A 72089-nucleotide genomic window follows, 5' to 3' on the forward strand; every position below is an offset into this window, starting at 1 on the left:
GTGAATCTAACTGTTTTCTCATGAGTGTAGAAGTAACCATGTTTCTTGTGTGATCTGGAGTGAACTTAACACTAAATTCAAATTTAAAGCATTAAAGAAGTTCAAATAGTTCTCTAGCCAGGAAACCAGTGCAATTGACAATTAATAATGTAAGGCTGATGCGAACTGAACGTGTGATGTGAGTGTGGTAACTTTTACTACACATTTCTCAAATAGCCCTGTGCTACATTTAATACAGTACGTAGTGTTTTGTACTACATTGTATTTTATTTTTCTCCTTAAGGTCCAGTGAATGTTGGTTTTATGCAATAAAAACAACCATAATTTATTTGTGTGTGTGTGTGTGTGTGTGTGTGTATATGTGTGTATATATATATATATATATATTATAGTATAGAATAATACCTTACCAATGACCTATTACTTGCCAAAAATGTGGTAATTTCAACATCATGAGTAATTATTTAAAAAAAAAAGACGTCTACTCATCAGAATTTCAAGGAAATTAGATCATTTTTACTTTGACATGTTCATTATTGACTGTTGGATTGAGCTGAACTTAAGTTCTGTGCTGAGTGCATTTGTAAGCCTGGTTTAATTTCACTGAGCGCACCCAGGTCATTTGAAAGCTGTATGATTTTGAGCATAACTTCTTACCTACATGCTGTGCATGAAGCAATGGCAGTGAGGTTTCTGCCTCGAGCACACACAAACCACAGAAGCCATAGTGCAGGAATAATAAAGTAACCCGAAACTTTAGTAAAGCAGGGGGCAAAAGGCTTCTAATATGTGCTTTTAACAACTTCTTGGAAAAGAAAACTGTCAGATCATTACCTGCTCTTTGATAGTGCTTTGATAGTTTTTACCTGATATGCTCAAAATTAAACATTTGTAACCACACCAGCCAGAGGATTTCAACATCATTCAGTCAGGAAAAGACAAAATCTTCTTCAATCCAGAGAAGTTCAAGAGAAAAACATGGCTAACTGTGAGTGTAGCTAAAAACACTCTTCTGCTTTCCTTGCCTGCACTTGCTATGCTATTAATTGAATTCATTCATGGATTGGTGGACTTTGAGAGAAAAGGTTTTGACAAGTTTGCCCAGATGAAAGATCATCGTGCATCTTTTCTTTTCGAGCAGTGAACGTCACTAGTGAGTCATTTTGCATTATTACAAGCCATGTTATACCTAATGCTTGAAAGCAGTGCGTTTCTCTGAACATTGCTCTGAAACGTTGTTTTGGATATGTAGCTGCAAACCACAGGATCATGTACTGTTTGATAACTTTGGATTTGTAATGATATGCTGTATAACCAGGTTTTGTGAGATGTTCAAGTTCAGCATTATTTTCCAGTCACTGCTTAGCAACTATTTTCATCTGCTATTGCTTTAAGCCCATATTTCTTTATCAGTGTGGCAGTGTTTGAATTTGTATTTGAAATGAGATCCTGTCCCCGATAGAGCACAATAGCGTACATCATTTCCTACCCATTTCCAAAGTCAAAAAAAAATAAATAAATAAATAAAAAAAAATTATCATTGTCCTCAGTGGTCTGTGAATTTAGTATTTATAATGCTCTTTTACTACAAAAGCTGCAAGTGAAAATGTCAAAGCGTACATCATCCAGTATCAGACACAGCAGTGCTCCTGGAGATTTTAAACTCTGTGTCCACTTACTGGCCACTCTATTATTAGACTCCTACCTTGTGAGCTCACCTTGTACATGTAAACTCAGACACAGTAGCTCATCTGCTGCTGCACAGTTTGTGTTAGTCTTCCTCTGGTCCTTCATCAGTGGTCACAGGACGCTGCCCACAGTTTAGTTGGTGGACTATTTTCAGTCCAGCAGTGATGCTAATGTGTTTTAAAAACTCCAGCAGCACTGCTGTATCTGATCCACTTGTACCAGTGCAACACACACTAACACACCACCAAAACCACCACATCACTGTCACTCCAGTGGTGAGAATGATCCTTCACCCAAATAATACCTGCTCTGTGGTAGCCCTGCAGGGGTCCTGACCATTGATGAACAGGGTAGGGATAACAAAGTATGCAGAGAAACAGATGGACTACAGTCTGTAATTGTAGAACTACAAAATGTATCTATATGGTAAATGGATCTGATACAATTGTCAATAAGTTAAATACAAGGTAGGTGTATCTAATAATGTGCTCAGTAAGTATAGATAAGATGGTGTATATACACAGTTTACTAGCTAGCTAGAGTATACTACAGTATGTACTAGAGTGGTGGAAAAAGGTGCAAGGTGCAAAAAAATCAATACTGGTAGAATTCCGTTAATCAACTCAGTGCTCCAAACGATCACATCACATCTTTTAAAGTCACAGAGGTTAGCATGCTTTCAGTTCTATTAGGAAAAACAAGGAGGTCTGAAGCACAGCAGACAGGTAGACATGTTGCATTGTGCTTGTTTTCTATCACTTGCTCTCCTAGTTTTAGTGAATACTGCTGTATAAAACCCAACGAGAAGCTAGCCTGTGCCAAGTGAGCCCATAACATCACCACATAACATGTTGTCAAGACACAAGGTAACCCAGAGATTAAAAGCAGGGGTGGTCTTGCGGGACTTGAGTTGTACCACCAGCTGATAGGTACTCTATTTGATTTGTATAGGCATACAATCTACTTAAATGTTGGCTACCATGCGATCTACAAATAGTGCGTCATTTTTTAAACTGTCACTTTTTCAGCCATCTACGTATGAAATAGAGAGCATATGTGTAAGGGCCCAGCCTGCGCCGCCACCAGCAGAGGTGCCATAACTTCAGGGAACTCCAATTTCCAGAAGCCCTCAGGCTGATTAGGTCCAACCTGTGGACTCCTCTACTTGAGGCTGTGGCAATCAGCAGCCCTTTGTCACACCTTTGTAGAGAGGTGACCGGTATGGTACACAGCCCAGGTGAGTATTCAAACAAAAAGAAAAGAAAAGGAAAGAGGGCTGGAAAAAACAAAAGAGAGAAACTGACCCAAAACTACTTAAAAACCACAAGAAGACTTGAGCTACAAACGGCTCCAAGCCATACAAAAGGTGTTTGCTCCACTAAGAGCAAACAAGTGAAACAAAGTCTGCCTTCCCCTCATAATCACAGAGGAAGTAACTTGTATATTCTGATTATCTCTTATTTCACGTTTCTAGTTCAGCCTTTGTTTGAGCATGCTGCTTTCAGCGTCCCCTTTGTTTGCCCTTTTTCCCATCTTTTTATTTCTTGTTTCTTGAGGTGTTGGCTCTGGGTCACCTCAACTCCAATGTGCCAAATTCACACTCCTTTGCCTCAATAAATTAATTTAACACCCTTTCTCATGGGTTTTCATCTTTTGCACTTGGGTCCGCCTCCCTGCCGTCCTGTACCAATATGTTGATAGCAGCCGTCTCTGTCTCTCCAGAACTGGAGCTATCCCAGGGTTTTGTTTATGGATTTACTCCAAAATATTTTCTATGAATATGAATTATGGGCTAATACAACCACTGAATCTTTTGCGATAGATGTATTCCTGCCTAATCTCTGCCTAAGCCGCTAGACTTGGTGATTTCGGAGAACCTTTTTACTTAGTGACTTTATTTCTAAAAAGTGATGAGTAACAGATCTCAAAAGCAAGAAATTTAAATCTTTTATAGGAGTATTGTAACTTATTCCCATGCATGCTGCTCAGAGTAACGTTAACATCAATCTCAGTCAGCAACTCCTCTGGCAGCAGTGTCTTACTCTCTCTCCTTGCACTGTGTGCATGTAGGCTGGAACTGTCCCCCCTATAGTGTTTTAATAAATAAAAACATTGGATGTTTTACAATGATATATTGACCACCAGACTGGAAATGTACCCAGTTTTCATTTAAAAAATTGGGTCACCTTATCAAACTTTTTTTGATACTATTTAGGGCCCTTTTTTTGTTAAGAGTGCAGAGACTGTTCTGATGTTACTATGTCCCATAATTCCTGATCAATGTATGCGATGCAGTTACAATACACATTTACAATACACACTCTCATTTTACACAGTACCATTTTATTCTGACAGCATACTGTTAATTTTATTTACAGTTGCGAACCTTCATATTTAGCGCACTGGGAAGAGTTTTGGAAAAATGGAAGGGTGGGCATACTAAAGTTTAGTGGCTACTGGTGGAAGGGTCTTACTCCCAGAATCACACTCTGTGCTGTGTAGCTAACATGAGATGATCAGATGTTCAAACATGATCAATAAAAGCTTTACAGGGTCCACTGATTTGGACTAATGCAAAACTGCTTTGCTTTTCAGTGCAAGCTGAAGTTCAGTTCAAGTATGTGAACACAAGGGGGTGCCACAGCTCCCATAAATTAGGCCTCTTACAGCAGCAGCTCAGTTGGAGAAATGAGGGTGCTTACTCAGTTTCTGTTGATACAATTTAAGCCAGAAATAAGACAGAATGAAAAGACTTACTAGTCTTCATTAATACAACTCTAAAACGTACGGTCTATCTACGCAGCTCAACACTCTACACTCTCAAACATGAAAGTTTTTAGTTTATTGAACCTATAGCTTTAGCAAAATTATCTCTTATAATCAAATAATTATTCTTTTTGTTTTTGAATGATGTACCACTCTGAAGAATGAGTGGGGGGTGGGAATAGTACATGTGCTGCCCTGAGTAAGATGTTCAAAAGCATCCGGTGAAAGTAAGTGTTGAGGTTACTTCCTGCAGTGCTGTGGGCACAGAGGAGTGTAGAAAACATGTTATTTTCTTCACATTATTTGCAGCATGAGTAGTGAAAACAAAAGGAGAGTCTAAACCGACATCAGTATCTCATCTCAAGTTCTACGGACATCAGAAGTGTAGAAGTGAAAAGGTAGGAGTTTTCAGAATCATCTGTCGACAATGACTTTTTTGCTTAAAGCCTTCAGTGAAGCAAGAGAAATGTGTTTTCTGTGTCATTACGTTAACTTTGTAAAAGCCTTCAGCTTTTATGTTTTGAGATGTTTTATGTTGATCTTTTTATGTTTTAAAAAATCAACCCCTATTTATAGTGCTCTCCAGATTTACCAAGATATGTTTTTTTTGCCAAAGTCTGGAGGCACCGTAATGGCGGGGCAACAGGCCACACTGATCAAGATGCGGAAATAAAATGGGAGTGGCTCAGCTTTGAATGTAAACTGCAAACAAATCTGGGACAGTGAAAGAATATCTAAGATTTGCTTTCAGGTGAAGGACCAAAGCGAGTAATTTGTATATACAGTCATACAGTAAAATACAGTAAAAGTTTGAACACCCCCCTCTCAAATTACTTGTAATATACCCAGGGGTGCCCCAACTTTTGCATATGACTGTAGGAATCACACACCATTACCAAATGCATACTTAACTTTGTTGTGCTCAGTTAGTCTTTTTGCAAATGGACTAATACTATCAAAGTAAGAAAAAGCTTTTGACATGGTATCAGCATCACAGCTAAACATGGTAGTTTTGAAGCCCACTGTGTAAGCACTGTGGAGAAGTATCAATAGTTCATAGGTCAAAGAGCAACAAAATTCCATCTCCTGATATCTCCAATAAATGAGTTAAATAAATATCTTCCTTATCATTCAGGTTTACTACAGATTTACTCATTTTGACAGATTTCTCAATCAGGAGCTCTTTTAACGTCTTTAATGTTGGCTTAAATCATCTTTTTGTTCCTTTTTAGTTCATTTGTTAATCATAAAAATGAAATTAGCCATTAGATTTTGTATTATTCTTTAAAATTCACAAGTCGGCCTACAGCTGTTTTCATCTGCATGGTCTTTGCATCAGGACCAAATGATATGGGCACAGCATAAGGGATTTCAAAATGCTATGACAGTAACTAGGCATGTTATAGCTAACTTTAGCTTGCTTACATAAGCTAACTGCTGACCTAGGCACAAGCCATTTATGTGATATACTGCACGATATCTCTTTAGTGTTCAGACTAAGATGATGCTACACTACAAAGTTCCAGGCTCTAGAGAGAAAAGGACATTGTGCATAGTGTAAGAATATAGAGTGCAGTGCCTGAATTTAGAGTTTACCTTTTCTAAAATTGTGTATGTGTATGGACTCTTTTTGGTGAACTGCGGTGTGTATTAATCAGCACAGGGTGATTTATTTACTGCAGTGAGTGTTCCTCTTCAGTGGAATGGAGAGTGTCTAGGTAGTGTAAGTACTGAGATGTTTTGCAGACCATGATGAATTCCCTATCTAGTTACATAACACAAGACTGGAAGCATCATAGAACAGTGGGTCTGCATCGGATGCAATGGAAATAAAAGATCAATAGACATATTTCACACTTTTAAGAGAGAATCTTCTCCTTTTCCCAGATCTACTGCTTGTAAGATCTAAGGTCAAATTGTTCTGCGGAAATTATCCATACAACTGACATGCTGTTCTTAATGTTAAATGAAACTGTATGTCTTTTATAGTTTTTGTATCTTTTTTTTTCTTTCTCTCTGCCTTTCTCCCTTCAGAATCTTCAACGTAAAACAATGGAAACCACAAGCGAAGGTATGTTCAGCTGTAATAATAAATCTCATATGTCATGTTTCACGCAAATGTCATGTGGTTTGCTTGCTACTTAAAGTTATGTGCAAGTAAGACATTTTGTTAACACTTTACTTAAACCCTGCTGTATAACATTGACATACCCATGATTTTTCACCCCAATACAATACAAAAAAGAATGTATTTACTTAAGTGATAAATAATTAATAAAGAATACATGCTGCAATGAATGTTTAACTTCTTTGAAGTAAGTAAAGAAAATACAAAAAACACATTCTTGTTCTGGACATGTAGTCACCTTCTGGGGTTATTTTTACACTGTGTAATTAGTGAAATGACCATTCACATAATTAAGAGATCTTTTCACAGTAAAAGTACTGTAAAATCTAATGATCAATACCTGTTTAAATGCATGTAAATAACCATGCATATACTGCATTTTAACACTGCTGTTTTTAATTTACATAAGTGATCACCTTTATTTCATGGACATTTGGATGTTGTTGTTGTTGTTGTTGTTGTTGTTGTTGTTGTTGTTGTTATGATAAAATACTGTAAGTCAGAATAAACAGTTAGTAGTGAAAGTGTTGAATTACAGTAAAAGACAGTACAGAATGTATTTCTAAGAAATTAAATGACTAATTTTACAGTCTTTCAGTTATTGTGTGTGAAAAATCAACATTACAACAATTAGACATGATTTTTCATAATAACAAAATCTATTATAACACATTTATGACATGCTCCTGCCCAGTGTTTAATAACATCATAATATGTCTCATAAGATTTCTCATAACATGTCTGCTGTTTACAGAAACGAGGAATTTTTAAGATGTCATACTTTGTCATATTGTTGTCACGAAGCATAAAGCATATTGTTCTGCACTGTACACATATGTGCATGCAAAATATTAACATGTGACATAACATGTTTTGACAGTTTATGGCATGTTTATGGCATGGATATGTCTCTGTTATGAGTCAGGGGTTAATTAAATGGTTACTGACAGACTTCTGCATGGGTCTTCTGTTCACATAGGAAACTAACCTGAACTTCAGGCCTACACTTTTAAAAATAAAAGTTCTTACATGGCTCCTGGGCTAGGGTGTAATGTTCTAAAAACCTTTATTCAGCAGTGCTCAACACTGCCTCTGGAGATCAACCACCCTGCAGAATTTAGTTCCAACCTTAATCCAACACACCTGATCCAGCTAATGAAGACCTACAGGGGCATCTGAATATTAGAGCCAGGTGTGATGGACCTGAACTGTCCAGGGTGGTAGATCTGCAGGACCAGGATTGAGCACCCCTGCTTTAATTGGCACAAAAGGCTGGGGTTAGATTAGGCTTTAGATTAGAGAAATGTTCAGAGAAGCACAGTACAGTATTACCAGTAGTTTAATTGTGACAGAAAAACTATGGTAATTTGTTTGTATGTGTTTGTGTTTTCCTCACAGATGAGTTTCACCTTGTGATCCCCTGTGACAAAATAGAGTCCCTTGGCCCAAATGTCACAATACCCTGTCATCTGTCCCCTGAAATCAGTGCAGTTGCCATGGAGATCAGGTGGTTTAAGGGGACGAACTGTGTTTGTCTCTATAAGAACAAGCAGGTGACAGAGGGGAGGGGCTACGAGGGCAGAGTGAGTCTGTTCAAGGAGGAGCTAGAAAAAGGAGACGTGTCTTTAAAACTGAGACTGTGTGAAGAGCAGGATAAAGGACATTACCTGTGTCAGGTCACCAGTGGCTTCAAAACAGAAGAGCTAACAGTAGCAGTAGAGAGTAAGTGTTTCAGATCTCCACATGCATCAGTACTCACACTGAATATAATACGTATTAGAGACCTACATCACCAACAGATGGCACATTTCTGAAGCCACCACTCCAGCAGCTCATATTTCCCACAAGAAACTACCCCATATAGATTTGCATGGATTTAGTCAGTTTTTAAGATGAGTAGCAGATTCTTGGGTATTTTTGTTTTCTAGAGAGAAGGACATCTGATTTTTCTTCATATAAGGCAGTTTTTCTTTTAAAAAGCCCTTGTTTATCTATTATCACTGCTACAGTAGGGCTGATTTCAGCTAGTGGATCTCTATTGGATTTGCACTGCTATATTAGCACTAAACAAACAGTGGTGAACGTTAATTTTTCTACATGGTGTTTTGAGACTTGATATGCTTGCCACTTTATATTTTGTCGTCTTTTAGTGAGTATTTTACTAAATATTTCAAACAAAAAGCTTGTTAGCTAAGTTAATTGTTGCTCTTTCAAAGGGAATTAACAAACTACATATTCCTTTTTCAAATACCTGATTAAGTAAACAAATATATCTTTATGAAATAATTGAGCAAGTGGGCTACATAAGGCTATGTTAAGTTGTTAGTTACTCTTGTAAGGTTGAAAGCAAGAATGTTAGACTTTGACAGAGACTGTTACACATTAAATATCTTGCCACAACTCTGAAATTGTGTTTTCCTAAAGGACAACACAGGACATCTTTATCTCTACTGTGGGGAATATATTTGGAACATCGTATCCACAGATAACTTTATTTTACAGCAGAGAGAGCGGCCAATATGGTGGCCAAGCGGCTTCACATGTATGTCATTAGTTAGCCTGTAGGTTTCTAACATATACATATGCATCCAAACTGACTTCATTCAATGAATTCATTAATGGAAAACTGGCACAACCCCATTTCCAAGAAAGTGGGGATGCTGTACAGAATGTAAATGAAAATATGATGCAATGATAAGCAAATCATGTAAACCATATTTTTAAAGGAAAATTGTACAAAGACAACATATCAAATGTTGAATCTGAGAAATATTATTGTTTTTTGAATTTGATGCCAGCAACACGTTCCCAAAAAGTTGGGACAGGGGCATGTTTACCACTGTGTTTCATCACCTCTTCTCAACACTCTGTAAGCATTTGGGAACTGAGGTTTTGAAAGTGAAATTTTTTCCCATTATTGGTATTATATAGGATTTCAGCTGCTCATCAGTTTGGGGTCTCCTTTATTGTATTTTTCATTTCATAATGCACCAAATGTTTTTTAGTGGTGAAAGGTCTCGACTGCATGCAGGCCAGTTTATCACCCAGTCTCTTTTACTATGGAATCATGTTGTAATACATGCAGAATGTGGTTTGAAACTGTCTTGCTGAAATATACAAGGCCTTCTCTGAAAAAGACGTCATCTGGATGGCAGCATATGTTGTCAAAGTGTGTGTGTATGTATGTGTGTGTATGTGTGTGTGTGTGTGTGTGTGTGTGTGTGTGTGTATGTGTATATATATATATATATATATATATATATATATATATATATATATATATATATATATTCCAAAAAGAATTTCAAATGTTGATTTGTTGGACCACAGGACACTTTTCCACTTCACTCAGTCCATTTTAAATAAGCTCAGGCCCAGAGAAGGTGGTTGCGTTTCTGGATCCTGTTCATGTACAGTTTCTTCTTTGCAATTTAGAGTTTTAATTAACATTTGTGGATGCAGTGATGAACTGTTTCTACAGATAGTGGTTTGCAGATGTGTTCCTGAGCCCATGCAGTGATTTCCACTACAGAATCATGTCTGTTTTTAATGCAGTGCTGCCTGAGGGCCCAAAGATCATGGCCAGCAAATACTGGTTTTTGGCCTTGTCCCTTGCATACAGAGATTTCTCCAGATTCTCTGAATCTTTTAATGTTATTATGTACTCTAGATGATGAAAAAGAACTTTTGTTTATGTTGAGAAACATTATTTTTGAATTGATGCACTATTTGCCCACACAGTCTCTCACAGAGTGGTGAACCCCTCCCCATCTTTACTTCTGAAAGACTCAGCCTCTCTGGGATACTTTTTTATACCCAATCATATTACTGACTGTTGCCAATCAACCACCAGGTGTTTTTTAGCATTACACAACTTTTTTGGAACATATATATTTTATTTGACCATAAAATTTCTCAGTTTCAACATTATATGTTATCGTTGTACTATTTTCAATGAAATATAGGGTTTACATGATTTGCACATCATTGCATTTTGTTTTTATTTGCACAGCATCCCAACTTTTTTGGAAAAGGGGTTGTATTAATGGAAAATGTCCTTGTAAATGGAAAAGCACTTGTACTTAAAGTAGAGTGCATTCAACAAACTAACAAATATAACTTGAGGCATATTTTAAGTTGTGGGAAATATAGAAGGGTAAGAAACCCATTGCATCACCAACACCATCAGATTTCAGAAAGCCAAACAGACTAAAGGTCCCTCACAGCAAGTTGAAGCCTTATTCCTAGCTTGTCTGGACCTGAGTTTGGCTTTTTTGTGGCTGCCACTGTGTCTTTGACTTACAGATGTGCAGTTAATGTACATCTTTATGAAATAATTAATTCAGCCAATGGCCTTGAGGATACATGCTACAGTCATCTATTCTAATTAACATGGTAGGGTTTATATCAATTTGCCTAAATATAGAGGTAAAAATGAGTTTACATTATTTTTTTTAAGTCAACACATCATTTACATACGGAAGGAAATTCCAGTTCTTGCACAAAGGAGAATCCACAAGAAAGTGGATAAGTTGAATTAAATAAGTAGCAAATCAGATGCAAATCAATTTTTAGCCCCTGCAATCAAGGTGAGTGAAATGAGAAACATGAAGATATATATATATATATATATATATATTAATAATTTTTTTTTCAAGATGTTAAACTAATGTTGAAGTGAATAAATCAAAATTGTGCATTAAAATTAGCTGAAAAAATGTCATGTTTCAGTGTGTTCTCTGTATAGAATGTGTTTATTTTCACTTAGAAAATCAACAAAACGTCATTGGACTGGAAGGTGTTTAACATTTTGCATATGATTGTAACAGTGATGTGTTCTCCATTTGCTTTGCTCTTCACAAATGTTCTCCTTTGTTTTTACGTAGTGCTCAGTGATAAGTTCGGCTTAATCCATAAACTGGTGAAGGTGAGTAATGCAATTAATGACTGTAATTTCCCCCATAATGACAGTGTTTTCTGACCTGGCCCGAAATGTATTCAATCTGCCATTCAGTGGAATTTTAGCATTTATTGATTCTTAACTAGTAGACACAAGATGAAACTGGATGAATTTGAACTAAATCAGAACCAAACTTTTCTGTTAGTGACATTCATTCAGAAACAATCAGCCTCCATGATTCCTGTCCACAGGTGGAGGGAGCCTGGACTGAAGAGGAGAGAATGAAAATGGAGGAATCTGTTCTGCTAACGGGTGAGTCACTTTGTCTACAACTGAATTATTTTATTCGATTTCCTGCAAAACTGCATTCTTAATGACATTTTTAGTAGAAACAAGAATAGTATGAGAACTATAAGAAGGTCAAAGTCTTAAAATCTCAGACTTATTACACACTGAGGCTTATTATTCAGTAACTACAGCAACTACCAGTGCAAACTGGTTGAGAAGTGTTATAGAGTTATAGAAGTTATAGAAGTGTGTAATAAAACGTTGGGCCTGTTGGTGGTCACTGACCATTTAAGGGGTTAATAAATCCATTTCAGTTGGATTTAACTGGCTATAAAATTCAGAGATAATACTCTTAAAAATAAAGATACATATGCAAAGGTCTGAAGACCCCACCACAAATTTACTTTTTTTTTTGGTTGATTTTCTTGTTGTTCTGTTGATTTTCTAAGTGAAAAATACATTAACACATGCTCTACAGATAAAACACTTCAATATGGCATTTTTCTACAACATTACTTTTGCACAGGCCACATTATGTACAGAAGTGTATTCTCTGTAGAGGATGTGTTCATTTATTCTCACTTAGAAAATCAATAAAATGTCATATGATCACGGGAGCCCAAACTTTTGCATACTTTTGCCAAACTAAGCACTTTTGATGTATGCGCTTTCTAAGAGAATCATATTTATAAATAAGCCGTGCAAGTATGAAGGACCTTATTAGAGTTGGAAGAACTTCCACAAAATGTAATTAATGACTTCACAGTTTTTTTCTTAGAAGCCAAGAACCATGTAGGAACCTTTAGTGTAGCCATGTAAACGAAACAGAAAAATGTTTTAATTGACTGACATTTCTGATTATGTCTAATATTTTCAGAGTTTAAGGCAAATAACATGATCGAGCTCTTCAGAAGAATTAATGAGGAAAGAATTCAAGAGAAAGAAAAACTGCTACAGCAGCTGAAGGAGGCCAGGATGGATCGGGACAAAGCTTTAAAAGAACAGAAAAAAACTGAAGCTCAACTACAAGACATTGAAGTGACGCTAACGGAGAAAGGTAAAGTTCATGTGAAAGGGACAAGAAATGATTAAATACGTGAATGCAAGGGGTTCTCATACATCTTTACACTGTCAGAAAAAGTGTACAGGTACATTTTTGTTTATCAAAGGACAAACAATGTAAATGTTCCCTCAAAGGTACAGCAGTGGTTTTAAGGTCCAACTGTGTATCTTAAATTAAGTTTCCAAAGAGGAAATATAATATGCATTTGCACGTTTTCATTCTCTAATGTTTTAAAAATGAAAAATAAAAAGCTAAAGGTAAAACTGAGTGTATGGAGTCAATACAACTTTACATATATATGATTACAATGGAATATGGTACAATTATGTTGCATAACTAAAGCAATGAATATGTACCCTTCCTTAAACAGTGTAGTACTATTTTTCTATCTTGACAAATATTATCTGCATGTCTATTGTACTACTAATAATCCTAATATGATAATGGAGGAAAAATAAGAAATAAATATTAGTATAAATCTTTACATTAACCATTTTAATAATGTAATAATCATATAATGTTTAATTATAGATCAACAGATACGTGATTTAGAGGCTAAAATGGAGATATTCAAACAACTGGAAGATCCACAGATTACTGGTGAGTAAACAAACAAACAAACCAATAAATGGAATGTATTCAATGTAATTTTCCTGCTTCAATGTTTGATTTTTTTCAGAAACCTTAGATACATCAGATCTAGACACTTCATGCCAGAAAAGAAACAGTCAACATCTACCTCCACACAGTAAGTTACAGTATGATTATGGTGTTTGAAACCACAAAATAAACAGAATGAACTATTTAGAAATTCCTGGGAATGATTTAGAACTTTCTTTCTTTTTCCAGTGGACATTGAAACCACTGGAGCTTCTCCACTGTCAGTTCCTGCATCAGAGCTCAGGCTGGTGCTGCTGGGGAGGACTGGATGTGGGAAGACAGCAGCAGGAAACACCATCCTAGGCAGAGAGGAGAGGAGCCAGGCTGAAGTGTCTACAGTGAGGCAGCAGAGTGAGAGCAGACAGGAGGAGGTGGCTGGGAGGCAGGTGACTGTGGTGGACACTCCTGACTGGTTCTGTCCTGGACTCTCTTTGGAGGAGCTGAGACAGGACGTGGGACTCTGTGTCCGTCTGTCTGCCCCAGGACCCCACGCCTTCCTCCTAGTCATACCAGTGAAGCAGTCTACAGGAGAGGAAGAAGGAATGCTGGAGAAAATGGAGGAGATTTTTTGGGAGAGATGTTGGAGGAACACCATGATCCTTTTCACCGTTACTGATGAAGTCCAAGAGAAGAACATTGAAGAGTTTATCCAGTCAGGAAACCAGGAGGTCCAGAGACTTGTAGAGAAATGTGGGAACAGGTTTCACTGTCTCAGCATTAAGGAGAGTGGAGATGGTTCTCAAATCTCAGAGCTGCTGGAGAAGATAGAGAAGATGGTTGCAGGAAATGAAGAGGGTTTCTACAGCAGTGATATCTACCATGAGATCAGGGAAATGGAGAAAAGAATTATTAAAGAAAGAGAGGAGAATAATAAGAGAGAGATTGGAAAATTTAAGGAGAAACAAGAGAAGGAAATCCAGGATGCTCTGAAGAGTATAACAGAACAAATCCAGGAGCTTGAGGAGAGACTCCAGCAACATGAGGAACGAATAACTGAACTTGAGAGTTTACTAAAAGAGGAGAGAAATGATGAGACGAAAAGAGAGCTGGAGATGAAACTGCAGAGAGAGATTCAGCAGAAAGAGGAGATTCAACAGCAGTTGAAAGAACTGAAGGAAAAGTGGGACAAAATGAAAAGTGAGATAGAGGAGAGACACAGACAGGAGATGGAGGACATCATAGAGATGTATGAAGGAAAAGCCAGGATGGAGGCAGAGAGGAACCTCATGAAGATCATCCTGCCTGAACTCCACCGTACAGTCTGGGTTCTCATCTCAAAGATGCAGAAACAATTCCTGGTGAAGGTGGAGCAAAAGGATCGAGAGCTGTTGACCCTGAAACAAAGACTGTCTGAGCTCACAGAGACTTACAGACAACTGGAAATAGATTATCAGGCTCTGAGGAGCACAGAAAGCACTGAAGCAGGAAGAGACGAGAGAGTGAGTGGAGCGGCAGTTGGAGGGGATGGAGGAGTAGAGGAAACTCAAGATGAAGTGGAAAGACTGTCCAAAGAAGAACAAGATGATGGTGATGAGAAAGGAAGTGAAGGAGAGAGGAGAGGGACAAAGACAGAGGTGAGGCTGAGAAGACAGAGGCTGGTGAAGAAGAGGAGAACAGACCTGATGGCCAGGAGGAATCCAGAGGGTGGATACGTCGAATCTTCTCCTGTTGTTTTCCTCCAGTGTATGAACCTGTAGAGATGCAGCAAACATAAAATTGAACTGAAGAATTGAAAGAAAGCTTAAAATATATTGTGCTCATGAATTACTTTCAAACATTGAAGGAAAACATGAATAAACGGGTGGAGAAACATAATGAGTGCAAATGCTTCCAGACAGGTGTACTACCACTCTCTGCGGCATGAGTAAAGATTCTGAGCCACCCCAATTGATCTCGATTTTGGATCAAGATAGCAAGAGAAAAAAAATCTAAGTAACTTTAGAAGATGGTTCATTAGTGGGGCATAAACGGCAGGAGCTTCAGTCACAAAGACTGCTCAACTGAGAGTTTCAATAGGAATGGGACTAGTCCATCCATACTACATAGACTGGGACTACCTAGACTGGGAGTACATAGAGAGGGATGTTATATTCTTCACCCATATTTTTCACAAGTGGGAAAGAGCATGTGTATAGATCATTCTCCATTTGGAGCGGGAATACAGGTGGATACATTTTTTAAAATCAATTTCTTTCATCCCAATATGTCAATTAGCATATCCTATTACCAAATGTACAGAATGGAGAGCTCAATTCCAAACATATTTTAATATATTTTCATGTAAAATGCAATGTTTTAGTCAGTTTGTCACTGGTGTTACCCCTTAAAAAGGCATTCTTTTTGTGATAAATGCATGTATTTTCCCATTTAATGTGACCATATTTTTTTTAAAGAAGTTCAATTTGAATAATCATGTTACCAAAGCTTTTTTATACACATGCACTAAAATACAAAAATAAAGACGCCTTTTATGTATTATATCCTCTGTGGTTGCACTGCCATATGAATGCCTCAATACTAAACATGACCATTTCCTTGGGAATCTAAATAAGAAAAATGGTTACAATGTAATGTCAGTACTATATTTCTACATTATTTTTAAGGATATTACATAGAATATTCTAAGACTAATTAGAATAATAAAATATTTATCACACTGTACTCTGGGCCAGGCCTGTAGAACTAAGCATTAAGGTAAAGATTGTGTTATAATGTTATATGTATAAGTTTATGTATAAATAATTAGTAATGTATGAGTCAAAAATATGGTGGTATTGGCATTAGTCTGGTACCCAAGCATGCTTATGATTATCTACCACCATGCAGAGTTTAGTGATCTTAGATAACCAGAATATTAGCAGTGCTATCAGATAAATGTTGCTATATATGTTGTTATAAAATATGCTCAAAATATTACGGAAAAGCAGCTAAAACATTGCTTTTCTTTTTTTATTTCCTTCTTCAATGAAGAGTAATGTATATTGTTGTATATGTAAAGGTTAAAAAGAAAAATATATCATGCTATACATCTATATCAATGCTGCAAAAGAGAAACAGGAAAATGTTCTCATAGAAATTTCATCTGATTTTACAAGTAGCGTGATGAACATTAAGCAGCTTCCTAAAGTTCTATGGGACAACACTGTTAATCAACACTTGAAAGAAAAGCTACGGAGCTCTAGCAAAGACCTTAAACATTCCTGTCGAAGTACGAAGGTGGGAGCATCATGGTGTGGGGCTGCTTCTCTGCAAACAATACTGAGGCATCATTGAAAGAAACATGAATGGGATGAAGTAGAGGGAGATATTAGTGGAGAATTGAATCATCAGCCAAGAGAGGAGAGACGATGAGTGTTTCAAGAAGACAATGGCTGCAAACATAAAGCCAAAATATAGGACAAATTAAAAAAAAAGAAGGTGAAGAAGATGCTTGCATGGCCTACCCAATCAAATGAGGAATAAACTATAAGGTAATTAATTTTGTTTGTTGTCTGTCACTGCTGTCATTGTACTATGACCAGTCAAAATTATTGCGTTCTCCACATCATTCCTGAACAGGTGAGGTATAGCCCAATTGACCAGTCCCAAGTTCAGCTTTATTTCCCAACCTTCCAGTCACTGCTTAGCAGCATCAGTGTGCCAGTGTTTGAATTTGAGGTCCAGCTGTGGTCAAATGCTGAACCTGAGAAACCTGCGAAAATGAGATTCTGTCCCCAGTAGAGAGGAATATGTTGTTTCCCACCCATTTCCAAAGCCAAAAACAAACTTTAAAAAATATAATTGTCCTCAGTGGTCTGTGAGTTTAGTATTTATAATGATTGTTCACTAAAAAGCTGATGTTAAAATGTCAAAGCAAACATGAACTTCAATGCATCCAGTCATCAAAGGTATGACATAAATGATCCATAAAAATCATTCATGCCTGCTATGGCAGTATGCTTTAGCCTAGAATGCCTGATATATGCTGGTGTTGTTTTTTCCTCATCCTTGTGCATCTCAGCTATCTGATTTGAATTCAGTTACATTGTCTTCACTTATGTTGCCTTATGATGAGTGGACGCATGCTTTACAGCAAAGATCTTCAAATCCAGACCCTGAATTCAGTTCTTTGTCCTGGATTTTGTAATCATGTATGACACTAGGTGGCCAATCAGTCAGTCAACCACCAGTGATTACAAAATCCAGGACAGAAAGTGGACTCAAGATCCCGATTTAAAGCTCTCTGATTTATAAAGAAGGCTTTTGTAGTGTTGATTGGCTTCACATGAACCCTGTATTTTGGATGTACACAGTCCTATTGTTGCTGTTGTTTTGTATCACTACAACAGAAGTGTTGGAATAGGTAGGATGATGACTGCATTGCTGTGATCAATAAGTTATAACCTGATGTTATAACACAACTATTTGTTTTTTTTTTTTTTTTTTCTATGCTACACCTTTTACCCCTCCAAACACAGTACATATCTCCATACTTGGCAATGGAAGGCTTCACATACGATATGTCAAAACTTTTTGGTTAGCAGAAACACTAACCACACTACCCTTCTTTCGACATCTATTTACTTATTTAAAAATGAACACAAATTCAGTAGTTATGAGACTCACTGTTATCCCATGAAGGTAGAGGTCACTATGTTTTGAGTATTATATTAACTTGACTTCAAGGGAACTGGGAACTAATCAGCCCAAAACACCCCCCACCCTCCACTGTTTTAAACGATATGATTTGTGTAGGAGCAGAGTTTTCAGTATTTGAATACTAGTACAAGGTACTATGTGATGTTTTTCAAGACTGGTTTATCGTTATATGTATTCCAAAGATGGTGTGTTCAAAAATATAATAAAATTCTTATACTACAGCAGCATGCTTATTGCACATACTGGAAGAATATTGCACATACTAGACAAGTACATTAAACAACATGTAATAATAAATAAAGAAGTGGCACCAAACAGTACGCCAGTAAGGAATGAGGTAGATGGCAGTAATAACATTGCATTGCAAATATACAGTGTAGCAAGCCAATTGTCCTATTTGCAGAAATAACACATTGTAAGAGTGCTTGAAACCCCCACCAGCACTTCTATATCTGATCTAACACCCAAATAACACCTGTTCTGTGGTGGTCTTGTGGGGTATAGGTGGGATAACATAGTATGCAGAGAAATAGATGAACTACAGTCTGTAACTGTAAAACTACATTTTAAAGTGTAGACATAAGGTAGATGTACCAAATAAAGTGCTCACTAAGTGTACATGAAATGGCATATATACAGTTTAGTAGCTAGCTACAGCATGCTATTTATACTAGAGTGGTGGAGAAAGGTGCAGGGTGCAAAAAATTCAATGCCAAAATACTGGTAGAATTCCATTAATCAGTTCAGTACTCCAAATGACTGCATCATCAAATCTTTTAAAGTCACAGAGGTTAGCATGCTTTCAGTTCTATTATGGCAAACAAGCAGAAATATTTGGATTACTTACAGTTCGGGCTAGATTTGTAGGGTTTACATGTCTGTGCAATGGACTGATTCCATCATACTGTGGCATTGGCACAGAATAACATAAGGAAAACACATTGAATTTTCTTTTATGAGATCCAGCAGCTGGGAGAACCATGGCTCAGTGTGGTGCAGGTCACCTTTAACCATACAACATTCATCCATGGTGGCCACAGAGACCCACTAACCAGCCCAACAGCCCAGCACAACAAAGCACAGATAACACAAACACATTTTTGACTAATAGCAGAACTATTTACAGGACTAAAGTCTCTGGAAGTCGCTTGCTATGGCTGTGGTGCTCCTGTAAAGCACTGCATCCATGGCTGTGTAAACCAATAGGGGGCACTACAATATGTTGTGTATGATCATGTTTATAGTTCTCTAAAGCTAGGGTTACCAGACATCTCTGTTTTCCAGGGACATTCCCCATTTTTGGTGGCCTGTCCCTGGCTGGAGCTGTCCCTGTTTTAAACTGTGAATTAAAAACACACCAGGAGGTCCGAAGAAAGACCTGGTAGCAGAGCAGACAGGCAGACGTCTCGAGTTGTGCTTGTTTTGGTCAACAGAGGGGGCTGGTTGCTGCTATCTACTAACCACATCTACCACTTGCTTGTAATGCGTAATGTTCACATCAATCTCAGTCAGCAGCTCCTCTGGCAGCAGTGTCTTTCTCTCTCCTCACACTGTGCGCACATAGGCTGGAATTGCCCCCCCTTTTTATTTAATAGATAAAAACATTTGATACTATAATGATTTATTGGCTGCCATACTGGAAATGTCCTCGGTTTTCATTTCAGAAATCTGGTCACCGTAGCTAAAGGAACTTTAAAAAAAATGGTTCTATATGTGGCAGGACGAAGTATTTGGATGCCTTTTATTATGATACGTGGAATATTCCTTTGGAGGCTTTTATTGTGGTAGTCTTCCCATTTCCTGTAGTTCTCCCCTAATTAATTGGTCACAGGTGTCTGAGTCCTTGAACGGCATTTCTTTGTTGGTCTTTGGTGCTGTTTGTTGTGGTCTGCTAAGACAGCAGTTGGATCTCTCTGCATTTCGTCATGCTGTGGACAGCCTAAAGTAGGACAAATCTTGGTTGTGATTTTAGTTCAATGGTTGGTTGGATCTAACTGAAGTTTTGGTATCTGTTGCAGTCATTGAGTAGTGAGGTGTTACTCCTTTCCTCTTTATTGGGTAGGCCCTAATTTTATCCTACAGGAGGTAGGTTTGTGGTTTTGAATCTTCTTTTAGTTTCATTGGCGCCTTTTGTCATTTTTATTGGTCTTTTGAAGCTTCACAGATAAGGGATTTTGATAGTTTGTTTAGAGCTGCTTCATACTAGCTAGTTTAAAGGTGCTATATGCATATGGAGCAATGAAGTTTTACTTTTTTAGGTGTTTGCTCCGGTGGGCCTATACTTGACCCTAGATTGGTTGGCTGCTTTGTGATGAGGGCCTGCATGGTTATGCTGTATACCACTGAGGGTTTGGAGCTGCCGTTTCCAACTGAATAAGGGTACTCCCCTTATAAGGGCAATCATTACATGGAAGTTATTTTATTCTATGTAAAATATAATTTTGTATTTGTGTTTTCATCTTGAGGTTGTGTATGAACTGTAACTTTATCTAGTTGAATTTGTCTCTATTTCAATATTTCTTTTCTCCTCTTTTGCTTCCAGATTGGGCTAGGCCAAGTGATCAGTGGCTTGAAGCTTTGAAAGATTATATCTTATGTCCTGTGGTTTAAATAATCAATTTTGTCTTTTTGAAAGGTAAACTGGTGTATTTTTATTTTGAGCGGCATGTCCTTGTTTCATATCTTATATATATATATATATATATATATATATATATATATATATATATATATATATATATATATATATAAATATATATATAAATATATATATATAAATATATATAAATATATATATAAATATATATATAAATATATATATAAATATATATATATATATATAAATATATATATAAATATAAAAGAAGAAAATATACAAATAAAGAGTCTGTGGTGCAAACTTCTCAGAGCATTGCCTTGCACTCTTTTGGTCACAAAGAGCACCAGTAAGAGTTCTGCTATTGTTGCAAGTCTTCAAACTTTTTGGTACTATTTGGAGCTCTTCATATTAAGATTGTTGTTCTGATGTTACTTTGTCTCATAATTGAGAATTGTATATGATTAAATTACAATACACATTTAAACATCTTTCATTTTACATAGTACCTATTTATTCTGACAATATACTGTTAGTTTTATTTATAGTTGTAAAGCTTCATATTTCGTACACTGGGAAGAGTTTTGGGATGGCCATTGGAAGTTTAGTGGCCAGTGGTGGATATGGCTTTCTCCCAGAATCACACTCAATGCTGTGTAGCTAGCGTGAGATGAGAGCTACAAACATGATCAAACCAAAGCTTTACAGGGTCCACTGATCTGGACTAACGCAAAACAGCATTGCTATTCAGTGCAAGCTAAGTAAAGCACAGATTTACAAGTCATTCAAGAATATGAACACAAGGGGGTGTCATAGCTCCTATAAATTGAGCCTCAGTGGGAAGAATGAGGAATTTTACTCAGTACGATTAAAGCCAGAAATAAGATGTACTGTCCAAGTACGCAGCTCGCTACACTTTACACTCTTAAAAAATAAAAGTTTTTGGCTTCTTAAACCAACAGCTTTAGCAAAATTCTCTCTTATCAAATTAAAAAAACCTTTTGGTTTTGCATGATGTACCACTCTCAAGAATGAAGATGACTAGTGTGCTGGCCTGAGTAAGATGAGTGGTTACTTCCTGCTGTGCTGTGGGCGCAGAGGAGTGTCGAAAGCATTTTATTTTCTTTGCATTTTTTGCAGTATGAGTAGTGAAAGGAAAAGGAAAGTCTAAACTGACATCTGTATCTCATCAAGTTCTAAGGACATCAGATGTGTGTGAAAGAAGTGAAGTGAAAAGGTAGGAGTTTTCAGAATCATCCGTCAACAATGACTTTGTTTAAAATCTTAAGCGAAGCAAGATAAGTGTGTTTGCTGTGTCGTCGCTTTAACTTTGTTAAAGTCTTCAGATTTTTTGTATTGAGATGTTTTATATTTTTTTTAACTCCTATGTTTATCCTATTCATAGTGCCCTCCAGAAGAGTTAGGGTTTTACCAAAGTCTGGAGGGTATCATTATTCTTATGTCTTAATTTACCGCAGGGTGCTTAAACATTTCCATAGAACTGTAATAGACAGAGTAAACCTCAGAGCCAATCAGAATCTTCATTTTAGCTGGGAGGTGCTTTCAGACCTGCTTTGGTTGGTGCAAACCTGTTAAACTTATTAGTTGGGTTTTGACATGCGACTACACCCAAATTCAGGCACCACCAAACAAATGAACCATGCTGATTCATTCATAATTTTTTTTTCAGAGCACATTTATGCTGTACTGTCTGCACAACCTACTGCTTTAAGATTTCACTCTTTACAAACACTCATATCATTCCTGCTCTGCGAGCTGCTGTAAATAACGAGAGACAAGCAATAAAATAATAATAATAATAATAATAATAATAATAATAATAATAATATGCATTTGATTTTGGCACATGGATCGTGGAGCAAATTTTTGGCCAATCGTCAGCGACCTGATAGGTTAAATTTACTTGCAGCCCAGCACACTGTGGTAAGTCTTTATAAAATGAACTGGGAATGAAAACAGCCTGATACTCTTCAGAGATGTTAGCTAACAAACACTGCTATCTGATGCTGCACCTACTGAAGCAGCATCAAAACAAACACTGACACTGTTCATGATCAGGTTCAGAGGTGGGTAAATCAATACTCACATAAAAATATTGATACTTGCATACACAAGTAAAATTACTTTTCCCAACACTACTTGAGTAGAAATACAAAAACAGGTCAAAAATCTACTTAAGTACTGAGTACTGCAGTGGAACCTCTTAGTAGCTACATATCCAGCATTTGTCAGAATAGGAGCTGAAGATTGCACGTCTCCGTTCTTCTCTTTTTGGAATTTTTTTGGTCTAAAATACAAAAGCTCCAAAGTCAGAGATGTAACAAATCACAAAGCAGAACAAATATTGCCCCCATCAAAACAAACAAATTAAACGCAAAAAAATCTAAAAACGAATGGCTAAAATGTAACACAGTAAAATATTACTTTAGCTAAAATGTAACAGAGTAAAATGTTAGAAAAATCTTCTTTAAATAATCAGCCTGAGACCACCGATGTCTTTGAAGCTTTTATTCTTGCAGCAAGGGAGCAGTTACACACAGAGTCAAGTCTAGAATGTAATGCTCAAAATGCTTTGGGTCATGCCCTGTCTTATACCTTTGGAAATGTACGTTTTACTCTTACTCCGCTGAACTATTCTTTAACTTCTGGTTTATCTATTTTCCGATACATCTCTTTTCTTCGAGACTACCCAAAGGTTAAGTTCTCCTTTCCTGTGTACGGTTGTTTCCACTTCTTACTGATAGGAGAGCCCTTCATCTGACCCCAGAGTGTACACAGTGCACTCTGTCTGAATTCTTCTGCCTACAGAGTTCTAAGCTTAAGCATAACCATATATGGTGATTCAAGCATTCACATAAAGTATAATACTGAATTTTTCTGACATTTCCCTCCCGTTTATACTATATGTGAGGGTTTAAACGCAAAGCATAAATCAGAGCATATCAGGGTTAAAAAACAGTGTGTATCTCTGGATTATAACTTCTACAACCTGCTCTCCGCTAGGTTTTTACAGGCTGCTTCATGAACCATTCACTATCACTGTCCTTTATTCACAAGTTGGGTTCTTCAACTTCTTCGATTGTTGCCAGGGCGTTGAATTCTTCCAGCACAGTCATGGGCACGTAGGTGGACTTGTTCATGTCCTCATATACCGTGACCTTGGTGACGGCAGAGTCGATGAGGCGCAGGAGGAGTCCTCTCGCACAGGGGATAAGACAGCACCCGCAGGTGGTGATGAGTGCTGCTTCCACTGCAAGAGAAATCAAAACAGAAGAGACAAGAGCACCCCACTTCCCGAACCATGATTCGAGCAGGGAGCTCAAGGGGTTATTGATACCAGCATTATCATGCATTTCTTTGGACAGGGTTTCCAAACCCTGGAGAGCCCTGGTAAAACTTCCATCAGGGGAGGTGTTATTGGGAATGAACGTACAGCAAAAGTCACCAAACATTCTACATACCCCGCCTCTCTCAGCCAGTAACATGTCTAGGGCAATCCTATCTTGCCATGCCATAAGTGATGTAGCCTGCAGTTGTTCATGGACAGCTTTTAGAGCATCTCTGCTATGATTCATGAAACGCAACTGATTGTAATACAAATGGTCAATCCAATCCACATTTTTATTGATCGTTGGCCACAGAAAAATTGATTCAAAGCCTGCAGCGATCTGGTTTCTAGCCTTAAACTCGTCCGGAACCCCTCTAGGGACTCCTATTGCATCTGTATAGATATAGCTATCGAAAGCCACTGGTGCCGAGGTATCGCGCTTCTGACGGTGGTGAAGTTTTAGCCTCTCGGGCAGTGCCGAAAAGGCAGTGGTGGGGTAGATGTGGAAGGGCATGAGAAGCTGTACCAAGGCACAAGATCCCTGCCAGGTTTGGGGCAACACAGCCCTCAGTTTCCTATCCCCACACAGCCACCACAGGTCAGCGCGTGCCATGGTATGATCGGTGAACCACTTGGATGGATAACCATTATCGTTTTTGGTGACATCGTAGGTATATGTGCACCAGGGGAGCATTGACCCATTCTTCTGACCAGAAGATCTAGAGAAACAGGTGTAGTTCCCAGGTAAGGCTAGAACACCAGGTGGCATAGTAGGCTTGGTGGCTGGAAACAAATAAGAAAAAAGTTGGCATGTGCAGTTCAAAAATTTGTCACATGTAAACAGCCGCAGGGTACATCTTAATCCTTCATCGGCATTTATTTGTGTTAGTCTAAAGGGAGTTGCTCCTAGTTGAGGTCTGCTGGCGGAGCATGCTACACAATTGCTGACATTTGTGGTTTTAGCTGTGTACAGCATCCATTCAAACAATTCATTCCTAGCTGCATAGCCTGTTTCAATGGCTAATTTTTCAGACATAGAGAAGCGTGTGGAATTTAGCCAAGAGCCAGAAGTGGCATTATCTTGCATGGGAGTGGTTGAGGTAATGTTTGAGGTAGTTTGTGAGTAAGGTTTTGGAGTGACTTTTATTTGAAAATGACCTAAAGGATCTTGTCCGGAAAGATAACACCAAGTACATAAAGACCAGCATCAGAGGGTTTTGGTCTTGTGAGGGTGAGATACATTGGGTTACAGTCATCGATGGAACAGGTTGTGGGTGTCTGGCCTTGATAGATAGACATACGTTGGTTTAAGGGATCAGGTCCATGGGAGGCTCTGGCAGGGCTGTATTCCCACCTAGAAATTCCAGAATTGCAAATAACATCATTCCAATAATCACACTAGCCACCCTTGGTGAGCCCAGGAGTGTCTATCAGAGGTGTTTCACAGACATATTTTTCTGCCCAAATGTAACCAGTTCTCTGGTCTGTACATTTGATTATTTGGCACAGATCAAATTTGACAGTACCAGTGACACCTTCCTGGTACTCCATTGTCAGGGTCTTAACTATTTTCCGAAGGCCCCCCCCTTACCGGGTTGCCCTGATAGATGGGAGTATGAAACCCCTTTATCACATAGAGCCCATAGGCAGTAATGATTAAGTAATACAGTATCAGTCTGGTCATGGTCGAATCTGCTCCACTACTGTCTCTGGACTTTAATAATTTCTTCACCGGTGTTGAGATGAGTGGCCCTATTGGTTTCACTCCCCTTTGTAGCCGGACTAGTCCTTAAGAGGCTCTAAGCAGGTTTATTTCGACCGTGATCAGAAAGTTCTCGTGCTTTCTTACAGTGAGAGAGATGAATCAAGGAGGGGTGTTCAGCTATTTTTACTGCTGTAGGGGTTGCTAGTGGCACCTGGAACGGTCCCTCCCACCGTGGGTCTGCCCAGGACTTCTTCTTTATGACCTTTATGAAAACCCAGTCTCCAGGTTCGACTTCTGTCTCTGGTCTCGGTTCTCCTTCAAGCTGTACGGGAGGATTATTAATAGAGAGAACATTTTGTTTATTCAACATGTTTCTCATGTAGATAGCTAAGCTCTCTTCTGCTTCTTCACTTCCTTTTGAAAGAGTTCTAAATTGGGGAATAACGTATGGCCTCCCATACATCATCTCAAAAGGAGTTAGCCCATTTTCTCCTGGCATTATGTGCATGTTTAATATTACTAGTGGGAGACAATAAACCCAGTTCTTTCCTGTTTCTGTCATTGTCTTTCGCAATTTAGCTTTTATAATACCATTGTGTCGTTCTACCAATCCCGCTGATTGGGGGTGGTAGGCACAGTGATTTTTTAGTTCTATGTTTAAGGCCTTACCCACATGTGTGATAAGGCTATTAACAAAGTCTGTGCCATTATCGCTATAGATTCTCTGAGGAATCCCATACCTAGGAATTATTTCTTTTACTAATGCTTTTGCCACAGTTAATGCATCTGGATTAGCACAGGGAAATATTTCAGTCCATTTGGTGAGTGAATCTATAATTACTAGGCAATACTTTTTCCCTTCGCATTTACTTAATTCTATGAAATCCATACATATGTGCTGAAAAGGCCATTGTAGTTTTGGAAATTGCTCACATGCTAGACAAAAAGTTTTTGAGTAATTTGTAAACCCATAAGCTGTGAACACTTGATTTATGGTATGCACCATCCCTCCTGTTGAGACATGGCAAGGGCCATGGCTCAAAAGAGCGGCATACGTAAATAAGTTCTTTGGAAGGATAGGCTTTCCTAGGGGTCAGGAGTAGATGTTAGAAGCATTGACCTGTGCCCCATTTTTTAACCAATGTTGTTTTTCAGTGTCAGGAGAAACACGCTGCATATCTGCCAGTACTTCCTCATCTAAGTGTGTGTGTGTTTCGGAACTAAGAGAGAGGATGTGAGCCGCATGAAGAGCAGCCCGCTTCGCTTCCTCATCAGCTCTCTGATTGCCCTTAGAGACAGGGTCATCGTGGCGTGTGAGCAGCACACTTACAAACAGCGAGATGCTTAGGCAATTGAATTGAGTCTAAAAGGTTTAGAATAAGTTGTTTGTGGTTAATTGGTTTACCTGCGGAGGTAATCATACCTCTGTTTTTCCATTGCTGGGCAAAAATGTGGACAGTGGAGAAGACGTAATTACTATCCGTCCAGATAACGGCGGACTTTCCCTTCGCGAGCTTACATGCTTCAGTTAAAGCGACAAGTTCTGCAGCTTGTGCAGACAGGTGACTTAGCAATTTTCCACTTTTTAACAACCTATCACTAGTGACTACAGCAAACCCAGTGGCATTAGTGCCATCGGGGCGTTTGCTACTAGAGCCATCTACAAACATAGTAATGTCAGGGCTGGCGAATGGTTGATCTTTGAGATCAGCATGAGGCAATACATTTTCTGCTATAACATCCAAACAGCTATGCGGGGATCCCTCAGAGGCATTTGGCATAAGGGTTGAAGGGTTAAGCCCTGTGCAACGTTCTATTTCCAGATGAAGTTGTGACAACAATGTCGTCATGCATGACAAATGTCTGGAGGGAGAGAGATAAGAAATTTTGTTCTGCAGCAAAATAACTGAGACAGCGTGTGTGACACGCAAAACTAGATGATGAAACAAAACCACAGAGGCAGAGGCTTGAACAGCGAGTGAGGCAGCAACAACAGCCTGTACACAGGGAGGCAAAGCCCTAGCCACAGGGTCTAATTTAGAGGAGTAAAATGCTACAGGGCGAGCTCTCTCTCCATACATTTGTGTCAGCACAGAAGACATGAACCCATTTCTGCAATCTACAGTCTGAAAAAAGGATTTAGAGTAGTCAGGAAGCCCTAATACGGATGAGCTGACCAAAAGTTGTTTAATACGAATGAAAGCGTCCTCGGCTTCGGGAGTCCAGAGGAGGCTGTCATGGGCTGCCATGGGGCTAGAGTAGATGAGGTCAGTCAAAGGGGCTACAATCTCAGCATAATTTGCGACCCAACTGCGGCAATAATTAACCTATGCTGAGAAAAGACATCATTTGGCGTTTTGTTTCAGGTTTGGGCACCTGGAGAATAGCACTTTTACGGGCCTTATCTATGTGCCTGCCCTCATGGGAGAGAATTGTGGCTGCCCTCCGCCAAGAAGGGCCACTGTGTCAGTCCAGCATGAGTCCTCATCAGGACTAGCAAGCAAAATATCAACATACAGCAGAATTTGACTTGAGCACGGAGGTGTAAATTTAGCTAAATTGGCAGACATAGCAGACATATAACACTTTTGCAATACCATAGTGGGATACGAGTATAAGTGTACCTTTTGTGTTTGAAAGTAAAAGCAAACTAAAATTGACTATCTTCATGCACAGGAATAGAGAAAAAGACATTACTTACATCAACAACAGTGAAAAACTTGTTTTTCAGGAAGCAAATCATTGAGCAGAGTGTATGGGTCAGGCACCGTCGGTGCTTGAGGAATTACAGCCTTATTTACTGCTTGTAAATCCTGGACCATTCTCCAGCCGGTGGATGGTGGTGTCTTTTTAACAGGAAACAATGGGGTATTACACAGAGAGTCAGGACACTCACTGAGTACTCCAGCTTTTAACAGATCTGCAATGATAGGTTCTATACCAGCCTCAGCTTCTGGCTTAAGTGGATACTGTCTCTGATGTGGTCGGAATGAGGATTTGGGTGTAATAGAAACAGGGGAAATTCCCTTAATAAGGCCTACATCCGCTTTGTTCTTTAACCAAAGCTTTTCAGGGACAGTATGCAGTCTAGCCATTTTGTAATCGGTGAGAGACAAAACATGTCATGGTTCTTGTCCTGCAGAGCTGGCCAAGTGTACACGCGTGTGACCCAGTTTAATTGCATACAGAAAGCGTGTACCTCAAAAGAATGTGGGCCCCAGGCATATATTCTCGCCAACCGATGCAATTTTTGCATGTCGGGTTGCAATGTGCATACTGCGCCACACATTCTTTGGCCGGACCAGTACAATGTGGTCAATGTAATGGTTGTACATTGAGTTTTAAAGAATCGTTCCTCGTATTTAGGGTCACGGCCACTGGTGTGTTTGAAAAACATTGTGCAATGCAAATCATTTGGATTCATATATTCTGCCAATTCATAGCCCATTCCGCGGGCTTTGTCAACTAGGGCCTGGGAGACCGAACTTGGGCCCGTGTTAGCAAGATCTAAAGAATACCAGTAATAGGGAGAAGAATCGTCTTCCAATACCAATACAAGATCTGCACATCGCTGGGCCTGCAGCCCGTCACGGACCGGAATCACAGCGATCTACAGATCAGCCAACATGTCTCTCCCCAAAAGATTAACTGGAATGTCAGGTGAAAGCACAATTTGAGCGTCGCGACTACGTATGCCAGTTCGGGGATCAAATAAACGAACAGGCATAGACAGTCGCGCTTGGTTAACTTTACCATCAGCAGATTTGACATAAATCAAATCATCAGAAATTTGAACATGTGGAACATCGTCAGGATGAATAACTGTACGCGATGCCCCAGTATCACACAAGAAGGTAACTTCTTGACCCTTCACGTCTAGAGTTATTTCGGGCTTTGTTTTTGAACTGAGCAGGAAGGTGTCAACATGCATTAGACAGACAGGCTCATCCTCAGCTCCCTCCCTATCTTTGCTATTGTCATTGGAAATGAAAGAGTCAGTCTGACCTGTTGCCGTCTCTAGTCATGCCGTCCATCCATTGGTCGGGGGATCAATTGACCCACGGTTGCCCTTGCGTTTGTTTTTACAGTAGCGGGCCTGATGTCCCGCCTTACCACACTCCCAGCAGGCGTCCCCACCTGGAGTAGGAGTGGCGGATCTTTCTCGTCCTCCGAAGTAGCCGCGACCCCTTCCGCGTCCACCTCCTTCAGCCTGAAAATAGACTTCCTCACCCTCGTTAGTTTGCAAGACAAATGCAGTTGCTTTTTTGGCTTTCTTTTTCTCTTTGAAATGTCTTTCAGCATGCCTAGCATATTCTAAGGTGTTGTTTAACTGAGCTGAGCGATTATCAATCATGTGTTTAGTAACAAACTGCTTATTGCTGGAGTGCACCTTTAAAGAATGCATTTTTCAACTGCTGTTCATAAGGACTCTCACTGATAGAATTTGGTGGAAAAGGTACTCCACTGTTAATGTCAAAAATCTCTTTGAGTCTACCGAAGTATGCGGCGATTGATTCATCATCCCGTTGGATACAGTGGTTTATTTCTGACCAGTCAGCCATATGAGCAAACTTGGTTTCAATGCGCTCAAGCAGGGCAGCTTGTCTAGTACTTAGAGTGGGGTCCCCATGTGCTAATGGAACACCCTGTCCGTTAAAAGGACTCCAATCTCCGCTAATCAGACACCAGTCCGTTCCCATAATTTGTCTTAACGCGTGCTCATATTCCATGCCATTCAGTCTGTAACTAGTATAGAGATTTGCCATTTTAGTTTTAAAATTTTCCATTTTCATTTTAGGATGGAGAATACCTTCCGTGGCTTTCCTTACATCCTCCTCAGTCCAAGGTCTAAACACAAACATAGTGGGATTGCTGCCGTCAAGATTGGGGTTGGGGTTTGGGACTTCGATCATAGGGTAGGCTTCGGCTATTTCTTTATTTAAATCTCTAACAACAGCACCATCGGGGGAAAACCCAGGAAGATAGCGCGTAAAACTGGGGAGAGAAGTAAAGGATGGAATGAACCGACTGCGCAGCTGTCTTCCGTCCGTTGGAACTAAAGCAGCCAAGGGTGAGGGAGTCACTGGTGCTGGAGGGGCGGACGCGATATCACTTTTACTGTCCTCGTCAGTACGTACAGTCACACCAACACTATAACCAGGTGGTGGGTCAGTCTCCCCGTGACTATTAAGTTGCGGGTAAAGTCTACGTCCAACAGCATTTTCGTCCTCTTTGTCCGTCAGTGTTAACACGTCAATTTTTCTGAGCTCCTTAGCTTTTCTAATACCTTCTGCGCGCTTTTTTGCCTCTACCAACCATTCTTTGGCTGAACTATGACCTTCTCTTACCAACCTTTTTGAACTTCCTTTAGCCCTCTTCTCTATCTCTGATAGCAGATTCTCACATTCTGACATACTCAACCTTCCTTTAAATCCATATTTATTTTTCCATCTTTTAAACCATTTGCGTTATCCTTCTCTTAGAACAAAACTTCACATCACCTGGCAGCCTGTCTGAATTCTTCTGCCTACAGAGTTCTAAGCTTAAGTATAACCATATATGGTGATTCAAGCATTAACATAGAGTATAATACTGAATTTTTCTGACATAAAATATCACTTTAGCAGAAGTAAAAAGTAATATGATATAAAAAAAAAATCTCAGGACAGTAAAAATCCATTAATATTTTACTGAAGTACATGTACTTGAGTAATGTACTTGAGCACATTCACAGTGTGAATGTGTTTTCTTTACACCAGGCAATGAAGTGAGACGTGGTGTGATGTTATTTCCTGAACGATGTAGAACCACTGAACAATTAGATGCACCCAAGTGGCAGGCTGCCACAGTGGTGGAAGGAGAGGAGCCAGAATTTCAAATTGGGCATTATATCATTGTCTTTCAACAACTGTATTATTATAAAAAAAAACAAAAACAAAAAAAAAAACATCAGGCTTTTTGCATTATGCAGCTTAGGATAATAGTAACTAGACATGTTATAGCTAACTCTAGCTTGCTTACATAAACTAACAGCTGACCTAGGTGTGATTCAATGAAACACTTAGTGTAAGAATATAGTATGCGGTGCCTGAACTCAGAGAGTTTACCTTTCTGAAATTGTATATGGACTCTTTTTGGTAAACTGTGGTGTTTTTACACATGGTGATTTATTTACTCCAGTGAGTGTTCCTCTTCAGTGGAATAGTTTATTTTCAGTAGAATATGAAGTTTCTGTGTTGTAAATACTGGGATGTTTTCATTCTCAGTGTACTTACATAACACAAGACTGGAAGCACCTTTAGAGAACAGTGGGTCTGCATTGGATGCAATGGAGATAAAAGATCATTATACATTCACACTTTTAAAGAATATCTTCCTGTTTTCCAATTCTACCACTTATAAGATCTCTAATTGTTCTACTGAAATTATCTGTACAACCAACATGCTGTGCTTAATGTTGAATAAAATGTTATGTCCTCACAGATTTTTATATCTTTTCTTTCCCTCTCCTTTTCACTCTTCAGAATCTTTAACACAAAACAATGGAAACCACAGGCAAAGGTATGTCCAGCTTACTATAATAATAAATCTGATGTGACACTTTTCATGCCAGTTTTGTGGTTTGTTTGCTGCTTGAAGTTATGCACCACATAATACATTTAGTTAACACTTCACTTGAACCCTGCTGAATAACATTGACATACCCATGATTTTCACCAGTGCAAAAAGCCAACATTTTACCCAACTGTAAAAAAAAACCTGAACTTCAAAGTATAAGTGAGCAGAATGTAAAACATCATTATTTTGGGGACTTTCACAGAGCAAAATGAAACCACAAACTGTAAGCTCACTGTTTCCCCTGCCGTCTGTCAGTGCTAACCAGCTTCCTGACAGGCAGGTGCGGCTGGGGGAAGTCACTTCAGACCATCAGCAATGGAGCTCCTCAAGGATGTGGGCTCTCCCCACAGCTCTTCTCTCTCTACACCTGCCACTGCACCTCTAATGACCCATCTGTTAAACTCAAGTTTGCAGATGACCCTACAGTCATAGGACTCATCCCAGATGGTGAAAAGTCTGCATATCGGCAGAAGTCTGAACAGCTGGCGTCTGGTCTGGTCAGAACAACTTGGAGCTGAACACTGTGGAGATGACTGTAGAGTTTAGGAGACCCCCTCAGCACTGTTCCCCCTGACAATGTCCAACAGCCCTGTGTCAACCTTGGAACGCTTCATGTTTCTGGGAACTACCATTCCTCAAGACCTGAAGTGGGAGACCAACATCAACTCTGTCCTCAAAAAGGCCCAGCAGATGAGACACTTTCTATGGCAAATGAGGAAGTTGTTTCTGTTACAGGAACTGTTGAGAGAATTCTACACCAGTCATCAGATTCATCCTGTGCACATCCATCATGGTCTGGTTTGGATAAGCAGAGACAACAAACAATAAAGACAGCTGAAAAATTCATTGGGGTTCCCCTGCCCACCTTCCAGGACTTGTGCTCTTCGAGAACCAGGAAACAGGCTGGAAAAATCATAATAGATTCCTTACACTCTGGACACAACCTTTTCAACTCCTACAGAGCCCTGCACACTAAGACTACCAGACACAGGAACAGTTTCTATCCTCAGGTCATCACACTCATAAACAGCTGACCAGTAATATCATCTGCTGGGCCATAGCTTCTCCTGTTTTCTGTAGAGAGTCAATACACCCTGCTTCACATCTATACCATTGTACACCACGATTTCATTTCCAGCCATGATATACACTACTGTTGTTTGCACTACCGCACACACTTATGTATGTTGCTTGTCACTGTATAATCTTATGTTCTGTGTATAATATGCACATTTTGTGTATATTATTGTCCTCATTTTCTGCTTACTGCTTGTGTACTGTGTATGGTGTATATTGTGTATTGTCCGTAAATTATATGTACATTGTCTGTGTAATGCATATAATACTGGAGAGACACCAGTGGCTGGGACCAAATTCCTTCTGTGTGTCAACATACTTGGCCAATAAATCTGATTCATATTCTGATTCTGAGAAAACACATTCTTGTTCTGGACATGTAGTCACCTTTTAAGGGTTATTTTTACACTGTGCAATTAGTGTATTGACCATCAGTATAAATTAGAGTATCTGTGACACACTGTAAAAAAAAAAAACAAAAAACAACAAAAAAAACAGTCAAAGTACTGTAAAATGTAATAGTTAATACTTGTTTTTTTTAAAAGGTTAAATGCCTGTCAATATAACCATGCATGTACTGTGTTTTAACACTGCTGTTAATTTACAAATTTGAATGTTAATTCACGACAACTTTATTTCACAGAAATTTAGATTTATTTCAGTGGTTATTAATAATATTTTTTGCACTAAAACACTATGCTGGAATAATTAGTTGAAGTAGTGAAAGTGTTGATTTACATTAAAAGACTAAAATTAAATGTCTGTAATTTTACAGATTTATACCGTCTTTGAGAAAACATACCTTTACTATTAATTGGGTTTTGTCTGGCAACCCTGTTGTTGGACATTTTAGTATTTTATAGTCAATATACATAGTCCACTCATGCCAAAACCACCCCCAGTACTAAAACAACACAAATAAATGCTGTAATGATGAATGTAATAATGACTATAATGATAAAGTTTGAGCTAACACCACGTGTGGAACAAACAACAGCTTATAGATAATTTCATTATTATGAAAAATTTATTCCTTGCCCCATTATGCATTGAGTGATTTCTAGTCAGAACCTCCAGCGAAGCGTAAACAGACAATATGTTGAATGCTTAGAACATCCTAACATGACAGAAATGCGGAAATAAAGTAAAAATATCAATAATCTGTTTTGTTAGGATGCTCAAATACTTGTGTATCAATGTTTTTAGCTTACTCGATCTGTGATCAGAAACCTGGACTTGTCTGAGATGAACCCTTTTAGAGGATCTTATTTATAGCCACACCGATTGTTCATGCTAACAATCAAACTTTTTAACCCCTCAAAAACCCAGGCTTATTACATACTAAAGCTTATTATTCAGTAACTTCAGGGACTTCAATGTAAACTGGCTGAGCTATTCTTAGCTATATTCCTGGCCATTTAAGGGGTTACTAGAGAGTCATACAGGAAATATAGAAAACCATAAAGCAATGCAGATACACAGAAATATCTAATGTAGATTTTTTTTTTATGCCAACGCTTTGATAATTCTCCTTGTATATTCACCATAGCAGTTAACCCAGCTTTGTTAGCATCAAACTAGTGGGGTTAGCTTGGTGCTATATGGGATTTTTATGTTAGCTTTAGTTTAAATACAGACATTTAAAGCTTATAACAGGCATGTAAGTAACATTTATGCTTTGAATGTCTCACATTTTAAGTAAAGCTTTATTTAAAGGCTTGAACTTTTAATGGGACAAAACAGTAACTTAAAAAGTAAGCACAATTTCTTTGACTTTGCTAAAGAGACACTTCTGTTCTCTAACTGGATATTTCAGCCATTATCTCTAAACACTGTGGTCAAATGAAAAATGATTATGACATGTTTATGACATGTTCCTACCCAGTTTTTGACAGCCTCATAATACTTATCATGAGATTTGTCAACAAAGCATCTGATTACAGCAGCAATGTAATTTCTAAGATATCATAAACTGCATGTCATGTTGTGTCACAAAGCACAAAACATATTGTTCCGCACTGTATACATATGTGACATAACGTATTTTGACAGACAACGTGTGACATTTGACATTCCATTACACATTCATGGCATGGTTATGTCCGTGTTTTCTAGCAGGAGTTCAGTAAATGGTTAATGACTTTCTATGATCGACTTCTATATGGGTCTTCTGTTCATTAGGAAACTAACCTTAAAACTTACCTTAGATAAATATGCAGACAAGCACAGTACAGTATATATTAGGGACAAAAAACTGTAATAATATATATGTGTTTTTGTGTTTTCCTCACAGATGAGTTTCAACTTGTGACCCCCTGTGACCAAATAGAGTCCCTTGGCCCAAATGTCACAGTACCCTGTCATCTGTCCCCTGAAATCAGTGCTGTTGCCATGGAGATCAGGTGGTTTAAGGGCACAGACTGTGTTTGCCTCTATAAGAACAGGCATGTGACAGAGGGGAGGGGCTACAAGGGCAGAGTGAGTCTGTTCAAGGAGGAGCTAAAAAAAGGAGACGTGTCTTTACAACTGAGACAGTGTGAAGAGCAGGATACAGGACATTACCTGTGTCAGGTCATCAGTGGCTTCAGAACAGAAGAGCTAACAGTAGCAGTACAGAGTAAGTGTTTTAGATCTCCAACAGCATCAGTCAAATCGGACCAGGTCATCAGATTACTTAGTCATACATATACAGAGGTCACCAACAGATGACATGCTACTGAAGCCACCACTCCAGCAGCTCATACTCCCCAGAAGTTAATGTCGCCCATGGACTTGCATTGATTCAGTCAGATGTGTAACAGAATCAGAGGTATTTTTGTTTTCTAGATAGAAAGACATCTGATTTTTCTTCATATAATGTAGTTTTATTTTAAAAATCTCACAAAACCTGGTTATACAGCATCACATTACAAATCCAAAGTTATCTAGCATTATACGACTATTGTGATCTGCAACTACAAAAACAACATAACCAGGTATTAGGAATAACATGGCTTGTAATAATGCAAAATGACTCACCAGCAACGGTCACTGCTCAAAAAGAAAAGATGCACGACGATATTTCATCTGGGCAAATTTGTCAAAAACTTTTCTCTCAAAGTCCACCAATCAATGAATGAATTCAATTGATAGCAAAGCAAGTGAAGGCAAGGAAAGCAGAAGAGTGTTTTTAGCTACACAGTTAGCCATGTTTTTCTCTTGAACCTCTCTGGATTAAAGAAGCAGTTTTTGTCCTTTCTAGACTGAATGTTCTTGAAATCCTCTGGCTGGTGTGATCCCAAATGTTTAATCTCTAATTTCTGCTATAATAATGGCAGGGACCACATTTAACTTTTATTACATTTTTTTAATTAAATTTATGTTTTATTGGCTGCTCTCAGCTAGTTGTGGAAAGCGTGTTGAACATGCCAGTGTTTTTTAACTGCACACTGGGTTAGATGAATGCTGACGGGCCCCATGCTCACCAAACGAAGACTGCTAGGAGAAATAGGTAGGCTACTGGCATTTCCACAGCAGGTACAGGAAGATATTTGGAATGTATCGGACAATACTACCATTGTCATATGTAATAAACGTGTGACAATGTTTGTTAAGAGGGGAAAAATATATATATTTGTTGTAATACTGAATTATTGATCATGTCGTTCCACAGCAACATCTGGTGGAAGATGACCCTGTATGTTAGTGCATGCTATTTATTTAGTTTATATTTTGCAGTCTTTTAGTCAGTCTTTTGCTAAACATTTCAATCTAAAGCCAAACTCAATGTTACTGGAGGAGCCTGTTAGCTAAGTGAATTGTTGCTCTTTCCTAGGACATATTCTAAACTACACACATCTTAATCAAATACCAGATTAAATAAACAAATACTGAGATGTTCAATAAAGTGCATATATTTACATAACCATGTCCATCTTTACGAAATAATGAAACAGATTAGGCCATGATAAGTTGCTATGTTTGTAATGGTTTAAGCAAGAATGTTTGACTTTGACTCAGATCCTTATAACCACAGCACATGTTGGCATTTAAATGTGGTATCCAAGTGGTTTCACATGACACGTATAGAATTATGTAATCAGCTAAAGGTCTCTTGCATGTATATCTATGGTTTGAGTAGATCACAGATGAAAAAACATTTTCCTTAAGTGTGGTAAATATACATACATTGAAGCTAAATTTTCTCAGTTAATACAAAACTAATGTTGAAAATGCTGAAGGGTCATTGTAGTTAGATATGTATAGTTCATTCAACATATTAAAGAAATATAAAATGCAGGACAACAGTCATCACACTGCACAGAGTTCTGGTTTAGAAGGGTGAGAACCCCATTGCAACACCAACATCATCAGATTTCACAAAGCCAAGCAGACTAAAAGTCCCTCATAGCAGAACTGAAACCTTAATTCCAGCTTGTCTGGACTTGAGTGTCGCTTGATTTTTGTGGTTGCCACTGCTGCCTATGCAGACTTTTAACAGTCTTTGACTTGCAGTTCTGCAGTTAATATAGGATCATCATTCCTCACCACAAGGACTGCTCTCATGCAAAAATAATTAAGGGCTGTTGAATGATTAAAACGTTTATTTGCAATTAATCATTTTATTTTATCTTATTTGCTCAAATTTGTAATTAAAGATTGTTTTGCTTTTCCATTTTAAAAGCAGCATGCTTTGTTATAGTTTTATGAGTGGACACAGTAAGCTCAATCAGAATTATTTATTGACAAAAAACTCATGTACATGTATGAACATATGAAAATTTACATTTCTAATTTTCATCATCCAGTGCAACAGTGGCTACATGTTCCAACCAATTAGTGTATATATCATACTAACAATTGTATGCAAAAGTGTGACCTGGTAAAATTACATGAGTTACATAATTAACACCTGCTCTACACTTCTGCACATTTTAATACACAGTTGCTGTTCATTTGCTAAATTTAACATGCTGGGGAACAAAAATAAAAATTGTGGCCTGTGCAAAGGTTGGCAGTTTTTTATTTACTTTAAATATGTAAACTCTTTTTCCAATATGCTACATTTCTAAATAATTAGAAATTGTTCACTGAGATTAGCAGGAAAATGTCACATTTAAGTGTGATCTCTTCATTTAGAAAATCAATGATTGGATCAATGTGATTGGACCAGAAGGTTCTCCATTTGCTTTCTCTTCACACGTTTTACATGTTTGTTTTTACACAGCGCTCAGTGATGAGTTCAACCTGATACATAAACTGGTGAAGGTGAGTAATGCATTATAAAGAATGACCCCTCATAATGACAGTGTTTTCTGACCTGGTCCAAAAAGTTTTAAATCTGCCATTCGGGGGAATTTTAGCATTTAGTGATTCTTAAGTAGGATGAAATTGGATGAATTTGAACTAAAGTTAGACTAAAATCAGAAATAAACTTCATTCATTTATTCATTCATTCATCTTGAAACAATCAGCCTCCATGATTCCTGTCCACAGGTGGAGGGAGCCTGGACTGAAGAGGAGAGAATGAAAATGGAGGAATCTGTTCTGCTGACTGGTGTGTCACTTTGTCTACAACTTAGTAGACTCTTTCTTCAAGGAATCATATTTGTAAATGAGCTGTGCGAGTATAAAGAACCTTATCAGAGTCTGAAGAACCTCCACATAATGTCAAGGTTCTGAGTCAATTACATTTTTTATAGAACTGTACAAAGCAAGAACCCTTTATTTTAAAAAGTGTAGCCTTGTAAATAGAACAAAAGTATTGTTTTCATTATTCATTTCTGATTATGTTTAATATTTTCAGAGTTTAAGGCGAGTAACATGCTCGAGCTCTTCAGAAGATTTAACGAGGAAAGAATTCAAGAGCGAGAAAAACTGCTACAGCAGCTGAAGGAGGCCAGGATGGACTGGGACAAGGCTTTAAAAGAACTGAAAACTACAGAAGCTCAGTTACAAGGGATTGGAATAATGCTAGAGGACAGAGGTAAGGTTAATGTGAAAGAGACAAGAAACTATTTTTGTACATCTCTACACTGTAAAAAGTGGTTCATCACCTAAAAATACTTAATGTGGTAACAAGCACTTGCACTCATTTTGTTCCACTCAAAAATTACTTCAATTGAATCATTTTTTCAAAGTATTTATTTAGGTTGAATAAAACCAGTTCATATAGATATGATTACATGGATTATGAGTACTAAAGGTACTGAAGATGTACCCATGAGGGTACAACCCCAGTGACAGTTCAGCACCTGTTTTGAGAGTGCACCTTGACATATATTATTTGCATGTCTGTCTTATTAGGACAGTCTGTCTTAGTAGGACAATGTAAGAAGAATATATGCAGAAGTATGAATCCATGCAAAAACCACTTTAATAACAATGTAATAATAATGTAATAATGTGTTATTATAGCACAAAAGATGTGTGATTTTGAGGGTAAGATGGAGAGACTCAAACAACTTGATCTACAGACTACTGGTGAGTAAACAAATAAATAAATAAATTGATTAATTAACTAATTAATTAATGGGATATATTTGCTGTTATATTTATGCTGCAATATTTCAGAAACCATGGACACATCAGATCTAGTCACTTCATGCCAGAAAAGATACAGTGGACATATACCTCCAAACAGTAAGCTAAAGTATGATTATGCTGTTTGCGGCTTGCTTGTGTGAACCTTAAACCTTGACCATAATTTTCTTTTTTAATGGATATGGAATCTATTACAGCCTCTCCAGTGTCAGTTACTATAGCTGGTGCTGCTGGGAAGAACTGGATTTGGGAAGAGTGAGCTAGGAACTCTACTTTTACTTGTACTATACATATACTACACTTATTCTTTACTCTGTACCGAATTGTCTCAGTATATTGGCAGATAATTTATTGTAATTAAGTGACTTAAGCAAAACATGCCTGCAGAGAAGTTAAACAAACATGTAATATTCATACAATCACCTGAAAATCTGAAATATCAGAAATATCAAGTACATATAAGATTGTTTCACTTGCCAGGATATTATTTTTTGCAGTGCACATAGATGGAGATCAGAGCAGAATGCAGTAAAAGCAGACACACGCTTTATAAAGTCTATCCTGCCTGAGCTCCAAAGTTTTCAGGCTCTTGTGACAAAGCAATGAAAAGATGTCAATAGCAGGTTAAATAAAAGAGAGAAACATAACAAAGATCAACTAGAGAACAGCAGTGAGGTAGAAGAAAAGAAAAACAAAGAACTTAATGGTTTAGAACTTGATGGTCTAGAAATGAACTAAACCAGCAAAACTCCTGATTGTATTACAGTAACTTTTCTGTAATATAATACTGTTGGACTGTTGTACAAGTATGTATTTCTGCAAATATAGTCTTTGTCTCCTCCATGGCTCTTTATTATTCTTTATTCTTTATTCTATTTGTGTTTATATTTGAATTTTTCCTTAGTTAAATACTTCAGTCTATGTGTTTGTCTGGTCTGCTCAGTATGTTACATGTCATATTTGTGTGCACTCAGCATGGCAAATTCCTTGTATGTGTAACATACTTGGCAAAATAAAGTGATTCTCATTAAACAGAAAGATGCTGCATTAAAACGAACATACAAAGACAATAAAGAACAAAAATAAAACAATCGATAAGAAGAATGAACTGCTGAGAGAGAAAGAGACTCTACTGGAGATCACAGTGAAAACTGGAAAGCAGTAATAAGCAGCTGGAAACAGTTAGAAAGGACCTGCAGGGCAGGAGCAGCACAGAAAACAGACAACTGAACTGAATGAAAAACACAAACAGCTTGAAGAGAAAAAGATTTTTCTCTTTTTTGATAAAAGAAAGACATCATTTCTAGCTATGTAAGACCAGTAGCTTTCAAAGAAAAGATGATGATGAAACATAAACTCATGGGATGTTTCAGGAAAGAGGGTGTTTAACAGTGCAGGTATTTGTATACTGTAAAAGGGTTCTCTATTAATGTCTATGACTGATTACAGTTACTGTGTACTAACTGTGGCTTCTCAAGAATTTGTTCTAACTGGTTCTGATGTCCTACAGTGAGTGAAGAGACTCCAGAGTCATCAGTGCCAGTCAGGAGAAAAAACAGCATGGATAAACCTCTGAAAGTGAGTAGTTTTCCTTGCTTTTCATCCAAACAAAGGCTAAGTTTTAAAAGGATTAGATGTGTGCACATCCACTGCCTGTGGACAAACAAATGTTGGAAGCAAACATTTATTTTAAAAAATTTGACTATGCTAGTCAAAGTTTGACTTTTTTGCTTAAGACACAATCCCAGAACATAAAAAAAGATTTTTTCATAAAAAAAGGAATTGTCATTTCTATCTTTGTAAGGCCAGCAGCGTTCAAAGCAAAGAAAATACTGAAGTGAAATGAAGTGACATTTTATAGATTCATAGTCAGGGGCCATTTTAGCCAAAGCACATTTAACACTGCAACTTGGATAAAGTTTTCATCTAGGCAAACCAAATTTGAAGGGAAAAAATAGTTCTTATTGTTGTTTGATAAAAATATTCAGTTGATCACTCTTAATATTTGCAATGCAATTTTACCTTTGTAAGGCAATAACCATTCAAAGAGAAGAAACTGTTGAAAGGAATTTAGTAACATTTGATGGATTCATAAACACGAAGGACATTTTAGAACCCAGAACATGTTTAACTTAAAACTAACAGATATTTGGATAGAGTGCAGTGAAAGTTCTTCTGTGATTGTCTATTATAGATCACAGTTACTGTCTACTAACTATGGCCACTGAAGAATTCTTGCTATGTTCTACCTGGTTATGTACACAGGGTGCAGAGATTCCAGACTCATCAGTGCCAGTCAGGGGAAATCGCAGCAAAGAGTTTGATTCTCCTAAGAGTGAGGAGTTTTACTAGATTCTCATTAAAACAAAAGCTAAGTTTTAAAAAGATTAGATTTAGGCACATGCCTAAATACTGCCTGCAGCCAAACAAATGTGGAAGCAAACATTGATAGTTATTTTTTATTTGAGTTTATAATAACTATAAATGTTTGAGATATATATATATATATATATATATATATATATATATATATATATATATACATAAATTAGAAAGGAGATGTCATTTCTAACTTTGAGGCTAATGACTAATTCTGTAATTTATTAATCAGTCCATATTGGACTTTTAATTTCAACAAATTAAATTGCATTATTTCCCCTTTTGCACAGGGCTGTTCTACACATAAAACAACTACCCTGTCTATAAGTCATATTTGCACAAAAACAAACACTTTTATCAGCGCATAGCAAGAGATCTTCTGCACTGCCCTAAAAACAGCTATTGTAATCAATGTGAAAGGTGCAGAAACAGCAAAGGAACAACACCATACACAATTTTTACATGGCAATCTAAGTCCTTTTTATGATGGCAAGTTGTTTCTACAATAGCTTGCCATGCACTGCTATTCAAATATTTCTCCTCTCATAATAAAGCAAAGCTTAATTGATTAGTTTCTGTGTGGTATCACCTTGAAACTAAATTGGATATTAAACAAACCACACAGAAACTGATTATCAGTATTTGCAAACTTGGTTACTCAGTCTAAATAAAATATTACAGATTTAAAAAAAACAAAGCAAAAAAAAAATATGTCAATCGAGCAGTATAATGGTTCAGATCAGAAAAAAAAACTAGGCACAGTGAGGCAGGGACGGTTTTCATTACCGGTGCCGGTAATGCCGTCAGAAACAGCCAATCTGCGCAAAAAGGCAGAGTGGCCACTTGTCCAATCAGCCTTTCATATTTCAGCATAAACACTGTTTATAGTGATATGTGTGGCTGGTTCATGTTCATGATTGGCTAATATTAGAGAAAATCTGATGAAATATAGATCATACAGCGCTGTCAAATGTATTGCACAGTGTGGTATGTATTGGGTAGCGACAATGCGACAAGGTGGCTGCAGTTTTCAGAGCCAGGGGCTGCAGTTCCTCTCCACACATGAGCCAAGAGATAGTTTGATTAATCTGTATCGGCTAAAAGCCCTGACAACAACCATTTAGACACGTGTTAAATAGAGCACATAGCCTATTAAAATGTACAATGTTTGTGGTTATTATTTTGACAAAGACATTACAAATCTGATATGTGGACACCATGTCAGCTTACATGGGGTGTCCGGCTTGATCTCAACCCCTCCCCCAACTGCAACTGCCTACTTTCGCAGCAAGGTGCAGTTCATCGCGAACAAGCCCAATGATTATTGCTTCATGCAGTTTCACTACAGTAATACATTTTATATGAAATGACTCATTCTCTTTTACTTCCAGTTGGTGGAGAATCTACGGCATCATCTCCAGAGTCAGTTCCTGTATCAGAGCTCAGGCTGGTGCTGCTGGGGAGGACTGGATGTGGGAAGACAGCAGCAGGAAACACCATCCTGGGCAGAGAGGAGAGGAGCCAGGCTGGAGCGTCTACAGTGAGGCAGCAGAGTGAGAGCAAACAGGGGGAGGTCGCTGGGAGGCAGGTGACTGTGGTGGACACTTCTGACTGGTTCTGTCCTGGACTCTCTCTGGACGAGCTGAGACAGGACGTGGGACTCTGTGTCCGTCTGTCTGCCCCAGGACCCCACGCCTTCCTCCTAGTCATACCAGTGAAGCAGTCTACAGGAGAGGAGAGAGGCATGCTGGAGAAAATGGAGGAGATTTTTGGAGAGAGATGTTGGAGGAACACCATGATCCTTTTCACTGTTACTGATGAAGTCCAAGAGAAGAACATTGAAGAGTTTATCCAGTCAGGAAACCAGGAGGTCCAGAGACTTGTAGAGAAATGTAGGAACAGGTTTCACTGTCTCAGCATTAAGGAGAGTGGAGATGGTTCTCAAATCTCAGAGCTGCTGGAGAAGATAGACAAGATGGTTGCAGGAAATGAAGAGGGTTTCTACAGCAGTGATATCTACCACGAGATCAGGGAAATGGAAAAAAGAATTATCAAAGAAAGAGAAGAGAATAATAAGAGAGAGATTAGAAAATTTAAGGAGAAACAAGAGAAGGAAATCCAGGATGCTTTGAAGAGGCTAACAGAACAAATCCAGGAGCTTGAGAAGAGACTCCAGCAACATGAGGAACGAAAAACTGAACTTGAGAGTTTACTAAAAGAGGAGAGAAATGATGAGACGAAAAGAGAGCTGGAGATGAAACTGCAGAGAGAGATTCAGCCGAAAGAGGAGATTCAACAGCAGTTGAAAGAACTGAAGGAAAAGTGGGACAAAATGAAAAGTGAGATAGAGGAGAGACACAGACAGGAGATGGCAGACATCATAGCAATGTATGAAGGAAAAGCCAGGATGGAGGCAGAGAGAAACCTCATGAATATCATCCTGCCTGAACTCCACCGTACGGTCTGGGTTCTCATCTCAAAGATGCAGAAACAATTCCTGGTGAAGGTGGAGCAAAAGGATCGAGAGCTGTTGACCCTGAAACAAAGACTGTCTGAGCTCACAGAGACTTACAGACAACTGGAAATAGATTATCAGGCTCTGAGGAGCACAGAAAGCACGGAAGCAGGAAGAGGCGAAGAGAGAGTGAGTGCAGCGGCAGTTGGAGGGGATGGAGGAGTAGAGGAAACTCAAGATGAAGTGGAAAGATTGTCCGAAGCAGGACAAGTTGATGGAGATGAGAAAGGAAGTGAAGAAGAGAGGAGAGGGGACAAAGACAGAGGTGAGGCTGAGAAGACAGAGGCTGGTGAAGAAGAGGAGAACAGACCTGATGGCCAGGAGGAATCCAGAGGGCGGATACGTCGAATCTTCTGCTGTTGTTTTCCTCCAGTGTATGAACCTGTAGAGATGCAGCAAATGTAAAAATGAACTAAAGGGTAACACTTTACATTAAAGGTACAGGACCTGCCAGTAATAAGGCATTTACTAATGAATAATTAATCAGAAAGTAATGTGTCATTAATCAGGAACAAGTTCATATGTCATATATTAACAACCTTAAGATTTAATTACTCAGCATTAACTAATACATGTATTAGTGAATTGAGAAAGGCTTTCTTCAAAATCAGGAATTCATGTGTTAATTGAGCATGCAAACAGCAGGCTAGTACACATTGGCCTACTGCTTGAAGCTCTGTTAGTTTCATCCTGTTCATGCAATTTATATGATGACCTATGCTGTACTGCGATGTCATACTGTTGCAACATAAACATAAACTCTTGTGTTTAATTAGTTTATTTGTTGAAAATAGCTAATTTGTTTGAATTAAAACTGTGAATTATCTTAATATATACTACCGTTATTATGAAAAATACACACCACCTTTAGAAAAATAAAAATGTGTTTCCTAGTTACGTCTGTTATTCTTTTTACAAAGTACTTTTATCTAATTTTTTTAGTAATGGAAATAGCATTATGGAACAAAGCTCTTCAACTGTTTCCGCAGCTGGAAATTTTTCTTTGTGAGATGGTGGCAATAATTGTGGTAATTGCTATATTTGAGGCAACCCTAGAGTCTTGAGTGAATACCTCTATCTTTCTTTCTTTTATAGGTGAGTTATGCTTACGTGTACTGGATTATATACACAATTAACATTGCAGATGTAATGTTTACACATGGTATTGCTTAGTTGTCTGAAGGCTGTGAGTGTTTGCTAGTTTGTATTTTAGTGCCTCACATCTTTTCAGACTACGTCTCGTTTCAGACGCGATCTTCAACTTGTGTGAGCTCTTTGGGAACACTGCATGCTACAGTATGAATATCTTTGTGATGTCAATTAGCAGATCGGCCCGTTTTACAGATGTTTGTGGAACAACAGAACCAGTATTGGGTCCTCTACAATTTTCCTGTGCTACACTGACATATTCACATATCCTGGTTCTGTGATTGTGTAAAAGTCCTAAGATGCTAATGTTTTTTTTTGTTTTTTTTATTGCCATGAATTTTGCCAATGTCCTGTTTTTATATGAGCTGTACTGTACTTATCATTTGTCATTGTTCTTGGAGAGGCAAAAGAATGACCCCTACTAGCTATTCAGTTCACTTTTAATCAGTAATAAAGTGTTCATCACTTTGCTTTAGGGGGCACAAACATTATGAATTCATCATGAATAATCAGTAATTTGTGCTTTCCTTATAATGAATTGAGACATGCTACACCTCAACCAGCACAATGGGAGCTTGTAAATTAGCAATGAACCATTTTTTAATAAAGAGTCATGATTACTTCCAGTTTAAGCGTTAGCAGGGTAAAACCCCCTAGCGCTCCATATAACTACTGCAGAAGCCATGTAAAATTTTATAGTAGTGTAGCATAATGCTCCAACACTGGGCTGCAACAGCCAGATTTTAGTTTTCCTGCACTGTCGTGACAAACAGTGAGAATAAGATGTGGATAGAAGCACTGATTTAACTTTAAACAGAGCTAAAATGCTGTATGTGTGGTGTAGCCCTGTTTACTGCTGTTGCAGCTGCCTCACATCACACGGTCACTGTGGACAACATGCCAGTGGTTTCTGTAATATTTGTATTTTAAAAAGAAAGAACCTTTCCACGTAGTATGAATTTGATAGACTGTATTTACATTAAGCAAGCTACGCTGCCTAGAAGCCGTTGCTAACAGTAGCTATTATGCCAAACTAGATTACCTGATTAACGTAAAGCAGCTTTCTGAATCACCACCATTCCTTTTTCTCCTCCTGTAAATGTTTGTTTTGCAATGTGTTCAAGTGAATCAAGACAACTTATTCAAACTTAGCCTGGTCACATTGACACATACTGGGAACATGAACAAATGTTTTTGTTACCGTGATCTTCATAGTTTGTTATATATTTTCAGTTTACTTCTTTTTACCAGAGTAAAATGCAGAAAATGTGATATCTCTGCTTTTTACACGTCTATATATTAAAAGTAGATGAAAAATGATATGGGCATTTGGAATTTTCCAGCTATGTCACTTACGTAGAATCCCACAGGCATGCAAATTATGAAGACTGAAATGTTACAAACAGATTTCTAAAGATGTTGTTCTCCATCAGCACACCTTCAGCTTCCTAAAAGAAGTAGTTCACCATATTCTGCACAGCTTTAGGCATCCTGCAGTCTTGGCCATCCTATAATCATGAAAGTTGCAGAATCTTCAAGTCACAGAAAATTTACTGACATCTCTTGCACTTGATAATGTTTGTGTTCATTAGTATACCATAAGAAACAACCCTGTGTGGTGTGCATGGGAGGTAGCAAGACCAGCTGGATGTTCCACAGCATTATTGGCAATTCTTCATTTGTTTGATACATTGAACAAGTATACAGAATGTTGTGTTTGGAGAAAACATGCCAACACCAAAATCTCATCCTAGCTGTGAAGCGTGGTGGAGCGAGTGTAATGGTGCGGAGTAGCTTTGCTGCTTCAGGGCCTGGATGGCTTGCAATCACTGAATGACCAGTGAGTTTCAGGTCATGCCCAAATGTTCTACAATTGAAAGTCAGGGCATCTGTGATCTAAAACTCAAAGGACGTTCATCACAGACATTAAACATTAACAACAGAGTAGCTCAGACAGGAGAAATGCTTTACTTATTTTAGAATGGCCACTCAGTCCCATTGAAATGCTTTAAGTAACTGTAGCTCACATTACATACATTTTACAACATCAGTCGACAAGTTATTAATTCACTGCAATATCAATAATTTGTACCATACATACTGGGACAGTGTAGCCAAAAATGTATTCTTGCTGTATACTCAAACTCATTGGGTTGAACTTGGATTTATGACTATGAAAGAAGAAAAACACAACAACAACAAACAGAACAAACCTATTATTTCTGACTGTTTTCATCATCTGTTTTATACTGTTTTGGAATTCCATCACTTTTCATAAGAAGACCAATTTAAGAATCAAACTCAAATTAAAGTGATGGCACATTTATAGTGATAGTTCTGTTCACTTACATTGGAAGTGTCAAGACAGCATGCTCTGAAATTCCACACACATATCCATACATAATTACTCCCACTTTTTTGTCCTTAATCCACACTTCTGAAGTACTGCAAAAGCTTTATTTCAACTTCAGTCCTCCAACTTTGTAATGATGCACTGTAATAAATTTGGTATTATGTGATTCACAGGTAAAATACAGAGGCGATATAATCAGGAATAAGGGTGGAGCTTGTATCACAAACTAAATTTAACTTATGTTTCAGCTTTACAGCCCAAACTAAGTTAACAATGTTTAACTCATTTAATAACAGTGGTTGATTACTTTCTCTTTCAACCCAGTTTACGTACTCAAGCTGTCAATTATTCCCACTTATCTGCATGTAAGTTGCCCTGGCAATGCATCTTAGCACAAAGTGTCACTATCTAGTTTCTCCTTCACTTCTTTGTCTTCCTGTGGCCTTTTTTCTTTCCATCTTCATTCTGCTCTCCATTGCTCTGATATGAGATTCTGTCTTCAGGTAGATCTCACTACTATAGAACTTCTCTCTATTTCCTTCCACCATCTTCTCTATCTTCTCCAGCAGCTCTGAGACCTGAGAACCACCTCCACTCTCCTTAATGTTGAGACAGTGAAACCTGTTCCCACATTTCTCTACAAGTCTCTGGACCTCATGCTCTTCAATGTCCTTCTCTCGGACTTCAGTAAAGGTAAAAAGGATCATGGTGTTCCTCCAACATCTCTCTCCAAAAATCTCCTCCATTTTCTCCAGCATGCCTCTCTCCTCTCCTGTAGACTGCTTCACTGGTACGACTAGGAGGAAGGCGTGGGGTCCTGGGGCAGACAGACGCACACAGAGTCCCACGTCCTGTCTCAGCTCCTCCAGAGAGAGTCCAGGACAGAACCAGTCAGGAGTGTCCACCACAGTCACCTGTCTCCCAGCCACCTCCGCCTGTCTGCTCTCACTCTGCTGCCTCACTGTAGACGCTCCAGCCTGGCTCCTCTCCTCTCTGCCCAGGATGGTGTTTCCTGCTGCTGTCTTCCCACATCCAGTCCTCCCCAGCAGCACCAGCCTGAGTTCTGCTACAGGAACTGACAGTGGAGAGGCCAAACTAGAGGATTCTCCACTCACTGGGAGCAAAGAATGAGTTATTTTAATTGATCTGTTTAAGAGGTGACAGAATTCTGTTTATCCAACAGCAAAAAGTGTGATCGTAATATGTCCTTTAATAACAATCTAAACCCATAATGACAAATTAATTCTGTGTGTTTATGGCTCGGCGTTAAATATGTTCGCATGAATGCTAAGCGAACCAGAACTAAAATGCAATATTGTATCTTTTTCTGCTTTGGGCCGAACCATTCTTATATATATATATTTAAGAATGACAAACTGCATCAAGGACGGGTCTTGGAGCTAGCTGAGTGTTGATAAGAGGGTATGGTGAGAGAAGGAGGTGAGACATGATATTATGGGATAATATTATCTTCTCCACACAATAGTTCATGGTAAACTAAAAGGCAGGCAAAGGTCATAATATTACAGGAGAATTTGACTTTTAAATGATATGATAAATGGGGCAGTAATGACACTGTTGCTGTAATACTTAACTGAACCTTTCAAATCAGTCTAACTGGAAGCCTTTTGACGTTATGTTCTGGGAAACAGTATCTGTAGAGTGAATTGCCAAAAAAAATAAAGCTATACTCACCTCTTTTAAGTCTTATGATTTCTTGTTTGAATTGGATCATTTTGTCCTCAGGGCTTTCCATCTCCTGCAATAATGATGAATACAGTCAAATGGACCTGCTTAGGTTTTTTTGTTTTTATAAAGCAAAGTTGTAGGAGTGAGTGCATTATGTTACTTTTTATTATTATTATTATTATTATATGTGTACAAGGTATTACTAAAACTGCCAGAAGAGTGAAGCTGTGAAGTTCAAATTCATGTGCATGTGTTTGGACTATGCAATTTTAGGCCATATATATCATGATCTTCTATAAGATCAGAAAGTGGATTAATTCAAAAGAGGAATAGAGGCTAATATTGTATGACTCTCTTTAATCAAGAATTACCTTGAACTTCAGCCACTCTGTAATCTTTATTAATGCTTCTTTATTCTTAGCGCAGTTTAATAATCCTTTATCTTCATGGAACAGACACTCCGCGGTGACTGTGTTCTCTCTGGTTATGAACTGGCTGCTGTGTGCCACAATGCTTTCTGGATCAAATGTGTGATGCAGTGCCAGTAGAATAACCGGCATGATGTCTAAGACAAAGCATAAAGCAGAAAGTAAGCACACACAGATTTTAAAAATTGTCTACAGATAAAAAGAAAAAAAGAAAGAAAAAAAGGCAGCTGTCCTTATTATTCTACTAAAATGTCATGATGGTCCAAAATGCTATTATAATAATATATCAATTCATTTCCATTAAAAGTTTTCTCGTCAAGTTACCATACAAGGTTTTGTCAAAACAGTGACTTTACTTTAATCTTCAATGAGGATTTAAAATAACTACACACTTAAAAAGGTAATTCTTCTCAGGTTATTTAGTAAAGGGAATGGTTCTATGTAGAACCAAGCATGGTGAAATGGTTCTTCAGATTGCTGGAGAATGTGTTGTATATGGTTTTATAGCACCAAAAGGGTTCTTCTATTGTTATATTTTGCAAGCTTGTAACAGTAGAACACTTTTTGGTGCTAAATAAAATCATTTTCAAAAAGGTTCTATATAGAACCCCATTTAACACATTCTCCTCAGTCTGAAGAACCATGCAAAGAACCATTTAAGCATGAAATGCTTCTGCACAGAACTCATGGTTCTAAATACAACCATTGCCTTTACTAAAGAACCCCTGAAAAGGCATCTGTTTTAAGTGTGATATGTAAAATGAAAAGGTAGTTGATTTCTCACCCACACTGCCAGTGCTGTTATTCTTTGTCCTATCATGTTTTATGACTTTGATATGTAGTTACCTGGAATTTCATGGATCTTTTTCAGTGCTGCTTTAATGTCGCTTTCAACACGTGAAATAATAGGACAGAAAACCAGAATGACATCAGATTCCTCCACTGTAAACACCTCCTTCAGTTGCATTTCAGTATGTAGGATCCTCTTGATGGCCTCATCAGCTTCTAGTGTTTCTCCAGTCACAACAGTGAAATAATGAACCACTGTAAAAATCAAAAAAGCATTTGTTTTGCTGTCATCAACACCAAGTCTAATTTGACCTTAACACCCCCTTTACATCACATAGAAAGGTAATTACAACACATGCATGTGAGCACAATGTGTGATAAACTTAAACAATCAGGCAACTTACCACTGTTCATGGTTGTATCACTTTCTGCTGGCTCAGTCTACAGACGGAGAAAGAATGTGGGTCACACAAAAAGAGCATTATGCGTGCTTACACTGGATCTATATCTATTCTCCACGGAGAAGAACCACAGACTAGCTTGCTTGCATTAGCAATGGTCACGGTATTCACATTTAAGCCAGGATTTCTACCACAGAAGTCATCTTTCCTCCAGACCAAAATATGAGATACTATCATTTTATATCTAACCTAAATATCTATTAATTAGACACTGATTGGTCTTGTCATTTTTGTAAGAATATTATACGATTATTCAATTTAATTCCATATCTTTTTACTTGTTTTAAGTTATTTTATCCTTATCCTTTTTGCTTATTTCAAGAAAGAATGTTTGAAACAAGAAAACATATTTGCCAAGAGAATAGTACACTTTCAGTGGATACAATAACTTTAAGTACAAAAATGTCTATTAATGAGTTAATCTTATTATATTACCAAAGTCACATTTTTAGCGATACTTTATATTTATTGACTAGATTTAAGATGATTTTCTGATTCTCCTAAAGAACAAGACCCAAATAATAACAATAACAGTTAAGAAAAATACACAAACATGATGTGAAAATCATATTTCTTTTTCTGCATCTGCAGCTCTATCTTCAGTCTCTCTGCTCATTCAGCTGCTGAGCAAGTGGATAAAAGAGACCTGATCTATTTGCTCATGCAGCACCTTTGTATGCTGCATTTTCTGGTGGGGGATAAAGCAATAATATAATATGATGTACAATGTGCATGGTCATGATTTATTTTGGTAAAGTTTGATAGGTTGGAGCAGACACAATGCACTAGCAAAGCACTTTAACCCTTTAAAATCCCATGCTAATGACATACTAAGGCTTATTATTCAGTAACTACACAGACTACAATGCAAACTAGCTGAGCTATTCTTAGGTTATAGAACACTTTGTGCTTGCCAGTGGGCCCCTGACCATTTAAGGGGTTAAAACCAATACAGTAATGTTTACATTAACATTTAATACACATGTTATTCTCTGTAAATCAGACATACCTTTGTGAGACCCTTTTCATAGTAGATAAACTTACAGATTCAGATTTCTTTACAGTGGTGATCATAGGAACCAGGGGTCAGAACATTCGCAGCACAAATATAGCCATTTTATTTACTATCCAAAATGACCAGTGAACATAGACATGTCTTCTGAGTGTTTATATGTACAGCTGATGATGCTGAAATAGTGATAAATCTAAAAAAACGTAAGTTTTCTTTGGGGACTATTTTGCCTTAATGTCCCTATGCCTGTATGTACCTCCATGAATAGGTTTTTGAAAATACCCTAAAAAATGCTGGGTTAAAAACAACCCAATTAGGGTCATATCCATAAGCCAGCACTGGGATCACTATATACCAGAACACACACTGGGTTAAACTGAACAAGCATCACTGGGTTATGAAAATAACTCGTCATTAGAGTTTCTCTAAAATGTGTTTACTTTCACCAAGCACTGGGTTCATTCGAACTCCTTTGTTGAGTTACTGTCTGATTTTTGTTTCCTTGTTTTTAAATTTCAGTTTTTTATATTTCACACTGTTATCTTTTACTTAATAAAATCAATATAAAATCATCAAAGTACTACACAGTAATGACAAACAATTTAAGCTAATCTTTAATAATATAAGGCTTCTTTTCAGTTCCACATGACAATTAATTTAGCATTCAGAAATACCTTATCCAAAGTGATCTTTCACACATTGAGAGAAGAGTGGTGATATAAAGTCAAGTCAAACTGAGTTTGCTAGGTTAGCTATGTAATTTAGTTGGCAAGCTAACATTAGCATTTACATTTTTGGCATTTGGCAGATCAACTTATTCAGAGCAACTTATATTCTGATCATTTTTACATAGGAAGGTGAAGGTAGTGTTAGGAGTCTTGCCCAAGGACTCTTATTGGTATAGTGTACGGTGCTTGCCCAGGTGGGGGATTGAACCACAGTGTACAGCGTAGAAGGCAGATGTGATAACCACTACACTATACCAACCACTTTACCAAACACATTAGCCACATTAGCCAAAGTACAACTATTACGAGATAATGTTAATATTGCTTAAAAATGATCTAATGTTCAGCTCTGAATGTTGAGAGTATGACACATTTGAAGGCTACAGCTACCAGAAACCAGTGGAAACAAACATTATAGCAAGCTTACCTTAGCTAAGTTATCATAAGAAAAAACAGTTAATAATATGGAGTTTTCTGGATGTGAAACACCTATTTTTGTTTATTTCACTGAGGAAGTAAGTAAATAAAAAAGACAGTTTTTTAAGGATGTTTACTTACTCTTACCTGTTAGCTGTGATTCTGTGCTGCTGTCTGATGAGCAGCCATTTAACTGGCGCTGTCATGATTTCAAAATCAACCCTTTGGCTAAGTTGTTGCAGTTGAGCTCTGCAAAACTACCTAAAAACTTCCCAGCACTGTGGGAAGAACCAAACACAATGACCAAACCCAGCATTTTTTAAAGTTTACATTTACATAGGCCAAAAGTCCTTCTCAAAACTATCATAAAACAATGTATCAGAAATCAGGCAAATTATTCATAATCATATATTATAATAACTTTCTGTGAGGGAGCTTTAGAGGCATTAAACTTTTCAGACGTCTGGTTCCTATCACCACCACTGTGAACAATTGTCTGTAAGTTTCTCTACAACTGAGCCACACTAAACCACTCTGAATTACTTTATTTACATCTCAAGCCCTATTCGAGCTTGATCAGTTTTCCCAGAGGAGTAATAAGTGTCTGTTTTGACTGGCCAATTCATACGGGAAAAGGATCTGTGCCTGAAGACACACATAGTTTATTTAAATATTGAGCACCTCCCACCCACTCCAGTTCCTACCCACTTGAAAAACAGACAACATATAATCATAACATTTTTTACATTATATGAAGATTCCTTACAATATTTCAGACTGTAAGAGCAGTAGAGAACCCGCCTGCTATGCACACAGGAATTAAAAGTTTATTTTACTTTCACTTTCATTTACGGGGCAGTGTGTCTGAATAGGGGCTGTTAGGCCCAGTCCCATTTCTTCTTTTTACCTCTACCCCTTGTTTTCGAGTGTCACCCTAACCCCTTGGAACTGAGTTACTAGGGGTAGTGGTTGAACTATGAAATGGGACAACCTTCAAATTAAAACACTGCTTCATTAACAGGCTACTAGCGGTGCTCTGTAGGCAACCCGGCCCGTCTTTAGTGAGGGGGATAAAGTTCAGCAACCTCGCTGCTGGGCTTTAGTAACATTTAGGGCATCATATGCCTTCAAAGAGGGGGAATAAGACAATTATTAATTATCGGCCACAGCTAATTCTTTGGTGTTACAAAGCTGAAGTCAGCTATTCGCCAGCTTCTTGTTTGAATTTTCCCGTTCCACCTTAAATGGTGCAGCAGGTACATTCTGGTGCTTCAGTCATCAACACTGCTGGACTATTTAAGGTGGAACGGGAAAGTTAGCTAGCTAGCTACAGAGACATTAGCATGCTATTAGTGATTTTTTTTATGCTTGACAACGACCATAACACATTGAAACAGCATTAAAATAAGATAAAACGATGTTTAACGTAATTTTTTAACTGAGAAAATAAGTACATTTGTGGGTTTCTTTGGTCGCTCGCGCAGCCATCTTGCTGGTTTTTCTTTTTTTTCTCATAACACTCCTTTTGGAGGACAGTGTAGCCCTAACACTTCGCCCTACCCCTATATCTCAACAAAAATTGGGACACCCTAACCCTAGACATGAACAGGCAAAACAGAGGGCTAAGGGCTAAGTGGTAGGGGCAAGGGGTAAAATGAGATTGGGCCTTAGTCTCAGCCTAAGATGTTGACAATGTCAGGTACACAGAGCATCTGATATATGTTGTATGCTAAGATAGCCATAGGTATCAGAATTTTGTCTCTGACGATGCAGTTACTGAAAATTCCATTCCAAAAATCAAAGATTATTTATAAAAAAAAGTGTATGATGAGACAAAAAGGTTCTCTATGGGTGAAATGTCTCAAAAGATGAATTAAAAAAAAACAGTCCACAGGTATTGATAGGGCATTACATTCAATCAGCAATGCTGTGAAATACAGTGCTGTACTGGCACTTTGTGAATACATACAGGACTTAAAAACAAGGTGAAAAAGGCATTTTGAAGACAAATACAGGTCTTTCAACCTGCCACATGACTTGCTAACGGACATATCACTGGACCATGCAACCATAAATAAATGCTGCTATGTTTTGGAGCTCCCTTGCTTTGGAGCATGCTTCAGTGTGAATTTGCTGCAGAGAAAAGCATGCTAAAGTGACTGAGTGTTACCTCAGAGCAGCTAGCCAGGAAACAGGATCAGAGAATGAACTAACATGTCTACCCAACAGCATACTGGCTCAGGTTTAGGTTTTTTCCCATATTTCAACTTTCAAAAGGTGGTAGAGCTGCTAATTTGAAGCCCAATAAACACATCATTAGCATGGTGCTAACGTAACAGCTTTTAGCATAATCATAAAATAAAGGCTACTAATAAAGTCACCCATTTTTCTTTAAACACTGCAATGAAAATTAATGGCTGGTGCATGCTCAAGATTAAATGACAAAAAAATAACCACACGCCGTCCAGTTAATGGTGTTATCAGAGTGAGAAGATCAGTTTAAAATGGAATTTGACGACACCAGAACAGCTTTAGTAGTTCACAGGTTTGCCAGTATCAACAATGATGACATTAAGAGCAAATAGTTTGTTGGCATTTAATAATGAATATGCAGAGATAGACACTGAAAGAGTTCAGTTTCTCCAATACCTTGATGAAATAACTCTTAAATTATCAAAGTTGCAGTGCAGTGCTACGTTGTGACATAACAGTTTTGTCCTATAGAGAGCTAAACTACTTAGCAATGTGGTATTGTGACATCAGAGTGACCTTGTCATATTCTTTGTGAGACTTATGAAGAAGACCTATGGGTAGTTCTATATTCCCAGTTTGAAAACTATTTCTATTGCCTGCAAGTTTGACAGGAATGGAGATGAGGATGTGCTAGTGGTTAAGCCCTGTACATCATGCAAATGAGCATCTTTTGTGCATATATTAGTGCTACATTATTAGAACAACATAAAATGTGTTGAATTTCCTCAACACAGTTACTGCTTAAGTTGAATATTATTATTCATTTTCATTCATGAGGAAATTATGTACACATTTAAATCAAGTAAACTGAATACTCATTTAGGCTGTCCTTTTCCACAAGTCTCTTATGAGTCTAATGATTAAGCCAGCCAGAAAGCAAAGTACAAAGTAACTAAGTAAACAATGGGTGACAAGCTGATCCATGTTCAGCACGAACCTATTCCACTTAACTCTGAATTCACTTCAGCCTATGACTCACACACACTCAGCTGTACAAAATAATTCGTTAACATTACGAAAGATTATGACTGAGTTATTTTGGATAGTAACATATCTTACCTGAGCCTTTTTCACATAACGTAGCTCACAGAGCAGCACTGCTAAGGTATGGCGTGGAAACCGGGCAAACCCAGGTACTGGCAAAATCTTCAGTCATGTGATCCACTTATAACACAACAACAAAATAAAAGTACTGCATATGCATGGATGTAGAAATTAATTTAGATGATTTAGACTGTTTTTCTTAGAGAGAAAACCAATGAAAACATCAAATCAATCCATAAATATTGAGAGGAAATTATACCAGTGTTGAGTTATCCAGTTAGATGGTTATATATATATATATATATATATATATATATATATATATATATATATATATATATATATATATATATAATGTATAGTACACAGTCATGCTTAGCCATGCTTAGCATTGTAATGTTGAAATAAGCTTGATTTGGAGGTTACCCATATGGGCACTAATACACTTCCATACCATAACACATACTGGCTTCTAAACTTCACACTAGGTGGTCCTTTACTTCTGTGACCCAGAGAACACAATATCCATTACTTCTCCAAACAAACCGAAAGGTTGACTCGTCAGATCAAAACACGCATTTGCAGTGTGCATCAATCCATTTCAGATGAGCTCCAGCCCAGCATTTCTGTATGTTATTGACACATGGCTTCCACTGTGCATAATACAGTCTTAACTTACACTTGCAGATGCAGCGATGAACGGTGTTTACTGGCAATGATTTCTCAAAGTATTCCCGAGCCCAAGTAGTGATATGCATCATAGAAGTATTACAGTTTTTAATACAGAGCCGTTTTATTTATTTGCTGATGCAAGTGGTGAGGCTCATCCTATCCTTGCTCATAAAGGATTCTGTTCTTCCTGGATGCTCATTTTATATCCAAGAATGATTACATCACCGCTTTTAAAATGTTTTCTGAACACTTAACAGCGTTCCTACTCTTAAACTGCTACTATCCCAACTTTCTGGAATGTGATGCAGACATCAACTTCAGACTGAGTGTGTATTTACAAGAAACAATGAAGTTGATAATATAACATTAATTATCTTGTCTTTTCTGTTTTAAATAAGCCACACCTGGCCAACTGTTAAGCATGGGGGTGGATCTATTATGCTCTGGGGTTGTGCGGCAGCCAGTGGCACAAGAAACAATGCGTTGGTAGATAGAAGAATAGATTCCACTGAATAAATAAAGTAACTGTGCGTTAATATTTGCAGATTTTTTTTAAATAGCTTGCGGCAGAGGTTGTGTTTACTTCTTTCACTTCAAAAATAAGCAAAATATATAATTTGGGCAGTCATTTGCATAAGGCCAAATGTATGTAATACTGTTCTGCTTGTGCCTAACCCTTTTAATAGCCTTTACTTACTGCACTGTATTGTATTGACACTGTGTTATATTGTTTAGCTCTTATAATCCTGGGGTATTTTGCCTAATTGCTTTTGTGTTTTGGTCAATAACAATTACAAAGTATTTACATGAGACCAGATATGTATCATAACTGGAAGTTAACTACTTCATCATCAGGGTTGGGATGTAACGGAGTATAAGTCTTGTATCATATTCAGAATACAAAAATAAAGTATCTGTATTCAGTTCAAATAACATTTTCTAAAGGCATGATTCAGAATAGTTAACTTTTTTACGTTTTAAGAGAATGTTTGCTCAAACATACTATACTTACTCAAAAGATGGATTCTTTAAAAACAAAAGCACCAGCTAAAGCCTGAGTAGCCTAATAAATTAATGTGATCAGCCAGTTATTAATCTGTGTTACTGAGCTCTGCCAAAGCCTGAGTAGACTGACAAAATCAATTTAATGCACCAATAATTTTTCTCAGTGTTACTGAGCTCTGCTAAAGCCTGAGTACACTGATAAATCGATTTAATGTGCCAGTCATTTTTCTCAGTGTTACTGAGCTCTGCTAAAGCCTGAGTACACTGAAAAATCAATGTAAAGTGCCCGTTATTAATCACAGTGTTACAGCTTGTTGAGGGATGATGGAATTAGACAGTTTCCTCAGTAGTGGACATGTTTGTGAGTGATTAGCTTAGCATCCTGGACTTGTGCATTCTTTCATGGCAAGTTGCATACAAGCCAATAACAACAGTCCCACAGCTACCCACTTTCTTGTCATATTTGTAAGATTTTGCCATTAGTATATAGTGATATGTTTGTTTAGATCAACAGCAGAGTTTTTCCCACACCCCACCTAAGGGCACCTTTGAAAGTTAAAGGTGGAGTATACGATTCTGGAGAACAATTGTTGATATTCAAACTCAACAGCAAGACAAATACACCCCTCCCTTCAATACTACTTCAGAAGCTCCGCCCCCAACATTCAGGGACGTGCATTGCCAAGGCGAACTACATTGGGCCAGCAAACTTGTTTTTTTAGGTCTTTGTGGCCATTCAACCCCTTGCAAACATTGTACAGGCAAATGCCATGATATAACACTAGAGCGAACAACGACACAGCAAGCAACGTGACTAACATTAGCTAGGTTGTGGGTTGGCAAACTGTCGCTACCTTTACAACTAACCAGTTGCTTTCATAAACATTACGTTATGGCCAACGAGTCTCCTTGATCACTTTCTGTTCTTGTTTCTTCTCTCAGAGGGTCTTGAAAAGCTGTCTTGTAGGATTTCTTCCATGAATCTACTATTGTGAGCTCTGAGAGTCTCTGTCTTAGAGACTCCAGCTCTTTGTCCTTCTCTTCCATCTGTCTGCTGAACTCCTCCTGCATCTTTTAATTTGAGACCACAATGCTTCTCTTGAGTCCAGGCAGGATGATCTTCATGAGGTTTCTCTCTGCCTCCATTCTGGCTTCCCTGATTGTTTTCCTTGTTTTCTTTTCATCTCCGTCTTCTTTGCCTTCCAATAGCATTTTTTTTCTAGTATTTCCATCTTGATCTTTCTCTCCATCACTCTAATCTGAGATTCTGTCTCCAGGTAGATCTCACTGCTGTAGAACATCTCTGTTTCCTTCCACCATCTTCTCTATCTTCTCCAGCAGCTCTGAGATTTGAGAACCATCTCCACTCTCCTTAATGTTGAGACAGTGAAACCTGTTCCCACATTTCTCTACGAGTCTCTGGACCTCCTGGTTTCCTGACTGGATAAACTCTTCAATGTTCTCCTCTTGGACTTCATCAGTATCAGTGAAAAGGATCATGGTGTTCCTCCAACATCTCTCTCCAAAAATCTCCTCCATTTTCTCCAGCATGCCTCTCTCCTCTCCTGTAGACTGCTTCACTGGTATGACTAGGAGGAAGGCGTGGGGTCCTGGGGCAGACAGACGGACACAGAGTCCCACATCCTGTCTCAGCTCCTCCAGAGAGAGTCCAGGATAGAACCAGTCAGGAGTGTCCACCACAGTCACCTGCCTCCCAGCCACCTCCCCCGGTTTCTCTCACTCTGCTGCCTCACTGTAGACACTCCAGCCTGGCTCCTCTTCTTTCTGCCCAGGAGAGTGTCTTCTGCTACTCTCTTCCCACATCCAGTCCTCCCCAGCAGCACCAACCTGAGCTCTGATGCAGGATCTTGAGATTCTGAACTACAGAAATCTGCACTCACTAGGAAAAGAAAAAAAAAAAGAAGAGAATGTGAAACTCCATTTCTAAACATTCTGCTCACCATAACATTGTGGTTTATTCATTTATTTATTTATTCATTTTGTTCATGTCATTTAAAGTCATTTAAAGATTCTAATGTTCCCTTTTATTATTAGGAGAGTACAACTCAATGTTGTCTGTGTTTTTGTAATAAAAAAAAAAAAAGGTCAGAGATGTTTCATTTAATTTCCAGTCAAAACAACCAAGTTCAAGTTATTCATTTTTCAGGAGATATTTCATGAGAATACTTGCTTGAGAAAGAGGGAAATAAAATAAAGGTGTTCAGAAGATTATTATAAGACATAGGACCCATTAGACCCCCAAAACTGTCCCCCTCAGATAAACAGTACTTGAGAGGAGGAATCAAGCTCCACTCTTGCTTCAGCTCTTCAGTCCATTACTTTTCTCAAAAATAGTTTAATACATACATCAAATTATTCTATTATAAACCTAAGTATAAACTCAAGTTCAATATAAATTTCATGAAATTTATACACAATGTAAATATAAATCTATTTTCCTGAGGCAGAAAAATTAATAGCGCATATATATATATATATATATATATATATATATATATATATATATATATATATATATATATATATATTTTAGTTTGAATTGTGGAATAATTTCCAGTCATTATGAACTTCAATTAAATTAAATAATGTGACTTTCCAGTCAGACTTGGAAAACCCCCTCCTGAGGATGTATCTTGAAGGTGTAAGAAACTGGGCAGGGCTGGATTTTTAGGACCATACAGGAAGTTCAAGCCAGTCAATGTTACTGTTAGAAAGTGTGAAAACACCTTCAAGATACATCATTAGAGGGGGATTTTCATGGTCTGGCCAGAGTGTCCCTTTAAAGATTATCTTACAGTACAACAGTTCCAAAGCTTTAATATTTACAACACACACCATGTAAACAAATGTTTCTAAGCAAATGTTTCATAGCATATACAATGGTCCCAAAATATTTTGGAGATTTGTAACATACAAAATCTATTGTAGTTCATTGTACTAGGAAACATCAAACCACATGACTTTTATTTTAAACAGAACATTCCAAGACTAATTTTCTTTTCAGCAAAGTATTCCCTCAAAGGCCAGATGATGTGATGTCTTCCAGACAGTTATCATTTGAGCAGTTTCTGCAGGTTTGCATCAGAAAATGTCTTTGTACACGTTTGAGTTTATGATCCCATCAATGAACACAAGTTCACTGATACCACTTTAAGAAAAAACAGCTCCAGACTTTTATGACTTCCTTTTGCCTTTACAGCAGCCATGGATGGAATACTTCTCCAGGTTTTATTTACACAAAGAGTCTACTATCAGTTTGATGTGCTAAAGCAACCTATAAAACCTCAGTAAAGTTTACCCATGGTTAAATAGTCCAAGTACTTTTTAGGGCCACTGCATACAGTCTATACAGTGAATCAAAGTTAACAGGGCATGAAAAATATGCATATATGCTTTACTAGAGCTTTCATTATTTCTTTAATTATGTCACCAAGATGTCCTTGTCAGGTTCAGTGTTTTCCCTGCTCTGATTCAGTTTATCAAGCTTAATCAACTACTTGAACATAGAAAACACTGAAGTGTCACTGCTCACAAATAAAGTGATCAAGATGACTTAAGCAAGTGAGAAGAATCTATATGCCTGTATTTGTGTATATACCTTTTACAGTTTAACAGTGCCTAAGTAACTTCACTATTACGCACAAATTTGGTGTAATCAGTGTAATGTATGCATTACTAACTTACTGAGCGGATAAATTCCATCCAAACTCTGACATTTTCTCATTGGATATTGGATCTTTTCTTTTCCCTGAAATTACCATGGGAATATGTCACTCATTTGCACAATATACAACAGAAATAACACAGTCATGAATAAAGAAAATGCTCTAAGTTCACTTGCTCCAATTTGTGCTCATAAAATCAGCTAAATAAATAAATAAATAAATAATTTTAAGATGTAAAGGAATAGCCAAGTTTCCCCTGCCTTTACTTCCCATAGGCTTCTGTAGCACTTAGACCTGGACAGCAAAATTGCTTTTAGAAACTCTAATATACTGCAAATGCAGCAGCTATGCAATATTAAGTTATTATGTCCATTTTAGGGTAGGGTCTCAAACAACAAAACATGTAATCGTCCTTTAAATTCCATCAAAACATGGAATCTTTTCATGCAGAAGGAGTGTTTCCAAATACGTATTACTCGTTTAAAACACTGCATGGAGAGACACAAATAATAGGTGTGATTAGAGCATTTACAGTGCAGTTTTCTGCAAAATGAAGCTTTACTTCAGTAATTGAATTGAGTTCTATTTTATTGGCACAGAACACCACTTATTTATTTATCGACATGGGCTTTTGTTTCCTAAACTAAACTTGATTTGCTCTCTTTGTGGGCACCAGGATAATCCACAGACAGGGCATAAAGAAGAGTGAGTGTTAGATCAGAGTCAAATACAAAATACCCAGAGAATCTGTGAGCATTCATGTCCTGGAAGAACTCTATCCAGTTACCTAATAAACAGTGTATTCATCAATAAAGACCAAAGCTACATAACATTGACATAATCTTGCCATACGTAAGGAAGACTCTCCAGACTGATTAGAATCCATGACACCCATTTACTCAAACACACAAAAACCAAAATCAGTCCAAAAGTCCAAAAACCAGAAAAGATCACAAAACAGCAGAGGTACCAATGGGGGATCAAAAAGCAGGGTCCAAGTGTTCAGAAAAGGGTCTAGGTAATCCAATATCAGCAGTCAAGATGAAACAAGGCTGGGTATGCAGACAAAACTGGCAATACTTTGCAGTGAGCCAGTGTACTGAAGATCCTTATATAGGAAGGTAAACAAGCTGCAGGTGAGAAGGGTCAGGGGTTAAACTGGGAAGTACGTCACTATTCAGGTGATGCTGACCTTGGTGGCGAAGGTGGTTATTACACCTGACACCATAAACATGCGATGGTAGCTGCTATATGCTGTCATAAGTTGTCATGAGAGATTTTGTTCAGTACATTACAGTAATGTAACAGGGTTATTATTACTAGTTACTGGTATAACTGGTTATTATGACTGGTAACTGTCAGGGCACCATCACCTCCCTGGACTTATTATTAGCCCGTTTCACAATACACTGCACTACGTTACCCAGCATGCACTGCAACGAAATGTGCGCTCTGACTCTTCTACCCCATCAACAGTCTATGGGACAGCAGTTATACCTCAATTCTACACAACTCTACACAGTTCCACACCATTCATGTCACCAAACACACTAACTGCATTTCAGCTGCAGTTCAACCAACAAACACATAACACCGGCTCAGCTGCTCAGAAATTCAGCTCAAGTCTTAATGAAGTTGCAGCAGAGAAAGGATGCCAGGTGTCTAGTTCAAGCTAATAGGTTTAAAAACCTGGGGACATTTAAATTTTTAATTTTTCAAGTATTTATATAATATTTCAAGGCCTGCTACAAGCGCCTAGATTACACTGCTGAAGTTTTTGTGTACTTTGAATAAACAATGACCAGTTCGGTTTATAGCACAATGTTAATTGAAAATAAAATACAAACATGTTTTTCTCCAGCCCACAGATTTGTTGAGATTTTTTAATATGGCCCCTTTAGTGGTTGAGTTTGACACCACTGATGTACATGAAACATCAGTCAAGCCCAATGTTGCATATTAAAAACTGTAAATTGTTTATCAAGACGTGCGCAAATTTACCAAGATGAAATGATTTGTCTTAGTGAGATCTTTTAAATTTAAAATACTGTTTATTGCTTAATTTATAGGCACATAGAGTTTCTACTGAATTACTATTTAGCTTTAAAATATCTAAAAACTACAGATAAAATGTGTCTGTGTTAGCATGGAGATGTGTAGGTGAGAAGGGATGAAGAGGGATGCTGTAATGATGTTGTTTATAAGTCAAGCCGATCATGTTTTGTTCATGTGTAAATCCTCACATTAATTATGAAAGTAGCAACTGTACGTTTTAACTAAAAACATTCTGGAGGACGATATTCCAGAACAATTCTACAATGAACTGGGATGAGCCCTGGATCTTTACAGGCCCAGCGACACACCTGGTAATTGTCACAACAGACATCACAATGTTTGATGACACAACACCTGATGTCACATGCTAATTTTTGTTAAATGAACCACACATAACACACAACACATCTTTACACAAGTAACATTTAAACAACATTAAATTCCTTTTTACAAGGGAGTTGCTGCAACATAAAACAATTATAGTATGTAAATTGTAGCGAGTCGCTAATGGCCGGTGCTGCCTCTGAGAGGCCCGGGAGGCGTGGCCATGCCAGCGGAGGATCATGGTAGGCGCTCGTTCTCCTTAAAAGGGACTTTAATGTTGTTTAAATATGGTTGTTTGTTAGTGTAAATATGTGTTGTGTGTTACTTGTGGTTAATCGTGTCTGGGGGTTTAGTAGGGTCTCACTGCAGAACAGGAGGCAGCAGTACCAGGACCGCAGTTTCAGGACCGCAATTCCAGGACCCTATGTTTTCGCGACACTGCTCCCTAGCGAAGTGGATATAAGGACCGCCTTTAACGCGTGGAAAAGATGGATGATGACAGTCGGATTGTGAGTATAGAACGTGAATCAAGTTTTATATAATTAACATTAAAATGTTCTGGTGTTTTGAATTAGACCGCAAAGTTAACGTTAACTAGCAAACCACATAGTCAAGGCGCTATGCGCAGTTATCTGTTAGCTTATGATAGATTGCTTCAAAACAAACTGTTATCCTGCTTTTTTGGAACCATAGCACCGTTTTGGCGAGCCTAACTAGCTAGCTAGGTATCATATACTAATTATTACCATAATGGTTATGATAATGAATTCTACCCAGCACATTAATTAGAACTCAAAAGACGATAAAAGGATGTCAATATAATATATGTCTGTCCACTGCATTAAATCAGTGTAGCTTTTTGTCTTCAGTGTAAATACTTAATACTTGTTTAATAAAGAGCACTTCTCATGGTGGAATCCTGGCCTTCCTTGTGCTTTACTCTACATCTACAACACATTCACTCACTCTCTCATCACAGACAATTTCATGCATTAAGCTCAAGGGATAACTTACTGTCTCCGGTGGTTTTATAAACGTTCCAGTTGTAAAAAGGAGATGGGAAGAGAATCACACAAAAAAGCATTATTTTAGCATTTACAGTTAACAGACAGCATCACTCTGATACAGGAACTACAATCAAGTCTCCAGTGGAGACCATATCAGACAGCTCACTCACAACAGACAGTGGAGGTGGCTTTGTTAAAAGCTGTTTTCATATTGAATCCATAAATAGCATTCAGAACTCCTCTTACCTTCACTAGAAGCTGGTCATCTGGAATAAATGTCTCTTTTATTTTCATAGCAGGAACACAGTGCTGCATCACGATGCTCTTATTCCATTGGCTCTGATGGTGGTGCGATGCAGCCTGCAAATCTACGTACAGGGAGCATTTCTCCCTTTTGCTGAGTCATTGGGTGGTGCACCAGAGGGATGACCATACTTGTGAATCTTAAACTCATGCTGAAAAGTGTCGTTTGCAAAACTGCACTGAAGATTTTGGACATGTTAACGTGTATAATGAATCCTGCAGGATTTACAGGGTCATATAAAAGGGGAAACACCTTCTCCCAGTCCATATTTTTGGACAAAAGCAAATAACAAACAAACAAACAAACAAATAAATAAATACATGAAAAAACAGAAAAAAACAACATAATGACTGACGTTAGGGGGATTAAAATACATCGCAAATCTCCAGAGTTCTGAGGAAAGTATTACTCTTCTTATTCTCCCAGTCCATATCTAACAGTGTAAATATAGCCCTGTTGCATTGCTGCATTAAAGGGAGAACAGCACCTTCTGCTGGAGAGTTTATGTCACAGCTGTGTAAAGGTAGGAAATCATGACCAAAGCTGAGCAACGGTCTTGTGCTGTAGCTGTAAATCGTATGCATTGAATTGAACTGATTCTTATTAAACCACTTTATGAGATGTTTTTAACTGATAGCATCTAGTATTTAACTTTGTGAAGAAGCATGACTGGAATCCAGTGCTTATTCAAGCTGTATGTCCCACTTTTGAAACAAAAACACCCCCAAACAGCTCAGTTATCCCATGGAGGTGTTTCACAAAGCAGGATTTCTTAGTTTGGCTAGTGTTCACTGCTTATGTTTTTTAAGCTTAAGTTCAGCTTAAGTTAACTCTTACTTTGTGGACAACCTCCTAGTCTGCCCTTTGATGGCCTGGTGATAGAACGGCGCTCAGTGAAGGGTAGGCATCACACACAGGTCAACAACCTTTAAAGGTAAAAAAAAAAAAGCCACAGCATTTAATTAACACTCAAATGTAACTCTTACCACTTTGTTTGTTTTTGTTTTCCTTTGTTTACTGGATAAAAAGATCATTTTTGATTAAGTCTGGGAAGTTCAAATGTTTTTCATTGACCTAAATGTAGCTTGCAAAACATGATGGCTAATCAGCATAGCGAAAAATAAACCATCAAGAAAAAGATAAAAACAAACAAATAGCAGAATGTCTTCAGGTGTCCAAGGTAGGGCTGGGCAATATTACAATATATAGCTTTATTGTGATAACTTATGTCACAAAACAACACAATATGCTTTTCTGAACATATCATACATATCGTCAATACTTGTTTAAACACTGACCAACTGCATCATTCATTAAAAAGAGAGCAAAATTAGTCCTGTTTAACTGGATTTAGTGCAACACAGGAGGCCAAATATTGAATAAAAATCACTGTATTCACAGTTTTTGATAGTATTTTTTTAAATGTAGCACTACTGGCTTCTCTGTTCCAACTGATCAGATGTCTGAAAAGATACATATGGTGACATATCATGTATCATGAACAATTCTTGAAGTATCGCGATATTATATTTTTGCCATATCATCAATTTCTACTCCAAGGTTTTGCTAAAAAATCGAATGGTGAGGTAAGCTACTTTCCATTTGGTAAAACCAAAAGTAGCATGGGGAACTTCAGTCCTCATTCAGGAGCTGAAACTTTAGCCATGTTTGCTTACAGGTTTATTGTAATAGGATCTGTTTTGCTCGTTGCAGTTTAAGTATTGTGTCTCGTCTCTGAGCTACGATGACATTTTTGTATATGGCTCTCTGCTACTTCTCTAGAATCTTTCAGCATACAGGATGTTGATATGCTTTATTTCTCCTAAAATCAAAAATAAAACATGATATCAAGAAAGATAATTTTCCTTTGAGAAGTGCACCATCTAAAATTGTAAGTATGCAGCCCTATTTCCACTTGTGATTTCTCCCATTTATGTCGATATGAGAATTGTGCTCATAGTTAGCCTAGTTTCTAAAATTATTCCATCAAACATGCAACTGAAGAGGATGACAGTTTGTTTTCAGCAGCTAAATTATTGAGGACAGTTATTAATAGAGATACAGGGTATGCGTATGATGATGGCCAGTGGTAAATTTCAGGGTGAGCAGATAAAACACACTGAGCTAACTAACGTAAATGTACTGAAATTGTACAAATACCTGTATATATATATATCTGCAACCTCAAACCTAACCTGCCTCAGAGAAGGTCAGGCATGCAGCATAAGTTAGCATAGCAATGTAGCCTGGTCCAAAGTAAAGCTGAAAATCTACATTTAGATCCAAATAAGTTCACAGTTAGCAAGTGAAGTGGTAAACCCTGCATTGTGAGACAAACCCCTGGTCTGGAGATACTACGAACAAACTGTATCCACAGAGCATTTCCATACACAAAACAGCTCAAAGTACTTTACAATCAAATAGAAACACAAGAAAGCAACCAACAATCAGTCTCTCTGTTTTGTCCTGACTAAGCTGCAGACAAATTTGACATCCATTAGAGATGATACAATCCATTAGCTTGTCGACAGAGTCCTGACTTTCAGAAATGTATAATTATATATCATTAGCATAACTATGAATATTTACCTCATGTTTTTTAATCACATTTTCTAGATGTATCATGTAAAATGAGAAAAGCAGCAGTCCTAAAATGGAACCCTGTGGAACTCCAGAGGAAACATTACAATTTTTAAAGAATGATTTCGCAATGCAACACAACACTGTCTATTCACCAAATATGATATAAATCATTCTAAGACTGTATCTGAGATACCTACTTACCTTTAAGTCAATGATTAGAATTTCATGATCAACTGTGGTAAATGCTGCACTAAGGTCCAGTAGGACCTTAAGATCTTAAGTCTCAGGTTGTTCACTACACAGACCAATGTCATCTTTGTACTATGGTTGGATCCAAAACTGAGTGGAGTTTTTATAGTAGGTTGTTAGATACCAAGCATATATTTATTTGTTTTTAAACAAGTTTACCTAAAAATGGAAAGTTTAAAATAGACTTAACTGACTAAGTACAGTAGGATCCATTTTTTTTTTCTTTTTCAGTAAGGGCTTCAACAAGGCAGTCTTAAAAACCTCTGGGAAAACACCAGTTGACAGAGTTTACAGTATTTAGTACATCACCGTCAAAATCAACAATAAAGAGAGAAATGTATTTAGCGCATCTTTACTATTTATCTCCTAAAAAACCATTGAGAAAACCATGCTAACATTCTTGTTAACATTCTAGGTCTATCTGTTGCTGTTTCTTGACTCTCTGAGTTGCCCTGAAGAGCTGTCTGTTGGGCTTCTTTCAGCTGAGAATCAACTTCTGAGAGTCTCTGCTTTAGCAACTCTATCTCTCTGTCCTTCTCCTCCATCTGTCTGCTGAACTCTTCCTGCATCTTTGACTTTGAGGCCAAAATGTTTCTCTGGAGTTCAGGCAGGATGATCTTCATGAGGTTCCTCTCTGCCTCCATTCTGGCTTCTCCTTCATACGTCTCCCTGATCTCCTCCATCTCCTGTCTGTGTCTCTCCTCCATCTCTCCCCTCTCCCTCTCTCTCTTTTCTTTCAGTCTCTTCACCTTTTCCTCCATTTCTGTTCTTCGCTCTAACTCTCTTTCCAGCTCTCGTTCTAGTTCTCTCCTTTTCTCTTCATCCCTCTCTTCTTTCATCCTTCTCTCTAGCTCAGTTGTTCGGTCATTCAGTTGTTTTATCTCTCCTTCATGTTCCTGAACCGCTCCCTCTATCTTTCTCAGAGACCTCTGCACCTCTTTTTCTAGTTTTTCTATCATTTCTTTTTCTTCTTTCAGTTTCTTTTCTTCTCTTTCTTTTATGATCTTTGTCTCCATGGCTCTGATCTGAGATTGTGTCTCCAGGTAGATCTCACTGCTGTAGAATTTCTCTCTGTTTCCTTCCACCATCATCTCTATCTTCTCCAGCAGCTCTGAGATTTGAGAACCATCTCCACTCTCCTCAATGCTGAGACAGTGAAACCTGTTCCCACATTTCTCTACAAGTCTCTGGACCTCCTGGTTTCCTGACTGGATAAACTCTTCAATGTTCTTCTCTTGGGCTTCATCAGTAACAGTGAAAAAGGATCATGGTGTTCCTCCAACATCTCTCTCCAAAGATCTCCTCCATTTTCTCCAGCATGCCTCTCTCCTCTCCTGTAGACTGCTTCACTGGTATGACTAGGAGGAAGGCGTGGGGTCCTGGGGCAGACAGATGGACACAGAGTCCCACGTCCTGTCTCAGCTCCTCCAGGGACAGTCCAGGATAGAACCAGTCAGGAGTGTCCACCACAGTCACCTGCCTCCCAGCCACCTCCTCCTGTCTGCTCTCACTCTGCTGCCTCACTGTAGACGCTCCAGCCTGGCTCCTCTCCTCTCTACCCAGGATGGTGTTTCCTGCTGCTCTCTCCCCACATCCAGTCCTCCCCAGCAGCACCAGCCTGAGTTCTGCTACAGGAGTTGGAGGTACTGACTGAAAGAACTCTCCGGTTACTTGAAAAAATAAACAAATAAACAAAGGTTATAGATCTGGCTCTGGATGAGAGCATTTGTGAGTTTAATTTAATGTAATGTATTACAAGAAACATTCAGTCCACCATCACACTGTGATTTATTTCTTACTGTTAAGTTCATAGTAGAAGGATGGCTTTAAAATTTTTGCAACTCACTGTTAGGACACTGCAACTCCATGGTGTCGGTTCTCCCAGAGGATAAAACATAGCCCCATTCTTCACTGCACTCTCCTTCGCTCACTAGAGATAAGATATTAGTCTTTAATAGTTTTAACAGTGAATTCATTTTCAGCCAATTGTAAGTACAGTAAGTATTGTAACTACATTAAGTATTGTAACTACTATGTTACAACAGTACAATAATTCAGCAAAAGGTTTATCATTTGCAGTACATCATGTCTACATAAACCAGTTATAAAGTATTAGCTCCTTTTGAATATAATTAATATTGTAGAGCATGGGTGAAGCTAAACATAATAAGATATTTAGTCTCTGATTCATCAGATAACACCAAAAATGGTGTTGTTGAGCAGTAGTAGGTTATGCTAAATAACTGGTTCATTTACAGTCAAGTTTTGAGTCACTGGAAAGTCTATTTAAAGATCAAAGTTCACCATTAATCACTCACGAAAATGCTTGAAATAATTTGATTATGCAATGAGCTGCCAGCTTATTAGGTACCTATATGTTCACAGAAACTACACATTCCAGCACATTCAACAGTACGTGATTGAGGTGTGAGACAGACTACAATTTTTATGATTAGTTAGTGGTTAACTGTGTTAGAGTGGGCTAACCTAAGTGATCTGTTCACAGCTTCTGTGCAGCTTCCCAATTTGCAGAAATCATGCAAGGCATTATCAGTATGACATTTCTGCATAACACATTCAGAATCCTGAAGAATCCATGTATGCTGTGGCATGATTCAGAATCATTACACTGACCTTGTCCTAGACTTGTGAGACCTATGAACTAGGCCATATTACTGATTGGTAAATTCCATTTCTGCTGACTACAAGTGTGAAGGTAATAGACTAGAGGATGGCCTAGTGGTTAGACCGTGCAAATCATGCCAATGTGTTGATTTTAAGGACTGCTTGATACAGACACAGTGATGCAATTGGTCATTTTTTCCCCCCAGCATTTTTTGTTTGTTGATATAGTTTTGACAGTAAGCTCTGGCATGACAATTAATAAATAGCCAGTGGTGACCACTGCTTTTTCACAGAAGGCCTACATGAAGAACTAATACAGAACTATGTTCTGTTGGTTCCACGCAGTTTACAGCGCAAAAAAAA

The 72089-nt window shown here is 38.0% G+C and overlaps 4 protein-coding genes, 1 long non-coding RNA gene and 1 pseudogene across 6 annotated transcripts; 4 read left to right on the forward strand and 2 right to left on the reverse strand.

The window, feature by feature from the left end:
* Positions 1–4694: 4694 nt before the first annotated feature.
* On the forward strand, positions 4695–8090 carry LOC118803863. The gene is made up of 3 exons (XR_005006933.1): positions 4695–4853; positions 6490–6526; positions 7982–8090. It is a non-coding gene; the product is annotated as an uncharacterized LOC118803863 (long non-coding RNA).
* A 19-nt stretch (positions 8091–8109) lies between these two features.
* Positions 8110–15928, forward strand: LOC118803861 (trichohyalin-like). The gene is made up of 7 exons (XM_036564386.1): positions 8110–8305; positions 11470–11510; positions 11735–11795; positions 12649–12828; positions 13366–13434; positions 13514–13582; positions 13684–15928. Coding segments are annotated over exons 1-7 (1929 nt in total). The 5' UTR covers positions 8110–8304; the 3' UTR covers positions 15192–15928.
* Positions 15929–21798: 5870 nt separating this feature from the next.
* On the forward strand, positions 21799–44024 carry LOC118803845 (hyaluronan and proteoglycan link protein 3-like). Of its 2 annotated transcripts, XM_036564362.1 has the most exons (10): positions 21799–21965; positions 32307–32343; positions 35771–36094; positions 38684–38724; positions 38953–39013; positions 39263–39442; positions 39874–39939; positions 40030–40098; positions 41510–41577; positions 43770–44024. In XM_036564362.1, exons 2-10 carry the CDS (start codon positions 32325–32327, stop codon positions 43920–43922), a joined length of 981 nt encoding a protein of 326 aa, XP_036420255.1. In that variant the 5' UTR covers positions 21799–21965; positions 32307–32324; the 3' UTR covers positions 43923–44024. The 2 variants fall into 2 exon arrangements, with proteins under 2 accessions (XP_036420255.1, XP_036420256.1); XM_036564363.1 differs by lacking the exon at positions 43770–44024 and having other exon boundaries at positions 40030–40108; positions 41510–41576.
* On the forward strand, positions 43967–45723 carry LOC118803844 (golgin subfamily A member 6-like protein 22). Its single transcript, XM_036564361.1, has one exon. The coding sequence runs from the start codon at positions 44123–44125 to the stop codon at positions 45296–45298; it is 1176 nt and encodes a 391-aa protein (XP_036420254.1). The 5' UTR covers positions 43967–44122; the 3' UTR covers positions 45299–45723.
* Positions 45724–47987: 2264 nt separating this feature from the next.
* LOC118803837 (GTPase IMAP family member 7-like) lies at positions 47988–57325 on the reverse strand. The gene is made up of 6 exons (XM_036564349.1): positions 57232–57325; positions 51706–51742; positions 51359–51556; positions 50456–50649; positions 50091–50154; positions 47988–49509 (listed from the first exon to the last, which is right to left on the reverse strand). The coding sequence occupies exons 2-6, from the start codon at positions 51713–51715 to the stop codon at positions 48800–48802; spliced, it is 1176 nt and encodes a 391-aa protein (XP_036420242.1). The 5' UTR covers positions 51716–51742; positions 57232–57325; the 3' UTR covers positions 47988–48799.
* An 11527-nt stretch (positions 57326–68852) lies between these two features.
* The window catches only part of LOC118803853, a 10687-nt pseudogene continuing 7450 nt past the window's right edge, over positions 68853–72089 (reverse strand).

Source organism: Colossoma macropomum, unplaced genomic scaffold (genome assembly GCF_904425465.1).
Source record: "Colossoma macropomum unplaced genomic scaffold, Colossoma_macropomum, whole genome shotgun sequence".
Classification (NCBI taxonomy): domain Eukaryota; kingdom Metazoa; phylum Chordata; class Actinopteri; order Characiformes; family Serrasalmidae; genus Colossoma; species Colossoma macropomum.

Excerpts from the sequence above, each read along its gene's own strand:
- LOC118803861 (XM_036564386.1), top strand. Across the intron at positions 12,829-13,365 it reads AGTGACGCTAACGGAGAAAG|ATCAACAGATACGTGATTTA; the intron begins GTAAAGTTCATG and ends GTTTAATTATAG. Across the intron at positions 13,583-13,683 it reads TCAACATCTACCTCCACACA|TGGACATTGAAACCACTGGA; the intron begins GTAAGTTACAGT and ends TTCTTTTTCCAG.
- LOC118803845 (XM_036564362.1), top strand. Across the intron at positions 40,099-41,509 it reads TGGACATATACCTCCAAACA|TGAGTGAAGAGACTCCAGAG; the intron begins GTAAGCTAAAGT and ends GATGTCCTACAG. Across the intron at positions 41,578-43,769 it reads GCATGGATAAACCTCTGAAA|TTGGTGGAGAATCTACGGCA; the intron begins GTGAGTAGTTTT and ends TTTTACTTCCAG.
- LOC118803844 (XM_036564361.1), top strand. The coding sequence starts at position 44,123 with ATGCTGGAGAAAATGGAGGAGATTTTTGGAGAGAGATGTTGGAGGAAC.
- LOC118803837 (XM_036564349.1), bottom strand. Across the intron at positions 50,650-51,358 it reads AAAGATCCATGAAATTCCAG|ACATCATGCCGGTTATTCTA; the intron begins GTAACTACATAT and ends GCTTTGTCTTAG. Across the intron at positions 50,155-50,455 it reads CAGAGTGGCTGAAGTTCAAG|GAGATGGAAAGCCCTGAGGA; the intron begins GTAATTCTTGAT and ends TCATTATTGCAG.